This window comes from Ricinus communis, chromosome 8 (assembly GCF_019578655.1).
Source record: "Ricinus communis isolate WT05 ecotype wild-type chromosome 8, ASM1957865v1, whole genome shotgun sequence".
NCBI lineage: Eukaryota > Viridiplantae > Streptophyta > Magnoliopsida > Malpighiales > Euphorbiaceae > Ricinus > Ricinus communis.
This window is the reverse complement of record NC_063263.1, coordinates 3,814,956-3,877,815: the sequence shown is the minus strand read 5'-3', so window position 1 is coordinate 3,877,815 and position 62,860 is coordinate 3,814,956. Positions and strand designations below refer to the sequence as shown.

General features: G+C 30.5%; 3 protein-coding genes, 1 long non-coding RNA gene and 3 other non-coding genes across 14 annotated transcripts in view; 3 read left to right on the top strand and 4 right to left on the bottom strand.

The window, feature by feature from the left end:
- Window positions 1-7,821: 7,821 nt before the first annotated feature.
- On the top strand, window positions 7,822-7,928 carry LOC112535235. Its single transcript, XR_003079408.1, has one exon. It is a non-coding gene; the product is annotated as a small nucleolar RNA R71 (small nucleolar RNA).
- Window positions 7,929-14,087: 6,159 nt separating this feature from the next.
- On the top strand, window positions 14,088-15,610 carry LOC8283688 (probable aquaporin PIP2-8). The gene is given in 4 exon segments (NM_001323763.1): window positions 14,088-14,455; window positions 14,648-14,943; window positions 15,034-15,174; window positions 15,271-15,610. Coding segments are annotated over 4 exon segments (843 nt in total). The 5' UTR covers window positions 14,088-14,169; the 3' UTR covers window positions 15,391-15,610.
- Window positions 15,611-17,328: 1,718 nt separating this feature from the next.
- LOC8283689 (pre-mRNA-splicing factor syf2) lies at window positions 17,329-21,110 on the bottom strand. Of its 3 annotated transcripts, none has more exons than XM_048378234.1 (7): window positions 20,955-21,110; window positions 20,296-20,450; window positions 19,831-20,036; window positions 19,452-19,692; window positions 18,978-19,114; window positions 18,661-18,889; window positions 17,329-17,644 (listed from the first exon to the last, which is right to left on the bottom strand). In XM_048378234.1, exons 2-6 carry the CDS (start codon window positions 20,417-20,419, stop codon window positions 18,662-18,664), a joined length of 936 nt encoding a protein of 311 aa, XP_048234191.1. In that variant the 5' UTR covers window positions 20,420-20,450; window positions 20,955-21,110; the 3' UTR covers window positions 17,329-17,644; window position 18,661. The 3 variants fall into 3 exon arrangements, with proteins under 3 accessions (XP_048234191.1, XP_002521291.1, XP_048234192.1); XM_002521245.4 differs by having other exon boundaries at window positions 19,831-20,027; XM_048378235.1 differs by lacking the exon at window positions 20,955-21,110 and adding an exon at window positions 20,583-20,728.
- A 46-nt stretch (window positions 21,111-21,156) lies between these two features.
- TRNAE-CUC lies at window positions 21,157-21,229 on the bottom strand. Its single transcript has one exon. It is a non-coding gene; the product is annotated as a tRNA-Glu (tRNA).
- A 4,259-nt stretch (window positions 21,230-25,488) lies between these two features.
- TRNAK-UUU lies at window positions 25,489-25,560 on the bottom strand. The gene has a single exon. It is a non-coding gene; the product is annotated as a tRNA-Lys (tRNA).
- Window positions 25,561-25,987: 427 nt separating this feature from the next.
- Window positions 25,988-30,593, bottom strand: LOC8283686. Of its 6 annotated transcripts, none has more exons than XM_015720583.3 (5): window positions 30,436-30,593; window positions 29,454-29,597; window positions 27,908-28,072; window positions 27,083-27,375; window positions 25,988-26,985 (listed from the first exon to the last, which is right to left on the bottom strand). In XM_015720583.3, exons 2-5 carry the CDS (start codon window positions 29,575-29,577, stop codon window positions 26,200-26,202), a joined length of 1,368 nt encoding a protein of 455 aa, XP_015576069.2. In that variant the 5' UTR covers window positions 29,578-29,597; window positions 30,436-30,593; the 3' UTR covers window positions 25,988-26,199. The 6 variants fall into 6 exon arrangements, with proteins under 6 accessions (XP_015576069.2, XP_048234101.1, XP_015576070.2 ...); XM_048378144.1 differs by having other exon boundaries at window positions 30,373-30,527; XM_015720584.3 differs by having other exon boundaries at window positions 30,311-30,449.
- Window positions 30,594-62,266: 31,673 nt separating this feature from the next.
- The window catches only part of LOC125370978, a 7,582-nt gene continuing 6,988 nt past the window's right edge, over window positions 62,267-62,860 (top strand). Inside the window, exons 1-2 of the long non-coding RNA XR_007217107.1 lie at window positions 62,267-62,391; window positions 62,549-62,642. This is a non-coding gene — a long non-coding RNA (uncharacterized LOC125370978). The remainder of the gene's footprint in view (window positions 62,392-62,548; window positions 62,643-62,860) is intronic.

Below are 62,860 nucleotides of genomic sequence, written 5' to 3'. Positions count from 1 at the left end.
TTGGCATATTCAACGATTCTTAGCCTAAAATAATAGAAGCAAACCCAGGTTTGAGTTTAGTATGATTTCATTTGTTGAATGAGTTTTCTTTAATTATAAATATAAAAAAAAAATTAAATTTAAAACTTTATTTAAATTGAGATATATATCTATTATCCTATTAAGTCTGTAATAACATAAAAATAAATTCTATATAATCATATTTATTAGTTATTTATAATCCTAAATGACTTATCAAATTTAAATTAATATAATCTGTCATAAAATCATTTAAAAGTACATGTATAAAATGTACAAGTTTTAGTATAAAAATTCATTTTATGATTGTAATTCTTACAATATTTAATTCCTTGAAAGAAACTGAAAACTAATAAAAGATTTCTATTTCCTTAATCTTGAACTTAATATATATAATTACTACTAAACCTTATTGAATTGAGGTAAAAGGGTTATTGCTCAAATTTGACTCATAAACTTCCAAATTAAGCTTTGACAATAAAGTTTCTATACTCATATGAGTTCGAGTGATAATTTTTTTATCACAATTTTCAACTGAGCGAGTAAGATATAATTTATTTTCTAATTGAAATTATAAAACAATAATAATGTACAAATCTATAAAAGGAATTGTATGTACATATAACATATATAAGAATTAGACTATATGAGCATATATATGTACATATCAACTAGTCCTCTGAGTTTATGTTGTGGAAAAGGAAGAGGTAGTTTAGGCAGTTAAATATTTGATGAAGTTGAGATTTAAACAACCTTATTCACAGCAAACATTTGTTGTATTGTCTGGTAGCCCACAGTTGAATTACACTTTCTTTTAAAGCCACACTCTTTATCACATCTCTAGTTGATGAAGGGACCATTGTAATGTAATGTAATCCAACACTGCAAAGAAGGGGGTCCCCATAAAAATATTCTTGATTGTAATTTGATAGATATTGTTGTTTTTTTTGTGGAGCCACATAGTTTCTATATAATTAAAGAGTGTCTATTCACCAAAATTTTCCCAACAAGATGACCCATTTGTTCTCTAGTTAAATAATTATTTGTTCATAAAGATACCCAAAATACATCTTTTTTTACCCTTTTTAAATTTTGATTTTTTTTTTTTCTTATAACTAAAGTAGGATTTCTACAAACATACTTTAAACAAAAAATAAATTGAAGAAAAGGTTAAGAATAAAAGTAAATCAATCAAATAAAAAGGTTGATTAGCCAATATAAGTCCGGTCTCCATCTCTCATCCAATAGCATTGGTTATAATTAATAAATCTGAGTAAACTCAAAAAATTTGGATATGTGTTGATGATAATTAATCATTTTGATGACGAGAGACTTGCAAAGAAAAGTTACTTTATTTATAAAATTCCCTCATCTATTCTAAGTGTATATTTTTAATTATATACTAGATTATTAAATAAATAATATATTTATTAGTTTTATATATTTTTCATAAAAAATATAGATAATATATATTAATAATGTTTTTAAAAAAATAGATATTTTATTAATTAAAATTAACAAATACATATTGATATAAAAGATCAAAATAAATATGAAACATAAAGAATACGTGTCAAGAAATTTATTTATGATAATTATTAATTATGTCGAAGGAATAGTAAATTACAATTTTACAAGAAGAATACTCCATTTGACAATATTAAGTTATAAATCGACTTTGTAGGTGTTTTTTTACGAATCTAATTATTTGAATGTATTATATTGAATCTTTTTTTTTCTTCACTACTATCGTAGAGAGGGAGCTCAATACTCTAGTAATGGAAAACCATAAAACTCCTATAGAAGAAGAATTCAACACTCTCATAATAAAAAACTAAACTTCTTAAAAATACTAATATTTATTTATTAGAAATTAATTAATAATAAAAAAATATCACTAATCTAAAAATGATTGAGAGTTGATTAAAAAATAAAATTTTGATAAAAAATAAAATTTTGATAAAAGAGAGAAAAAAAAGAGATGACTCGAGTTTTTTATATCTAAAATATTAGTTCTTTTCAATTTTTTTAGCTTTAATACATATTAACAGTTTATATAATATAAGTAGGAGAATGTTATATATATATATATATATATATATATATATATATATATATATATATATATATATATATATATATATATATATATAGTAATAAAATCAACTGTAACTTATATATCCATTTAACACTCTAAAACACCTCTTTAAAGGTATTAAGATTTGAATCAATAAAAACGTTATAAAAACTCATCGGTAATTTTAAATAATTTAATATTATGATATTATAAAATATTTATTGCAGTATATATATTCAAAATACAGAAAAATATTACCTTCTTGACATGTAAGTGTCCTTGTTTTTCTATTTAAAAAAAAAAAAAAAAACTCATAGCTTTGGTGTTCATGAGATTTAAAAAGTAAAGCCAGAGGAACCCTTAACCTTTATAGGAAAATGAAGAGTCGCTTTCAGTAGCAGCATGGGCCACTTGATACCATAACTCACAGCCACTCAAATTTTTTTGAAGGAAAAGGCGACCGTTGGGGTTACCCTTTCCCCATCTCCTGTTTTTCATTTCTCCCCAACGGCTAGAAGACTCTGGAACCATCTATCCCGTTTGAAAAAGTTTCGGACACGTGCCTCTACACTATTCGCTTCATTAATTCTACGAATTCCCATTCCACTTTATTAATGAACTCTCTCCAAATATAAGGAAAAGAACAGAAATAGGTGTCGTGCACCCAAAATTTCCTTTCCTTTTTCTGCTTTTAGGAAAGATTAATATATATTCTAATTTTTAATTTAATGTATTTTTTGCCAAGGAAGAAAGAATCGATGATAAATTATAAAATAATGATTTTTAGTGTATTCTTTTAATCCAAAGAAGAGCTTGAAAGTCGAAAGGAATAGAGGAGTTGTTTATATTAGAAGAATTTTAAATGGTTTAATTTGGCAAAAAAACAAAAGAGATGGTCTAAATTTTTATATTTCAAAAAATTATTTACCTTTAAAATTTCTAATTTTCAGGTTTTAGAAGAATGATGGATATTTTTTATTCAACATTATTTTTAATAAATTTATGTTATTTTAAAATTATTTTTAATATAAAATAAAAAATAAAATTGAACTACTATTCCTTTTCAAATCCATATATTTCAGAATTTTTCAATTCAAATGAGGTCGAAAATAAAATTGCATAAATTGAAGGAAATTTACAGAAAAGTGGCTAAATTTTTTTTTACGGTCATTTCTTATATAATTTCTTTCTCAAAAATTTTCTTTTACAATTATTTTTTAAGAAAATTATTTATACAATTCCTTTTAAACTGTATTATAGTATTCCTTTGATATTTTATCAGTATTGTTTTAATATATTTTTATTACCATTAAATATAATTTTTAGTTTTATTTAATTATATCTTTATATATTTTAAATTACATTTGATATATTATGGTATATTTTTTGAAACACAATTTTTTTTAAAATATGTTTTTAGTAGCTTTTTTCAATAAAATTTTGAAAGAATAAAAGGAATATAAAATAAAAATAAATTCATAATAATATAGATTAAAATAATATATTCTCAGTCTCTTTTAAGTATACTTTTAATATTTTCTTTTGGATAAAATTCTGAAATAAAAAGTTATAATAATATAAATTAAAAAAATTAATGTCCTTTAAGTATAATCTTAGTATCTTTTTCTCCGATGGTATTATGAAAAGATATAAAATAAAAATTAATTTACAAAAATATAAATCTTTTTAAAAAGATATCCTTCAGATATCTTATAAGTATATTTTTAGTATATTCTTTTGGACAAAATTCTTAAGCAAATAATTATAATAGTATAAATTAAAAAATATTTCAATATCTATTAAATATAATCCTAGTATCTTTTTCATGATGGTATTATGAAAAGATATAAAATAAAAATTAAAGTCATATAATAATACAAATCTTTTTAAAAAGATATCTTATAAGTATATTTTTAGAATTTTTTTGATAAATTCAAAAAAATATATAAATAAATTTTTTTTTGAAGCCTTACCTATTATATAATGTAACACAGTAAATATCATTTCAATCGGGAGAAATGGCTGAGTGGACTAAGCCTCAAATTGCTAATCCGTTGTACGAGTTATCCGTACCGAGGATTTGAATCCCTCTTTTTCCGGTTCCGGTGATGACTTGAAATTTTTTTATTTTCTTTTAAATTTAGCAAACTTTTTTATTTTATTTAATATTTAAAAATGTAGAAATGTAGAATAGTAAAATACTAAGAACATTGAAAAATCAAGAAAGACCCTTATTTTTTATTTTAATTTTATTAATTTTATATAATTTATTCTTCACGGTCCGGGATTACGTCCTGGATCATTAGATAAAAATCCAAAGATGAACAGAGAAACAAAAAATATCACTACTGTGTAAACAAAAAATTTACGGTAAGCATTATAAAATCTCCAAGATCTTTTTTTGTTTGGAAAAAAAAATAGATTTTCTATTTTTATACCGCATATTCTATTTTAACAACAAGACATTGAGCGGTTTCTAGAAACAAAAAATAATTTTTCTAAATTTAAAATTCAATTTGTAATAAAAGTCGAGTTTTTAATTGCCAAATTTTTTGTCTCATACTGAAAATTAGATATTTTTTCATAACTACAAAATGAAACTTTTAAAATGAAAGAAAATTTTCAATTAAATTGAGATTTTCTTTATTTCTTTATTTATTTATTTATATTTAATATTAATTTTATTAATTTTATTTAATATTAATTTAATTTTTATTTAATAATATTAATATTTTTATTTAATAAATATTAATATTTATTTTTCTTTTTCCGACAAATATAAAATCAAGTAAATAGAAAAACTATTCGAAGCGTCTTTCTTGCTTTGACCTATAAAATATTTTGATTTTTTTTAATTTTATCTGAAGGAAAAATAAATATAATAAAAATGGAAAAAAAATATAAGAAAGTTCACGATAGTAAAAATATTAAAAAAATTTACCGTAAAAGTAAAATTTTTTTTAGAAAAAATTAGTGTTCTGTGGAAATTTTTATAAATTCAACTTAATTAAATAAATCTGATTATTAAACTGATTCTCTAAAATTTCTAAACTAATAAAAGTTATAATCATATTAACATTGGGTAATTCAAAATAAATATTAAAACTTTTTTAGTCTTTTCTTTTTACCATTTTTCATTCAGTTCATTAAAACACATAGGACTTTTTAAGGATTTTAATTTTAAGATTTTATTTTCTTTTTTAGTCCTTTTCACAATATAAAGAGAAAAAAAACAATTGTCAATATAGGGCATAAATAAAATAGAATGTGGTTTGATATTAAATAAAAAAAGATTCCAATTTAAATGGGACAGGGCAAAGAAAAGAAAAGGCAATGACATGAAATGAATGGACTGATGTTGGAGAAATGAGTTGGAGGAGTATGTTTAAGATAAAGATTAGATTGGTGGGGACCTGTATACTGTGCAACAGCATGAAGCGTGATGGTTAATGCCAGCTGGTTGCACGTGATTCTTTGATTAGTTCAATTACTGCGTTTGATCAACAAGGGACCGGGGCTTTGCATGATTAATTAACCTAAACATGCAACTACAAACAACGGCTTTCTCTTCCGGAGAAATCTTTACTCCTCATTGAAATAAGTTTCAATTTGCCCCTCAAACTTTATAATCAGACTCATTCTCACAACTAATTTAACCCTTAAATGTCTCAAATATGATCAACTTTACCTATTTCTCAGAGACTAAGTTGTCCGCTTATAGAGCCCAAGTTAGCCAGCTAACTTTCAATGCTGGATTAATTTGACCATTCAACTTTTTAGAAAAGTTCAATTTGACCCTTTTAAAAATTATCTCAATACACTGATTTTCGAATCTAGATATCAAGAAAATTACAGAGGATTGATATTTCTCTCGAGTCTTGTGGAGTTGAGAAAAGTCAAAACCCCGATAGGATTAGGAGTAATTAAGCCAAATACTACCTTTTAAAATCAAACTGGACTAAATTGATAAAAAAACTAATTTTTAGGTTAAAATTGAATAATTATAAACTTAAAGGACTAAATTATCAAAGATTCTGAAATTTGCCAACCTAGAGCCAATTTGCTCTGCATATAGCCCACCGGCTCCATACAGTGTCGATTAGCCATAATTCGGATTTTTATATCGTTTTTCGATGTTTTTCTATTTTAAAGGTAAAAACATTACTAAAATATGTTTTCTAGAAGTTTTTTATTGATAATTATCTAGCCATTAATTATTTTTGATAATTAAATTGATTTTATTGGTAATTACTCTACATATCTTAAGAACTTGTATTTATCGATCAAAAAGAATTTTGATAAATCCTTTTAATTATTTATAATTTCAAAGAATAAGAAAAGAAGTCTTAAACTAGGGGTGGTTAGAAACTCATTATAGAACGATTGGTGAGATTTTGACGTATGTACTATGATTTCTAAAAGCAAGCACAAAACTCAATAAATACTTTGGATCCCTATCCCATCTTAGGATCAACTTTCTCTTCTACTCCTAAGATTCAAGGATCTACTTAATATAATAACAACTTGAGGATTTTCAAATACTCATACATTTTATCATCTTTTCTTCCCTTTTCTCTTTATGATTATTTTTTGTATTATAATAGCATGATTAGGATCTTTTCATGTGAATTGTGAATTTAGGGAGCATCTCAAAAAATTGCTTATCCTTTTTGCCTTTTTTAAGTTGGTTTAAAAAAGGAATATGCGGTCTATAAGGCTGAGCTGCCTTATGGAATTCAAGTCTAGAAAATGCTTCCTTTTCTTTCTTCTTAAGCCTAAGATTAGGCTCTACTTTTTTTTTCGTTTTATATGCTCTCCTTATTGATTTGCACTAATCCTTTATCTTTAGATGTACTTGTATAAAAAAAAATTCATTTCAGTTTCCACATCAATTTTATTATTAACAACCTCACATTTTATAATAGTAGTAATAGAATTGGCTTGTTCAGGTTGACTTGATAGTTTCTCTTTCTTGAGCTCTTGAACAACTTCAACAATTTATCCCATTTGAACTTTTAAACGTTTCATTGAAGCCTCAATGGAATATTTTTTTTCATTCTTCTCCATCCTATCATGAGAAACCATCATAAATGATTAAAGTGTTTCTTCCAAACTTGGCTTTCTTTGCTCATTAGATTGAAAAGTTTGTTCTTGATCTTAAAAGAAAGGATTAGAGTTCCTTTGGAATTGAGAATATTGGTCTTGGCAATAAGGTTGATTTGGATTTTTTAATAATTGTGGTGGATTTTGGCCATTGTATTTTTAAAAAATATTTGGATGATTTCTCCAACTTGAGTTATATATGTTGGAATAAGGGTCATTCATAGGATGCTTGGGTTGGTAAGAATCCATCAAATTTACTTGGTCATACATATTTCCTCTATAATTATCAAAAGATGAATAAACATTAGCACCATGACCATAAATACCACAAATACCATATACCTCATTGCTTGGTGTTTTTTTTTTTATTGAAGCAAGCATCTTAACTTGCTTAGTCAATTCAACTAATTGCATGACCATCTCACTACTAGCTACTACTTCATTCACTCATACTCTTTTTATCCTCACACTCTTTTATTGAGAATTGGCTCCTAACATCTCAAAGATCTCATAATCCTCATCAATTGTCCTTTATAACATAGTACCACAACTATATTATCAACCATATATTGATATTGTTGTGTCAATCCATTATAAAATAATTAGTTAATTATTGAAAGTGAGTATTTATGGTATGGACATTGCAATAAAACTGATTTGAACTGATCTCATGCTTCATGAAAAGATTTAATATTCTTTGATAAAAATTAGAAATTTAATCTCTTAATTCTTTGGTCTTTTGATGTGAGTAAAACCTACTCATAAACTTTTGATAAACTTCATTCCAAGTTCTTAAAGAATTAGGAGGCAAGATCATTAACCAAGCCTTTACCTTTTGTTTCAATGAATAAGGAAAACACCTCATTCTTAGTTGATCCTCATTAACTCCAAATAATGGAAAAGTATGAACTATAACATAAAATTCTCTAATAAATGTTAATACATCCTCACTAGGCATACCATAAAATGAAGGAAGCATTTTAAAATGATTGTTCTTAAGTTCATAATATCTAAATACATCACCTAGAACTATGCATGAAGTAGTGTTACTAATTATAGGCCGTGCATAATCTTTCATAGCCATTCGCCTTTCAATTCCAACTTCTCTTGGTGGGTTTCCCATGATCTCAACTTTTTCTTTTGATTCTTTTTCAACCTTTTGAGTTGATGAATCAGTTGATTTAGTTTTTCTTCTTTGCATACAAAACAAAAGAAAATTTCATATTTAAATATTTAAAAAACAAAATAAAAACATAAAAAATACAAAATAAATAAATAAACATAAGACACTTTTGACAATCAATCAATATAATAAAATCTAGACATAGTTCCCCGGCAACAACGCCAAAAACTTAATTTGTCTAAGTTAGTACTTGCAAGTGCATAAACCATTCTTATAGTAAAAGCGATAAATTCACCACGAGGTCGATCTCTCAAGGAACTATGATGCCACTTATTATATAGACTTATCAACATAGAACAATAGAAGCAAATCTAAACACTCTAAACCAGTATTTTTGAGAGAATAATATTCATAAAAGTAAAGTAAATAAACTATAAAGTAAATATGGAATGATATGATGTATGAAAACTATATGCTAAAGACAATATTTAGCCTAGCCATTTACTTAGTAATCTCATTGTTTTACTTTAAGCCTAAATCTAATGAATGAGAAGGTGATGTGTCTTTTCCTTTAATTAATCAAGCTAATGATGCAACTAAAGTTTTTTCTACTAACATATGAAGCAAAGTTAGTGTCTTTAATATATTCAACCTAAATATTTTCATAATAATTACTATTTTTGAATTAATATGATAATTAATTAATAATAATAACTGAAACTAATAAAGATATAAAGGTAAAGAAATCATTCATTAAATAAATAACTAACAAGGTCCATACAAAAGTAAAAAAGATAAACTAAACACTTATGAATACTAGCTTAACATATTTAACCCAATGATCATGATATTAAATAGAAAGACATAAAAAAATACAGTAAAAGCTCCCTCTAAATCCAGAATTTCTTCAAGTAGGATGATCACTCTCCACTTCTTGAAAAGCTCCTTAGATTTTCAAAGAACAATGAAACTAAAGCTAAAGTGTTTATAAATAATTGTCAAGGATTGTAGAGATAAGAATAGTGGACGGATGCAGATGGGAGATGTGACAGAGCAAATAAGAGAAAACTCTTCTCCTTCCTCCTTTTAGAACTAGGTTTATAGAGATATAAATATATAAGAGTCCTCCACCAAGAGAAGTCTCCCTAAAGATGTATACTCAATATAAGTCTATCTAATAGATAAGACTATAAGTATCCTTATCTCCACCAAACGCTATCTCATAAATAACTCTTAATATAAATTCTAACAATTATACAAAATGACTAAAATGCCCTCTTGGGCCTTGTAATTTTTGGCAAGCACAATAAATAGCAGGTCCACACATCTTAATTTTAGGCCTCGACACGAACATGTCTAATTAAACTCTTCTTTTAGTATTTAGCTTAATGTTTTTCCTCTTTTAGCTAATATTATTTGAAATTAGATAATGAAACTTAAATGAGGTAAAAAAACATATATTTTCACCATATTATATATAGAAAACATATTATTAAAGCTCTAAAATACCATAAATTTCTATATATAATTTAGCCTTATCATTATGGTAGGGTGGTTTGATTTACTTAATGTTGCTAACGGATTACATACATTAATTTGTCATAGAAAAATACCTAAAGTTGGAAAAAAACACTAAATCGCAGGTACTTTTTGATACTTTCTTCTAAATCTTTATTGAAAAAAAAAAGAACATTATGAAATTTGAAATTGAAATTGCAACTTAATTGAAATTGAAATAAAAAAAAAAACCAAAGCTTAAATACATGTATAGTTTTATAGATTGATTTCTAGTTGTATCTTTTTCATTTTTTAATATGATATATAAAGAGCTGTAAAGATAACTACCAATAACATGCATTCAATAGTTATTTTTAACTTCTCCATAACTCATATCTATAACTTTCAACTTCCTTTCCCCTATCTTTCTGCAATTTTCTTTACTATCACATTTCATTATCTGTAAACTCTTTTATTTTGCTACTTCCGCTTTTATTAGCCACACCTTTACTTATAGTTTTATTTTAATAAATAGTTTTAATTGATAATTATTTATATTGATGAAATTGGATAATGCATAAAATTATGAGTCAACCAATTTGATCATATTAAATTTTTAATTTAGACCTAAATGATGTCTTTGAATATAAGTGATTTTGGCAAAGGCCAAATTAGTGCATATGCAAATTTTTAGGATAAATTACACAGCCAGTCCTTTAGTTTTGGACATATACCCTGATCATTGCTAATTTTCAATTTATATCAATAAACGCTTTTAATTTTAATTTGGATATCAAAAAACTCCTTACCATCCAAATCTGTTTAATAGCCAAACAAAAAAATGATATGAAATGCTACGTGGGTAATTTCTTTAAAAGGAAATTTACACGTTCTTCTCACAAGCCATATCAATATTGCACAATATACATATCCAATAATATGATGACAAATGTCTTATATTTTATAATTTTTCTAAAAAGAAAAATTAATAACAAAATCAATGAATTAAGTATACAGGGTAAATTGCTTCGCTGGTACAAATTCTTTGTCACTTGCTTTCAATTGGTACCAAACCTTTAATTTATTTCTTTTTGGTACTACTCCTATTATTTCTGTCTCAACCGATGATACCAGAAAGGAATTCGGCCAAAATTTGCTAATCTGGCAGCCGGTTGTCCAAAGAAGTATACCACCATGTTGATACATCATCTAGTGACTAGATTCATTAATCTTAATCACCAAATTGGCCCCACCAACTGTCATTATTACTATTAGCTTCTTCTAATCAATAAATCTCATAACAAGACTCATTATTATTATTATTATGCTAGTTCAACCATAGATCTACTAGTGGTTTTTGTTCTTGCTATCTACAACCTTTTTTGCAATCTCATATCTCTACCTCTAGAAAAAAATCTTGCGCCATTCTTGATTGCTAAATCATTATTTTTTTTCCTCATCATTATTATCTTCTTCTTCATTTTCAAGATCCAATAAAGGAGCAAGAACTTGACGTTTTTCTAAGTGCGTAAAAAGCTTCATAGGATAGATCTAACCATTTAAGAAGAGCTCATCAGCATAACTCATACACTTAGTTGGACCCAATCTAGTAGGCCCAAGTCATGCATAGAATTCAAACTTACACACATGACCATGATCATGACCATGATCAAGTGACGAAACAATAAAGACGGAGAAAGAAGCAGTAATCGTGGTAATAGCAAAGTGCATTGGACTATAGTTGGGCAACTATAAAAGAAACCACCATTAATGGTCCATTATTACTACTAAGGCTAGAGCTAGAAGGTGCACTAACATAAGGAATAGAATAAGTAAAGTTAAAATCATTAGTTGGAGCTGGGGTTCTTGGGTATCGAATGTGTTATTGTTGCCATTTTTGGGGTTTTTATGGTCTAAATTTGGGTTGGCCATTTTTTGCTGCTTGATGATGAAGAAGCTTCATGATTTTTTTCTTTTTTCTTTTTCTTTTTTTTTTCCAGAGGAAAGGCTATAAAAAAATAAGATTATAAATTGAAAAAAATGGTAGAAATAAAGGTATTTACAGTTGTGGGGCTAATTTGACTAAGATTGATGAATCTAGTTATTAGATGATGTGTCAACATGGTGGTATGCTTATTTGGACAATCTTATCAAATCAGCAAATTTTGGTCGGATTCCTTTTTGGTATGATCGAATGAGATATAAATAATAGGAGTAGTATCAAAAAAAATAAATTAAAGATTTGATACCAATCGAAAGCAAGTGGTAAAAAATTGATACCAACGAAGTAATTTATCATAAACATACAAATCTAACTAATAAAAGAATTGAAGACTCCCGACCTCCTCTAGCTACCCACCATAGATCAAATACCCCAGGTTGCCAGCATTCCAACCTAAACATCTCTTCAAGCAACCCGTACATAATCCGATTAATAAACAATTGTTTTAGATTATTATCCATATTACTTTTTTTTTTACTTCATGTAAACAATTTTACTAATCAAGCCGTTGTTGCCGCACAAAACCTTACCACCACATTGCAGAAACCGCTGACAGGCTACAGTAAGCAATCTCAAATTGCAGCAAACGATTGTATGATAGCCTCCCTTTTGGCTTGGCAAAGAGAAAGCAAATGGTGGTTCAAATAAGAGCGACGAGGGCGGCTCGAACGATGGCGACAATGTTATGGTTCCGGGCTTATTGCAATTCTCATTATTTGTAGTGTATTTTTTTTTAGTTTTAACTTTCTTTTTTTATTTTCAATTTGGAATCCTATTTAGATTTATGGTGCTTTGATTTACCATTTTTATATTTAATTTTTTTATTCGTACCAAGCTAATTTTTAATAATAAATATATAGAATTAGTAATTAGTATGATGAAAACTGTCAAACTATTTTAGAAGCATGTAAATGGTATTAGCAAATAAAAATAAAATATTTTTTTAATAAATGTATAAATTAATAAATTATTATGCAATCAATCATATTAATTTAACAAAAGTCAGACTATATAAATAAATTTTATGATTAAATTATTTTTTATTATGAGCTTAAATAGCTTTTACTTTTCTCTTTATACTGAACCTGAATTGGAGCTCAAACATTTTCAGAGAGCTTGGAAAAACAGTTTCCACAGTCTGCATGAATTGGAGCCATACTATGTATTTATTTGTGTTTGTCTTTAAAAGAAAAAACTTGAGTAATAATAAGTTCAGTTGACTTAGTTGTCATAAAATTTGAACGTAATACTCATCTACTCTTAAAATTAGGGTTTAAAATCCGCCATATGGGTAAAGGGAATAAATTAAGTAGGAAAAAACATTAATTTAGGGTAACAATATTTATATATTAGCTTTGGCGTTTTTTAGTTTATTAACTATTTTTTATTGTTGGGCTCAACGCGCTGATGAATTGTTGTGAATATATATAATTAATATTTAAATCTATTAAAAAAATTATTTTACTTGAAGAAAAGATATAAAAAATAAAATAAATATAATAAATTAAAAAATATCTTTAATAAAATATATTTAATTTATTAATTTAAAATTTATTTTAAAAAATTTATTTATTTTATTAAAATTTAATTTAGCTATAATTGATTTTATATAAATTTTTTATTTTAAAATGTATATAAAATATATATTTATAAATAAATATCATAAATCTTAAAAAAAAAAAAAAAGAAATATAATGTAAGATGCAATTCATGTACGGGGATGAAGAGTATGGAAACCAAAATACATTGCCAATAAAACAACAATAAAAGAAAGAAAAAGAGAACAGTGAAAAAGAGAAATGCATGATTAGTCCAAACCCAATAGGGAGAAGAAGGGTACCGAAGCCATAGACCAAATTGAATGGCAGGCAAAGGGACAGAGTTGGAAAAATGAAGGAAAGATGGAACAAGTGAGAGAGAGAGGAAAAAGACAAGAAATAACCGTTGTAGGCGTGGCTTTTGGGTTGGACGCCAGGCTGACGCTTGACCCTACCCTCTTACATTACATGATTAGCCTCACATGCTTCTCTCTCTACATTTTTGGACCCACATTTTATCTCTCTAAACCACCCAAAATAAAATATATATATAAAAAAAAACTGATCTCTTTCTTCCAGTATCTGCTGGATTAAAACCTGTCCCCTTTTATTGATATTTTATTATTCCCAAATTGCCCTTGTATTATCCATTTAATGCAATCTCTCCCTACCCTTCTCTCTATTTTAAAAAGGACTCTGCCCTAAAGAGCACCACCACCCCCCATCACAGCAACACAAATTAGCTTCAGCGCAGGAGCAAACTAGCTAACAAGAGAGCTTTTTTTGGCTTTGCACAGAGAGAGAGAGACAGATGGCGAAGGATGTGGGTGAAGAAACACAAACTAGCCATGGAAAGGATTATGTGGATCCACCACCAGCACCACTTGTTGACATGGCTGAACTCAAGCTCTGGTCTTTCTACAGAGCTCTTATAGCTGAGTTCATAGCTACTCTCCTCTTCCTCTACATCACCGTAGCTACTGTAATTGGCTATAAGAAACAAACTGACCCATGTGGTGGAGTTGGTATCTTGGGTATTGCATGGGCCTTTGGTGGCATGATCTTTATCCTTGTCTACTGCACTGCTGGTATCTCTGGTAAGAACGCATTTAACTCTAAAGTCAATTACTTTTGTTACATAAACAAGGTGTTGTTATTGTATTTGTTTTATAGTTTTTGTTCTTTCTGCATGTATATGTACACATGGACATGCATATCTTTAGAAACACTATGTACCCAGTTAGTTTCGAGGTTTGTTTGTTAATGGGCTTGTATTATTTTGGCTGCAGGTGGTCATATTAATCCTGCTGTTACTTTTGGGCTGTTCTTGGCCAGGAAGGTGTCACTGATTAGGGCTGTAGCTTACATGGTGGCTCAGTGCTTGGGTGCAATCTGTGGTGTTGGTTTGGTTAAGGCTTTTATGAAGAATCCTTACAACCGTCTAGGTGGTGGTGCTAACTCTGTGGCTTCTGGCTACAGCAACGGCACAGCTTTGGGGGCTGAGATCATTGGAACTTTTGTTCTTGTTTACACTGTTTTCTCTGCGACTGACCCTAAGAGAAGTGCACGTGACTCTCACGTTCCTGTATGTGGACTAGCTCTAGCTCTCTTGTCGTCATGAGTTTACTATGGTTCGTGTTCTGATCGTGTGCCGTTTGCTTGCCTTTATATGTAGGTTTTGGCTCCACTCCCAATCGGGTTTGCTGTATTTATGGTCCACTTAGCTACAATCCCCATCACTGGTACTGGTATTAACCCAGCCAGGAGCTTTGGAGCTGCTGTCATCTACAACAATGACAAAGTGTGGGATGACCATGTAAGTTACTTTGACATTTGAATTAATTTTTCAATATGATTTATTTTGAGCTTGGTAAGCTGCATATTAAATATGTTTTATTTGGTAAATGGACAGTGGATTTTCTGGGTTGGACCTTTTGTTGGAGCACTGGCAGCAGCTGCATACCATCAATACGTACTGAGAGCAGCAGGCATCAAGGCCTTGGGATCTTTCCGTAGCAACCCTACCAACTAAAGGAAGAACCTTTCACCCCCAAAAGGAAAAATTGAAAAACAAAAAGCTTGTCTATCCATCCATTTGTTTGTTTGTTTTGTGTGTACGAGAGGATTATTATGATGACCCATTCCACTTCAATTTTAATCTTTCTTTTGTTAATTTAATTAATTTAGTAGTCTGGCTGTGTATTATTTGTTATTGAGTAGTGGTACTGTTTTTCTTTCCTCTTTTCTTCTTATTATTGGTCTGTGCAGTGAAGAAAGAAATCTAATATATTTTCTCTTGACTCTTCAATGATTAGCCAAATGTTTACAAAAAAGAAAAGAAAAAGAAAACAGAACTGAAAAGTTTATTTTCAAGACATCGTTATTTGTCATGGGCATTTGTATCCAGGCATTGTCTCAGTTAGTTTACCCAAATTCAAGGCATGGTTTAACAAGTAAATGACAAAAGAAAGGTACCCCCCTCAACCTTCATTATCTTCCCTTCAAGAATAAGAAATGGTTGTGTAAAATGGAAGTATTGTATCAGAACAGCATTGGAAATGGATCAACTTCTGATTTTCACTGTGCTGCGTTGAAATGGTAAATATATAAAAATGACACGATAAGGCCCTGATTGAATGCGAAGTGATTCCAAAGGTGAGTTTCTGATAACCCAGCCTTGTAACGCCACGTGGACATTAGATAGAGGGGAGAGAACCGAAAAGATGCTTTCCCTCTGTACTGGGTTAGGTTAATTCGTCTGGTAAAATAATATATCACTGTATTTAGTCGTCTACGTAAACTGTAGATAAAATTAATTATAATTGAAGAACAATCAATATAAATATTATACTTGATAAATAATAAAACATAATTTTATATTAATTAATTCAAAAAATATAGTAAGTCTATCGATTTTCTCGTTAATTTTTTTTAACCTCTCTGGAAAGTGGAAAGGCTCGGCTGGCAAGTAACCTGCTTTTGGACTAGAGTCCAACCAATAGGACTAACCGAACGAAAAGTAGAAAATGAAAGCAAATGGTATTTTATGGAAATGACAGAGCAGCTGCACATGCCACGTGTCACCATGATTTAGGGTTGCATGGGAAGGACAGCACATGGGGTGTTTGTGGCCTTATGGGTATGGGTAGGTCTTCAGTCGCTCCATCTTTTTCCATCCTCAGGAAATACAGTTACCGTACCAGAAACAAAAAGATTTAAAGAAAGAGAAAAAAAGGAAAACCCAAATTGGAAAAAGTAAAAAGAAGGAGAAAAAGAGAAAAGGAAAGAAAGAAGGGTAGTTTCATTTCTTTTTTCTGTTATTGATTTTTGTTTTTCTTGTGGGAAGTTTTTAAAAGGGAAAGAATCAACTCTCATAGGTCTCGTCTTTTAACAAAGTTTTTGATACCAGGTCTATAAAAATAAATAAAACACCTAGTGACGTGTCAAAAGCTTTGAGCCCAGTGAGGAAGAGTGGAGTGGTCCTGAATGGGTCAAAAAATCAGGCTGACACAACTGGACCCCCACTGGCCCCCGCGCGGTAATCCTTATCCTGAATAGTGCATGTCTTCGTCACCAACCTTCAGCCATATCCTCTCTCTTCCAAACCTCTTCTGAATATGCATTAAGAGCATACACATACACATACACATACACATACACATACACTCAACCAATTAGCCTCAGTAATTTTTTTTTTTTAAAAAAAATTTGTTTTTACATTCCAACAAGTTCCAGGGAAGTCATTTCAATTTTGGCCGCAGTTGCCAGAAATGTCAGTCTACCATTGGATTGAAAAAACAGAGCTTCAGATTTGAGATAGAAACAAACTGTTAGCAATCATGTCGTAACTGAAAAATCTGCCATCCAACCCACAAGAAAGAAGTGCCCAGTAGTTTAGTTTCATCTACAGGGATGTCTAGTCCATTTTCGCAGGCGCCAGGTGATGCTCAGCTACAAATTAAATACTGAATAATAAGAAACTCCACTCTTCTTCCAAATTGGACAAAAGCTATATCTTTTTACATAGGTTATGTTTTGACTGAATGAGCACTGACAGGTAAAAGCTCTTTCTAAACATACAAAGCCAATGTCAAACCACTAGAATTCAGTTGCTCTTGTGGTTTATAACCGCAAGAGGAATATCTTTCACTTTAAAAGTTGTCAAATGACAACCAAATAGATAACATTTTGCATCCAGTAGTGAAGTTTGATTAATGCTGCGCTGATACACTTTAGCCGAGATAGTTTACTTCAGATTTCCACCCCTCAAATTTATAAACAAGCATCTGCAATTCAAGGTGCAATTAGATCAGAAACATGAACGTTAATGATGACAAAGCTGTGCACCATATAGACTTTGATATAGAAACCATTTATTCGGTTTCAAAGTCGCAAAAAGGCTAGTTACTTTAAGTGATGGGCTAAACTTTGTTCAAGGGTGCGTGCGCACAGAGAAGAATCCAAGTTACTGTGAACTCTAATTTACAAGGTAGACTAATCATCAAGACCCAGAATGGTAAGAGCACTTGCAAGAAACACCACAATCCAGAAGCAGTTTATTGAGAGATCAATTATCTAACATCAGCAGGTCCAGGTAATCAAAGAAACTCAATATAGCTGATTGAGTTAATAAATTTGTCAATTTTAGCCCATAAACAACCAAATAAGAAAAGCTTTTGCACAGTTTGCACTCATCTCATTCAGTGGGTATACATTCCAGAAATCCTTCTGAAACTATTTAAACATCATGATCTACATCAAGAAAGGAAAATAGCATATAGAAGATATAAAAAGTGAAGAGAATTTCAATTGCTAAGGAAGTGTTAATATTGCTTTTTGTTTCATATTTATTGTTTTTTAATTTACAAAAAGAAACTCTTTTGTAAGAAACTAGTAAATGTGGTTTTTATAATATTTGCTTCCTAATTCTGCTCCTAATATGCCATCTAGTATCTATCTTAATTCTCTTTTTCTCAATCCAGTTTTTTCTCCTTTATCCTCCCCCACATCCTCTCTTTTTTCATTTTTTTTTTCCTTTTGTCATGTTCTCATAGTAAAATTAAACCAAAAAAAGGAAAAAAGAAATCAGAAAAAAACAAATGAAAAATAAGAGACATTTCTTAGTTTATGATAAATGAAAAAACTAAAATTAAGAAAAAGAAAAACTAACCCTAAATTTAAATGTACTTTGATTTCAACTACCCAACCAAACATAACCTGATTTGCCGTAATGAAGCACAAAATTGAACCTGCAACAACCACAGATTTGCAGAAGACAGTAGTAGAGGTAATAAGCAAATACCTTAGTCGGGCAAAGCAGTTCCTCGCTCAAGATTATTCTTAATCTCCAGTGTGTATTTACCAAAAGCTCGTTCAATCTTCTTGTTGAAATGTTCATTACGGTCATTGATTGAATCAATATCCTTCTCTTCGCGGAACTTCCTCCTTCGACTAAATGAGTTGCGCTTCTCTTCCCGATCCTTAAGTTCTTTTACCATCCTGTCAACCTTCTCCTCAGAGATCTTTGGTGCCTAAAAGATTTGGACCAAATATATCATTGCAAATAGCCGGACTAAACTTACATCTAGCAGAAAGTTTAATTTTCACAAAAGTAAGTACCTTCCCATATTGGAGACTTGAGGCTTCACGATAGAACTCAGGATCAGATTCTTTCATTTTGTTATATTCTTCTAAGTCGACCTCAATGTTCATTGTTCGCTTTTTATATGCATTATATAGTGTCTTCTGATTGAACACTGTTAAAGCACACATGTCAGTGTAATCATCAAATTAATACCCAAAATCAACGCCTTATCAATAATATAGCCAATATAAGAAAAAACATTGCAAGTCATCATATACTTCACATATATGTACATGTAATAAGCCACAGACATAGACTTGCTCCCTCCTCCAATGATTTCAAGAAAGGTACATACACAAGAAACCACTAACACAGGGATATACATGCATATGATTTTACTGTAATGGAGAAGAATGGACATCCCTAAACAACATGTAAAATTAAAACTAAAAGAGAGCATACGAAAGCATGAAACAGAAATGAATTAACAAGCAAATATGTGAACATACCATCCCAACCAAATGGAGCAGGACCCTTTTCCCATTTCTTATATTTCACCTCAGCTGCCTCTTGTGTATCCAACATATATGCCTTTGTCATATCCAAACCATTTGCATCTAAAAGTTTACCGATTTTTTTCTTCCTCTCCTCAAGCCACTTTTGTTTAGAAATACCCCTTGATTCTTGTGGGGCTTCCATTTTTTTCTTTTCAGCTACCATTGCTGTTTGATTGGCTTTTCTTGCCTCATTCTGCATGTAGGCACAAGCAGCAATTATTCTAAATGAATCCATAAACATAGAAGATAATAAGATGCAAAAACCTTGATATTTATATCGAATCAACAGCAGAAATTTATAGTTCATAACTTAGAGTTGAAGGAAACGTACCATCTTAAGTCTCAACTCAAACAATTTTTTCTGCCTCCCAGTAAGTTTTGTTACATCTTCCACGTTATCCTGGACTGCAGGATTGCTGTCATCATCTGAATCTTCACCAAAATCTGGTCTTTGATCATGCTGCACCTCATCTTGCTCAGAAGCAAGTGCAGTGGACTGACCACTTGCCTTCTTATCTTGTAGTATTTCTTGCATGACATGAAAAATGGAACTTAGTGTAAACTAACAATACTTGTACTAGCACAAACCACCATGGAAATTCCATAAATTTGGAAAAGCAAAGAATCTTATAAAAGCATCATATTCAAACAATAAAAAAACAAAACACTACCATCAATGGAGCAAACGACCAATATTATGTACATGTACTGGCATCTTTTTGCAATTTTTGAGCCATGTATGTATAATCATAATTAAGAAAGACAATATAAATGGCAAAGAAGTTGAAATAAATACCTTCTTCTAATTTTCCTGTTCGCACCTTAGCTTCAGCAATTTTTCTAAAGCAATATTCAACGCACTCATGGTAAGGATTAGATGCATTTATACAATCTGGATGAACTCTCCTTTCTTCAGCCATCTTTTAAAAGCTAATTTCACCTTCTTCTACACTACACCAATTCCAAAAACAAACCAAAAACTCAGAATGATTAAACTTCTCTTCCCAATATAATAAAAGCACTGCAACAATCAACCCTAGTATTTCAATATTATCTAATAATGGAACATATTAAAATTTGTACCTTTAGCATTCCAAAATCATGAATTTTTTCACTATAACCAACTTAGATATCAAATGAATTCTTATCAATTACTTTTTCTTTTCACATATATAAGACTTTAAAATCATGAATTAAATCAGAGTTCAATCAACTGAAATTACATCCAATGACTCATGGTAAAATAATAACATTAAACCCCCTAAAATTTTATGCCATTTACGGCAAAATAAAAAATAAATTTAATTACTTTACTTCATTAAAAATAGACAATCAAGAAAGAGAGAAAAAAGAAGCAAAGCCGTTAGTTTATTATGTTGTGTAAACCCTTAGAAATTACAACTAGATGTAATAGAGAGAGGAGAAAGAATAATTGGAGAGATGAGAGAGGCAAACCTTTGAAAGAGATTGTTTCCGCTTCTGTTTGGTTGAAGAGAAAAACGGGGAAGAAAGTCAAGAGGGTAAAGCGGGAATCGTAAAACTGGTTAGGTAAGATTTTTCTCTTTTTTCCTTTCCAATTACAAATATTATTGGAAACAGGTTCGGGTTTGGGGCAATCAATGTAGAAAAGGAAAATTTAAAAACAAAAAATAAAAATTTCCGTTGCCGGGAATCGAACCCGGGTCTCTCGGGTGAGAGCCGAGTATCCTAACCGACTAGACTACAACGGATTATTGCTATTAAAAAATGGTTTAAGATAAAAACAATTTGAAATGGAAATCAAGAATAAATTTCTGGTACATAAATAATAATAATAAAAATTTAATTTATTTTTTCACATCCAACCGTAATTTCAAACATAGGCTTATTTTAATAATTAGAATTGCATAAATTTATTTTTTTAATTATTTTTTCATTTTAGAGATATAAATTGATACAACTCGATACAAAAAACATTACCTTAAAATTGAAACACCACTACGCATTCTCTATCAGGGGATAAACTATAAAGCTATCCACAATATAAATATTATAAAAGAAACACCAGTAAGGTAAGACAAACACTTTTCTATAAACCCTCAGTTAACTACTAATTTGACTGTCGGAGTAGTTTTCCAGTCCACTATGCCTGAGACTTTTTATCTGACTTTTGTTTTGCAGATTTTATATCATAACCAATTCGCCAGTTTGGAGATCTTCCTGTACTCACAGAGAAAGTGCTAGTCGTGGGTGTAACCAAGTATGCTATGGAGGTTTGTAATCATGATGTAAGATTCGAATGGACGAGCATATAGGAGCTAGCTATTGCTCAATTTTGGACTGTATCACAAATAAAATTGAAATATAACCTCAATTTAAAAATTGATATATATATATATATATATATATATATATATATATATATATTATTAAGATAAATATCTAGATTTTAGAAAGGGTGGTTATATAAGATAATCTTATATGCAGAAAGGGTTGCACATAATAAATTATGTAATACTCGAAATTTTTATATTTAATAATAATTATATTAATAATGAGTTTTTATTTAAATTAATTTTATTTTATCTTTATTTGGTCTAGTTGGAATGATTTAAATGCAAAGTTTAAATTTTAGTAATAGACGAATAAATGAGTTATTTTTCTATACCTAATTAGTTTGAAATTTTAAAAATTAATCAAGTAAATTATTTGAGGAATAAATTATATTTTTGGTTATTCAATTTTTTCCCAAATGTATATATATATATATATATATATATATATATATTGGAGAATTATGGAAGAATTTGTAAAGGGTGTTTTTATAAAAGAATTTTGGAGAAATTGGTATTTTAATTAGCTAGTGGTATTTAATTTTAAGTTGGAAAATATTTAGCAAATTGATTATTTAATTTAATTGTGTGTTAGGACTAAATTAGAAAATTATTTTTGGATGAGGATTAAAAGTAAAATTTTATTATTATGGGGGTTTAATGAAAATTTGTAAGTTTGGTATCTTTGTAAATAATTATGTCGGCAGGGGTATATTTATAATTGTGTATTTCCAATAATTCTAATTTTAGTCAAAATTAAATGGTTAAGGGCTTAATTGAAAGGCTAAAAAGAAATTTAGGGATTAATTGGAAATTTTGTAGGGCAAAATTGTAAGTAATTTAAAGAGTTGAGGGACCAAATCGTAAGAAAGAAAAGTTTGGGAGTCTAATGTCAATATTGGAAGGAAAGAAAGAAGAAAAGGGAGAGAGAAGCGGGGAGAGAGAGGGAGATGTCGGGAAGAGGAAGGAAGAAGTTTGCGTGAGGCCGGCCGGGGTGCGAGACCAGGCTGGCGTCGTAGAGGCGCGCAAGGAAGGCAGCCTTGTCGGTTGTTTCCGGTGGCAATCAGCTCCTCTCGGCGAGGGCTCTCTTTCGGCAGCAAATGCGACGCTTGTGGTGGCCGAAATTGCAAGATCCGGCAAAGTGAAATTTGGGGTGGCAGCCGGCGTTTTTCAGCTTTTTCGGCGAGCTCTGGCGGAGGATGGACGATCGGAGGACGTATCCCGACTCTCTTCAGCTCAAGCTTCGAAATGGCATCGGTTTCGTGGCGATCGGGCTTCGATTGTGATTCGACGGTCGAGATCGTCCGAAAATCTCTCCGGACGATCGGGGGTCAGATCGGAAAATCAGAAGCGGGGATCGTCATTAGCATGTCGTTTCGAGTTCGATGGTGTGTTCGAATCGTCGATCGAACTCGGGCGGCTAGAAGTGAGTCGACCGAGCGATCAAGCGTCTCGGTAATTTTCTCTCGTCCATTAATTTTGAAATTCTTTGATATAATTTATGTTTATTAATTATGTTGAGTATTAAATGATATTTGTAAGTAAAAAATAATTATTTGTCAGTTTGCATGCCCTTGTGTTTTGTGATGTGTAGCGGAGTCGGAAAAATAGTGAAGTATGGGGACTCGACTCCCTTTGTCTGGATTGTTGGATATTTGTGTGTCTTTTTGGCAGGTTCTGGACCCGTTTTACGGGGGGTAAATGTCCGTAAATTAGGGGAGGTTCTGCCGAATTTCTGGCAGATTCCTCGAGTCTAATTTAATTTTAGGCAGTCTACTCTGGAGTCTAAGTTTAGAAAAAATCTACGAATGTCTATTAATTGTATATCTTTTGTTACTAGATAATTCAGCCCTCCCGCCAGCTCCACCCGAGGCGTAGGAGCGGACTGCGGAACGCGTTAGATCTGTGAGTTAAAGTCACATAATCTCTACACTATTACCAAACCTAATTTGATATATTATCTTAAAATTCATATTTAATATGATTATTAGTATCGCAATATAAATAATTTCATTTAATTATTATTTACTGAGATTAATTTCAATATTGTTACTAGTAATATTATATTGCTATTTTGATAGTTAATGTTATATTCACACAATTGTTATTATTATTTTTTCACGTATCGCACGTTGTTTCCTCGAAATTCTGATTCTTTATTTCGATATGTGTTTAATAATTTTGCTAGACCATTATTATTATATTTGTTGAATGTGATTTGGGATGAGGCTTTAGTAGAACATACCACCCGGTGGGTTGCATCAGGACCGCGTGCGCACCGGTAATGATCAAAGACAGGTAACAAGGTTATTATGGATTTGTTTGCCCTGATCGAGCATTGCTCTCTGGGCTGAGTTCAATTGTTTGCCGGAGTTAAGGTCCCTGATTGAGTAACGCTCTCTGGGCGCCAGACCTGTTGGATTAAGAGAGCCGAAAGGCTACTAGAATTTGGGGTTAGGGTTCTACTGAGCCAGTTGTCCCGTAAAAGTAAAAATATATTTTTATTTATTTACTTATTTATTTTTTTAATTATAGTATGATTATATTATGATTTGTGTTTATGTTCAGGGTTTGATATACTGATTCAAAAAATTAATATTTTCTGTGAAGACTGTAATAGTCTCTAGATTATTTGATTTTAACTCACTCTCGAGATTAACAGTCTCATTTTTACTGTTTTTCAGATCCGTGACTGTTAGTCTTTCCGCGACTCTTATCTAATAACCCGACTCCTTCATCATCGGGTGGTGTATTTGATTTGGTATGTTAATTTGTAAAATCTTAGATTCTCTGCATTAGTAATAGTAGTTGTAACAATTGTAAATTTTCTGAGTTTCGGGTCTTGCTAAATTCTTCTGTCAGACCGAATTAGTTATGTAAAATTCAACTGTTAAGATAATCGTGGCATCAGTAAAATGAGATTAAAATATATTTAAGTCAGTGAGTGTCAGACTTACTACAGGATTCGGTGGTCTTATGCCTACCCATTCCCTAGTGTCGGTCATGGGTCTACAGATGGGGTCGTGACAAATTATTTGTTTGTTGTTCATTCCATCTTTTTTTTTTTTTTAAATTTCCGTTCATTGATTTTTTTTTTTGATAGAAAACTAGAAGTGCATTAATTAGAACTCATAGGCACATCATGCAAGTGAGCATCAAGAGCGTAAGCAGTAGCGTACTGCTTGCCTTAATGAAAGTCTAGCAAATTTGGCCAAAGCATGGGCTACTTGATTGGCATTTCTCCTGACATGGAGAAGTACCCTATTTGTTGCTAACAAACTAATAATGTCCCTAAATAAATTTAGTAAAACCATGTGACCCTGGCTGCACTAGTTGGACAAGCTGCAGACAGTCCACTTCCACACTGGATGCAGTCCATTCCTGCTCAAGTAACCACTGTAAAGCCACACGAACCCCACTGCTTCCAAACATTCAGAAGTTGCAGCAAGCTGGTGTACCCCCCCCCCACCCATTGGATTGGCACTCATCATATTATGAGTCCAGCAACCCCACCTTGTGTATTCAATATGATTGGATATCTGCTCCGAGCTTTCAGTTATTGATGAATTCTTTGTTCCAATAAATAAAATAAATAAAGAATAAGAGGGCAATTAGGAATGTCTTATTATAATAGACATCTCTCGGGAAGGAACGTTAGACCAAATAAATTTAAAAAACGCCGTCTGTGGGGATCGAACCCACGACCACATGGTTAAAAGCCATGCGCTCTACCTCTGAGCTAAGACGGCTGCTTGAATATAATGAGCCTCCTTTTCTTATCACTGACGGTCTGTTGAAAATCGCATATGGATTCGCGCACAGATTTTATGTGTTATTCATGCAATACATTTTGCGAAATGGAGATTCCTATGCAATGCGAGTTCTTTCTTTGGCATCAACCTGACAACAGGTGATGCACTAGGATTATTTTGCTTTGTTAAGTTGATGACTGCTAAAGAAATTTTTGTTATCCAACAATTGGTATTTGCTTGTTCATTTTCATTTGTTGGATTTTCCCTGAAGGACTTCACAGCTTTCTGTAACTAACCTTCATTTGTTATATTTACTGGTATCTGTCCTATTGCTGTAGTCACACTCCATGATAAGGTGAAAACATCCATGGTTTGAATAAAGACAGTAGTCTCTTTTAGTAGATAACTTATGCACGAAGCAGAAGAAAAGAAAAGAAAAAATAAATTAGTAGAGGACTCTCCTCAAACCAACTACATGTTTTGTAGCATTAGCATACACTTATTTTAGGTACTAAAAATAGAAAGCCTAATATTACCCACATATTTTGTATCATACAATTACCTTGCTGCAAGCATACAACATACCAGAATGCACTCAACAAGTCATCAATTACTGTTATTCTAGCCTCAGTAGCATTACAAGATCTGATCTCCCAACGGTTTGGAATGAAAATTATCAATCTTGGACCTTAATGACAGGATAGTATCACTCAACTCAGAAGATTCAAGCTCGAGCTCGCTCAAGTGAGCACTTATTTCTTCAATTCTTGCCTTAGTGTTTGCAACTGCTTGTTCTTTCTGACCCAATTCCTCCACCATGGATTCTAGCTCTTTCCTTGTTGATTCTATAACATGATCGCAGTTAGTTTTTGCTTCCTCAGCAGCTTGTTGCTTATTATTTAGCTCGACTGCTTCTGTGAGTCCATTCAGTATGCTCCGCAGCCAGCTGACATCAATTTGTGCCGACTCTACATCCTTAAGAACAGCCAACAGTTCTCTGACTTTGGATTTTGTTAGCTGGTTAAGAGAAGTGGATTGCAACTCCTGAACCACAGAGCAGAGACATTCCAGGTAATAGGTCCGCAGCGAAGTTGATTCCAACCGGCAGTTTGCTGCTATGTCCCCATATTTATCAATGATTGACTGCAAAATAGAGGCACTATTTGCTCTCACATGATATTTCCCAACTGAGACACAGGAATCAGAAATAACAGACAGAATCTCTTCATCATCACTCCCTTCTGTAGCACGGGAAATGCCTGAGAAAGTGAAATTTAGAGACTCAGTACTTCGGCCATTAGTTATTTCCACATTCTTAATTGCCCCAGGCAAAGGACTCTTTTCCTTGTCATCCTGTTCAGTTGGTGGCGCAATGGCAAAACAGGTAAAACTACCAAGTGAAAGGTTCTTGGGACCATCAGGCTGTTACAGAAAGAATTAAGTATCAGGAGTCAAATGGACATCAAAACAATAATTTGGCAGTTGCACTATTGTTATTGTGTCAGTGCTGGAGAATCACCTTTAAGTTCCCAGATACAGGCACAAGTTCAGGCGCTAGAACTTGACCCTTGTCAAAAGAATGATCTTGAGAATAACTTTCTTCAGAATGTTGCCGAGACGAAGACGATGAATGACCATTATCTGATTCCACTTTTTTTTTGGTTGGAAAAGGCGACCGAGGTGACGACAAATCAGCAGGGTACACTGCTTTTGCAGCAGAGACATTGTTGGCTACTTTAGGGGACCTCGGCTGAGATTCAGATCCCTTCTTTTTTCTACCAAAGCTTAGAGAAGTATCAAGGATGAAGGACCCTGCAACAATAATCGAACAGTAATTAGGAAACAGCCTCCCATATTAAATTGGAGAGGGAAAACTGTATACTCTCCCTCCATTCAATCAACAAAGAGTCCATCCAAAGTCCTACCAAATTCCAGGCTACCGTAGAATGAAGCATTGTATATACATATTAAATTAGCACAGGAAAATGCACGCACTTATAGATAAATTTCTCTGATCAAGATTTTTTAGTCTCAGATTCTACTTAAATCAGTAAAACATATTTAAGTAAAGAGATAGAAAGGAAAATACAAATTCAAAACAATTTGCCTATATCAATCACTCTTACGTTTTGTTAGGTTTGATAAGAAATAATTTTGGAATGTCAAGAAACTGAATTATTCTAATAATTTGGATAAATTCAATCTTTTAATGTAATTATATAACTGTTTGTCCATCACTTTACTTTCTCTGCTCACAAGTGAATAATTATGACAACCCAAAAGGACGTAAAGTTTTATGTCTCTAAAGCCAATGAGCATTGACATTTGAAAGAGGGGGAGAAACCTGATTCTTTGTTAACCCCCTGAGAATTGGCTTCAGTAGTTCTATAAGAGCAAAATTTGTCACATTGATGGAAAGGATTAGATGCTTTAGGACAATTCGAGTTTCCTCTTTTTTCTCCATCCATCTTTTTGCCAAGTCCACCTCCCTTTGTACCATTGCGATAATCTAAAGAAAGAAAGAAGAAATTACACCTGTATTTAGAAAAAGTTTGACAGATGGCAGATCCCCTAAAGACTCTTTTCATCCAAAAAACAGAAGTGGCTTATTTTCTTGTCAATACTTCATTTTGTTTGTGAGGCTTAAATACCAAATGGGCGAGATTATAACCTTATTAGAAGGATTGAAATTTTGGTATTAATGTGCTTTTCTTTAATATGGTATTGGTTTAAGTGACTCTGGCAGAGACCTGTTTAGCATAGGAGAGCTGTAAAAAATAAGCAGTGATGCCAAAATGGCATGCTAGTTAGAAGAGGAAGCGAAACGAAACTTATTAAATCCAAGAGACTCCTGTCCCTCTTTCATAAAGGCCCTGGTTAGCATGGCCTAAAGTGCACAATTCTTTAAGGGCTAAGAATACCTCTAGGAAGGAGAACAATGACAAGCGAAATGCTATAGTTTCAGTGTGTTTTCTTTTCTTGCCTTCATTATCAAGACAAGAAAAGATGGCTTAACACACAAATTTTAAACTAAAATAAATAAGATCATAACTAGAAAAAATAACATGCCCAGAATCTCATATTTTGACATGTGAACTTCATTTTTAATTATTCAGCATAATAGGAAAAGAGGGGTGTGTGCTGTCTTGTCAGGAAGGAGGAGAGACGTAACTATCCTAGTAAAGCTGATAATGTGAAAATGGGTAAGAAGGTCTTTAGCAGTGTTATATCGACTTCTGTTTACATACTCCGACAAGCAAAAATGACAATTTGGTTAAACTTTGAAGAAATTAGCTTCTCCATTGGGATTCGTTTCCCAGCTAAACCAAACTGCGCCAATATATGCTTAATATGGCTCTGAATCTGCCTCATACAAGCTATGGCATTTTAGAAATTAGAGTAGCCATTTATTATGTTAAGTAGATAGTGTTTGGTTCTGCAGTTGTACCATGGGGCTAATCAAAGCCTACTTCCAGTCAGGATACGTCGTGCTGTTGCTTGTGATGTTAAGATAACGGCTCAAGTGGAGGAAAATTCTTGACCCTCTCTGAAAAAGTATGCATAAAAAGTATGGAATTGGCAGACTTGTCAACTATCAGCACCCTTCTCATTTTCAGAAATTAGTTCCTTGCTGAATTTTTTGTTTTTAGTCTCTGAAAGGACTAAAACATCAGTATTTTCTTCAGGGAAACAGATCGGAGGCCTTTCGCAAAATTATGACCATGGCAAGATTGCTTACTTGTAGAATTGAGACAGAAATAAACACATGCATAAACTTAAAATACTCTGAGGTCTCTCATTTCATGAAATGGATTCCATGTGAGGATTTTTCATGGTAAGAAGGATAAGTTGGTAAAACAGCAGAACAAAATCGTAGCAGAGTCAATTACCTGATTTCTTTTTCTCTTTCCATCCCTGGCCCTGCGCAATTTTTTCAAGGCAAGCTACACCACATTCATGGTAGGGATTGGAAGCATTAACACAGTCTGGATGCACTCTTCCATTATCAGTCATCTTTAAGTCCAGCTATAGCACTGCAAACAAATACAGATCAGCACAACTAATCAAAATCCCCTTTAGATTTACTTACCAAATTTACAAAATAGAGTAAAAAATAAATAAGAAACTTATGGATTCTCCCCTTTTTCTCTAGATTTGTGTTCAACATTTAAACCAAGTTCTACCCAAAATTGCAATAAAATCCCATTGAAGCTATGGATTTCAGAAATATTTCAGTAAGTATTTCTATATTCTTTCAAATTGTCAGTCACACAGCAGCATCATATGGAATATGATCAAAACAGAAACACAAAATATGATCTGAGAATTGACAAATAACCATGAAAATAACACCCGACAAGGAGCACATTAAGACTGACCTCTGACCAAATTAACGATCCTTAATTGTTTATGAACACAGCCAGTTGTGTCGACTGTGTTCAAACTTTAGTTTCAAAGACGTTAATACCACAGGCAAGAAGCAACCAAGTTCCCCTTCTGGCCAAAGAATTGGCTTTCACTATGTTTACAAACGTTAATATCATAGAACACATAAGATTTCGGCTTAAAGCACAGAATCTTATTGTTTCAAAAGGTAGCAAAAACAGATTGCAGAAAAAAAAAAATTGACCTTTTCCCCAAGCAACCAAATAGAGAAAACCAAGAGTCAAGAAAAAGAAAACAAAAATATTTCCAGACTGCTAGCAACCTTGTCTATAAACAAGCAAGAACATGCAAAAGAACTTACATAAAGTCCAAGAAGGATTGGACCAAGAACCAACTAACAGAAACAACTAAAACAGAAATAACCTTCTGAACTGCGAGAACCCGCCCAGAAAAACAAAAAGAGAAAAGGAAAAAAGGAAGCAGTACCCAGAAGAAAAGAAACCCTTTTCAGCTTCAAAGATGCTGGCTTTTCTCTGTACGCTTTCTTTGACTAATTCTCCGATCCCTTTTTTGGCTTAAATAATAAATATTTGAGTTTTTGAAAGTCACCTTCTTTGAAAAACTGTTAAAAAAAATGGCGTTTGGCTGTTTTTGTCTCCAAGTTTGACTAATAGACACAAAAGAGAAAAGAAAAAAAATGAAAAGAGAACCAACAATAATAATAAAAAAATAATAAAAATTGAAGACAGTGAACCACAACCACATGCCTTTTCTGGAAATTCATACTTGGAATTTCCTGTAATCTTCAGAATTTATCATTCTCTGTTTTTGAGAAAAAATTTATTATCTTACTTAGTTTTTAGCAAATAAAAAAAGGAATCAACACGCATGCACATTAGATTGATTCTATATTCGTTTGTTTTGATATGATTATAAAAGAGAGAAGTCTAAACACATGATTTCATCACGTCAAGATTATATTATTGTTTTAAAAATAATACATTTTGACAGTAAACTTCCTATCTTAATAAACACCACCAGACAAAAATGAATAATGAACGGACCCAAAAAGAAAATAAAAAAAAGAATAAGTTAAAAAGTAAAATATAAAGAGTTGTTTGGGAAAGGAAGAAAATAGTGGGGAAAGGTCTTTTTTACATGTTTGGAAGATAGAGAGAAAATGAAATTGAAGTGACTTTCATTTGGAAGAAAATTCTTTTTAGTACATACATAACTTCCTCTGATTTGCTTTCACGTTTTCCAAGCAAATAAAACTACGTATTTATTTCCTTACTTTTCTCTCATTTTCAAATAAAATAAATATTTTCTTTTATAACTTTCTCCAACTTCATTTTTTCCCTCCTCACTTCCTCCCCCGCTACTTTATTGTCCAAACAGAGAGTAAACGAAGAGCAAGTGGAAAATATTAACTGTTAGCTGAAGAGGCAGTGGCCCCTCCTTAACCCCCACCCCCCTCTGAAAGTGAGTGATTATTTATTACTTTGTTTTTTGAAATAAATTATTTATTACTTCATTTTTGTAAAATGACTGCATTACAGTTTTATCAGAACCGGATTAAACTGTGACATGAAAGAAAAAGAAAGGATCGGTTCAATTAGAAGTTTAATTGAGTATAAAAATCATTAAAATTCATCAAAATTCATAATACTCACCGTAAATTGTGAAAATCACATAAATAGTAATCAACTGAGTGGATCAAAATATTTAAAATAAAAATTTTAATTTTTTTTAATATTTTAAATTAGTAAATAAAGAATATATTTCTCTTTGAACAAAATAAATAATAAAAATCAATAAATTATTAATTAATTATTTGTTTGAAATTATATAAGACAAAAAAACTTTGAACTTTAAAGTTTAACATATGTGTATCTAAATTATAAATATGGTTTTTTCTAAATTATTTTTATTATTATCATTTATTATTTATTATTTATTATTATTGATAATGGAGCATTATAGGCTAACTTGTTATGTCCAAGAAAAACAGGGTTGACCAAGTCTACATTTAACTACAATTTGGAATCTTAGGAGTAGTATCGTGATCGAACTCGATTTAAATAGTTCAATATGAGCTAGGACTCTTGCAGCAACCAAGAAGAATAGTTCTATTACAATTAGGACGATCTACAATTACGGAGTCCTCCTAGTAGGACGATAAAACCTTCAATGTCTATATAAGAAACCATGGTACAACGACAATAGGTACAAGTTACTTTACACAGCCATTATATCTAAGCCACCATTTTACAAATTACTGACTTAATCATCAGAGTAAATGGTCGGATAACCACCCCGCCTGACACTTTCTAACTATTCTTGCAGGTACTTCGGAGATCGGATCAGCCTTTGAAAAATCTTGTTGATAGCTTAATCCTTGACCGAGTTACCAATTGGCACTGTTTGTGGAAAATCTTTGTGCAAAAAGCTTTATTTTCCTACCTCATCAACCTAAATGGCATCTGGTCAGAATCAAAGTAGGGATGTTCTCCCACCAGGAACTGGAGTTGGAGCTAGTAATTTACTTGTCGGATCTTTAATCCCTCAACAGGTCAACCAACGAGTCCTAGGTTCTCATGGGCCAATAATACCATCCTCTCAATCTTGGAGAAAAGATCTCTTCGATCAATACCCTACGCCCAAGCATATCTTCAGCGGAAATTATACTTGGAGAGATCCACTGCCTGTGAAGGATATCTCGATTGCATGTTAAAAGGAGATGGGGCAAAAACCTCCAGCACCCATGTCTCAGCCATCATTCTTTTTGTCACCAGTCACACCTCAAAGTCGACCTCCACCACCTGGTCTTTCTGTCCTTGGCAATTAATGCTAGAAGATGTTGTTAGTATATAAAACTGATAGGTGGAGGAGATGAAAAAGTATTATGGGAGCATTCTAACCCAAACGCTTGCAAGACAAACTACGCCAACTAGCATCAACCAAGCTCTAGGGAAACTGAGCACACCATTGATATTGGTCCATCACCAACCATCTAAATTCCGGGAACAACATATACTCAAAGGAGGATAATCGGTCTCGGAAAAGGAATAGCCGAATTAGAGATATCGAGAAGGAGAGTTCTAATTCTTAGACTCATGATTCTGCATGGATTGAAGAAATGATCAAAGAGAATAAACGATGCTCCGAAAAAGTATCATACCAGAAGGATAATAAGAGATGAAGTCCTCTTTAAGGATAATCCCCTGGGCCCGAGCATCATAGCGGAGCATTTTCTTGAAAAATTGAGATTTCCGCCTTTGGATTCTTATGATGGTTTGTAGGATTTATTAGGTCATGTAAATAACTTTAATATCAAGATGGGGTTGCATAACGTGTCATATCATATCAGGCGCATAATCTATGTTTGGAAAAAGAGAAGGGGATGATTCCATAATAGGTAGGAAGTGAAAAGCCTAAACTAGACAAGAGCAGAGAAAGAACATAAGAAATAGTATAAAAATACATTAAAAAGAAAAAGAAAGAAGAGCCAAAAGAGATTAAAGGCATTTATTGGTGAAAAACTAGAATGTGTGAAATAGGAAGCAATTTTAAATATCAAATATGCTGAAGAAAAGGATGCAAGGAAAGCACTAAGAAACTTGAAAATGGAAAAAAGTGTTTAAGAAAGGAAAGGTGCTAAATTTATAGTGATACTATATGCCAAAAATAACCCTCAGTTTCACTTAAAGAACATTCCAAAATGCAAAGACGAAACCATCCTTCGACAAGATATAAATGATAAACGGATGTCAATATAAAGGATGCAATGTACGAAATGTCAAGGGGCATCGTTAGACATCACGAACGTTTGGAATTCAAATAAGATGGCCGAGCTTACCTCCTACTTTCTATCTGATCAAGCGCAATACAAAATTCCATTATTTCGATAATTCAAAAGCACCAAGCTCGTTATAAGGCAAGGATTATCGAGTACAAGTAAAGAGATAAATATCGAATATAAATGCTCTCAGACAAGAGGGAGGGAATAATAATAACAAAGCATTATAGGCCAATCTATCATACCCAAGAAAGACAGGGTTGACCAATTTTACATTCTACTACAATTTGGAGTCTTAGGAGTATTATCATGGTCGGACTCAATTTAAATGGTCCGACCCGAGCTAGGACTTTTGTAGCAGCCAAAAAGAATAGTCCTATTACAATTAGGACGACCGATAACCACAAAGTCCTTCTCCTAGTAGGATAAGGAGACTTTCGATGTCTATATAAAGAACCATGATACATCGACGGCATGTATTAGTTACTTTACACCTTTATTATACCTAAGCCACCCTTTTATAAATTACTAACTTGATCATCAGAGTAAGTGGTTGGATAACCATGTCCGACACTTTTTAACCATTCTTGCATGTCACTACCCGATCTATGGGCCTGTGACTAGTACTAGGGAATGGGTAGGTTTAAGGCTATCGAATCCCATAGTAAACCTCACTAATTGATAGCTCAATAACATGCTTATAAAAATATAATATTAATCATGTATGACATACCATACATAAATCTAACTGGTCTGATAACATTTCACGTCCATTCTGGACCAGAAAATCATAACAATAAAAAATATTCTACTACGGAAGGTCTCGAGTATAAAATAACTAAAAATATAAAAGTATAGATTATTTATAATAAGCTCGATGAAGGAAGGAGTCAGGCTGTCAAAATGTAGGATGGCGAAAAACTCTAACTGTCACCTGAAAAATAAAATTGAGACTGTCAGTCTCAAGAGTGAGTTAAAATCAAATAATCATGTAACTAATGCAATCTGCTCAATAAATAATATTTATTAATTCAGTATATCATGTCATTGTATATCAAATACGAGTCACACCATAATTTAGAAATAATATACATTTTAAGACTTATGGGACGAGTGGCTCAATAGAACCCTAACCTAAAACACTAGTAGCCTTTCAGCTCTCTTATTCTAATAGGTCTGGCGTCCAGAGAGTGAAGCTCAACCAGGGTCCTTATATCTAGTCTAGACACTTCATTCCCAACTAAGCCGGCGCCCAGAGAGCATTGCTCGACCAAGGACCTTTCTCCGACAGCTAAACTTTCACAGCCTAGAAAGCTATACTCGACCAGGGCAAAATCCAAACATAACCTTGTTACTTGTACCTGATTAATACTGGTATGCACGCGGTCCTAATGCAACTTATCATGTGGTATGTTCTACTATAGCCTCATTCCATTGTCATAACCGTAACATAAATATAATAATCGTAAACTAACATTATTATTCAACAACATGAAATTAAGGATTTAAAATCTCGGAGATAATAGTATAAAATTAACATTAATTATGATTTCAAAAATAAGGAGATAATTTTTCAGATAATAATATTAATATTATTTGTGGTAATTACTAATTAAATGAAATTATTCATAATGCGATACTAAAAATTATATTAAACATAAATCACTAAAACATCACATTAAATTCAGACATGCCAATAGTGCAGTGATTATATGACTTTAACTCACAGTTCTATCACGCTCATCAGTCTGCTCCTACATCTCGGGTGGAGGTGGCGGGAATGATGGATTATCTATTCATGAAAAAACTCAATTAATAGACAATCTTAAATTTTTCCCTAAGCCTAGACCCTAGATTAGACTGCCTAAAATTACTTTAGACTCGAAAATTCTGTCGAAAATTCGGCAGAACCTCCCCTAAATTACGAACGTTTACCATCTATAAAACAGATCCAGAACTTGCCAAAAACACTTTAAATATACTGCGATTAATTAACGGAGTCGGGCTAACAAAACTGTATTAATTTTTCTGACTTTGCAACACATCATAAACACAAATAATTAAATTCAAATAATTTTTAATTTATCCATCAATGATAATTAATAGTCACAATATTTTTCTAAAATTACAATATAATTTTTAGGGTGTAAATAAAATTATACCGAGTTGAAATTGCAATATTTCACGCGTCCGAAAAACACCGAGGTTCGGAAGCTGGTCCTGCCAACGGTGTCAGAATCTGAATCCGGAAGTGTTTACGCGAAGCTAGAGTTGCAGGGAGTCCGAAAATATAAGAATTTCAGCTATAAAGTGATCGGAAGGCGCCGACTCGGGGCTGGAAAGGTGCCTCTCCGGGTAAAGCTTCCCGAGGCTGCTGGCGGGGGATTTCATGGCAATGAGGGTCGTTTCCGGGGTTTTCGGAGGTGGAGTCCGAATCCAGCATCGGTTTGCCGAAAGGACGCCGAATCAACAATGGCAGACTCTTCTTCCCTTGTCGGTGTCGGTAAAAGGAAGGGAGGAGGAGAAGGGGCTGGATGTGACAGTAGCAGTGGTGAGGGGGAGGGCTGAAGTTGACCGAGAGGGGAAGAAGGAAGGAGGAAGGAAAAGAGGAGGGAGAGGAGGGGGGGGGGGAGGGGGAGGGAGAAGGAAAGGGAGGGAAAAGAAAAAGGAAGGGAATAAAAATTTCTTTTATATTATTATTATTATTATTTTTTTTAAAAAGACTAGGTATTACATTGCAGGTACTCTGGAGATCGGGTCAGCCTTTGAAAGATCTTGTTGATAGCTCAATCCTTGACCGAGTTATTAATTATTATTAAAAAATTAGCAATTCAATCACTGACCCATCTGTTAAATCGTTTGAACCTCAAATTACTTCTTTTATGGGTCGATGATCAGGTCAATTATGATATTATTGGTCATATGTCGTATGTAATTTTATTCTTACCATTAGAAATGCTTAAAATTAACAATTGTTTTATATGTTTGACTGAAGTGTTATTATCCAAATGATTAAAAGTGAAATATACTCTTGGGAGTGAGAAGTATTGAGTTTGAGTCACCGCTTCTGCATTAAGTGAAATTTTTTGTTTTTTTAGCGAGTATAAAAAGATGACTACCACCTGTTATATAATACACAGTCTGTTGGCCCTCTCGTAAATTAAAATAAAAATCCTATACATATAAAATATGACGAGTAAAATAAGAAAATTAAAAACAAACAAAATGTTGATAAACTAATATTGTCTTTAAAAGCAAAATAAAGAAATAACTAAATTAAAAAATAATTATTTAAAGTATTTGTTATTCATTTTTAGATAATTAAAAATATTTGAATAAAGTTTCTATTTTAAAATTAAAATTACATAAAATTAAAATAGTAAAACTAAAAAATTTAATTAGAAATGTATTTTGCGGCACAATTGTGGTTGGAAGTAATAGGTTTTCTTGTCCATCTAGAATTTTAAAAGCTGTATTTTCATTAAAATTCAATTTGGAAAATAAAAATGCAAGTCGATACTAAGAAAATCTTAGAAAAAGTGTGATACCTCCTATAGAGGATAATTATTCACTTAAGAGAACACGTGATCTCGAAACTTTAGAAAAGATCTTCTAAGTTTTTCTATGATCTTTAAGTTTCTTTAGAATAATAGATTGATTGAGAGAGAGTTTGATGATTCTGAATTCAGATTAATGATGTGCATGTTACTAAGGATGCCCAATTCTCTTTCATCACCATTTCACTAAGAATTTATGATGTATTGGTGAGATTTTTGCATAATTTAGTTGTGCTTAAATTTTTAAGTTATTCAATTTGATATAAATTTCTTTGTACCCGATTGAAAGCATCATGGGAAGGGATGTATGGACAATTCACTATCATTAATCTTCATAATAATTATTTCTTGCTGTAGTTCATTAAGGAATTTGCTATTAGTAATATGTTGATTATGGTTATTATACAATTTTAGGGCCTTATTAAGACAATTTGTTACTTGGATTCACCTATATAGTATGTCGCTTCATTTTTACCATAACTAATTCCTTAAAGCCATTAGTATAGTTGTTGAGAAAGTGGTTTGTATTAATTATAATATTGAATTAGCCAAGCGGGAAACATATATTAGAGTTGCTATAGAAGTAGACGCAGAATAGACCCTTGCGTCTCAATTTAAGCTAGATGATAAAGTCCAAAAGTTAGAGTATAAGGATCTATAAAGGATTTGAATTTTCTATGGACATTATGGTCATATTCGTAATAAATTCCTGGAACACCATATTAAAAGAAACAAATATTAAGGAGAGTGGTGGTAATGTTGACTTTGTAGCGCCTCGTCCTAATATAAATGCGGATGGTCAGAATCCTTGATGATGTCCAAAAATAATAACATCGAAAGGATAGACTCTCTGTATAGCCAAATCCCCCAACAAGGACAGAAAATAGCTTCAGAGGACCTAGACTTGTGATCCAGAGGAGTCTCTGATATTTAAGTTAGCAACTATGGAGAAAATAATATAATTGAATGAGCTTGAAGAAAAGAGAAAAAAATTTACCTTTAACTAATGGTGAATTTGATATATATAATAGTGATGTTAATGCCTTTTGATATACTAATTTCATAACTCATATAATAACACTTATTTATGTAGAGTGTAACTACTATATAATGAAGAGATTTCTTAATTAAATGGTGATATGTAATCTCCAAATGGAAAGAAAGAGGTCTCTTTCGTCATCCGAATCTTAGTAAGATGAATCATAGTTGTTAACTTAATTCTTATCCTTAGAGATTAGGAATAAACATTTATTTTGAGCGTCATCATTAGCCCCCCATTTGCTAAGATTCGACCATGTCATTCTGTTAAGCACATTTTCGTTAGCCATGATTGATCCTTGATTCAACTGCCTCATATATGGGCTCCTTTTTATGAAAAAAGGCTCGACGAGTTCCCATGAGTAAGGAGTACACCTAATCTTCTTAAAAAACTCTTGTCCCAATGTTAAAACAAATGTCCTTTGGTTAAGGACTATATGAATATATTGAAAATTTTTAACTTACCTCCTACCATTAAATCTAAAGCAGTCTCTTTCCTTTATCATTATGATTCTGAGGAGGACTCGATTTTTGGTGAACGTATTGAATTCTCATATTCGACCTTTTGCTATCCTGAGTAACCTCAAGGTATTATCCTTAATGATTCAATAATATATATTTCTATTATATTCTTTGCTTCTAATAAAGATCATGAATCTTTTTTGGAAGGAATTAGAAGGATGCCATGGCTTCCATTTCTTTATCCCAATAATTCCTTATGTTGTTATGCCATTAGCTCTGGCGAGAAATCTTGCCATGTTAAAAAGGCTATAATTAGAGGAAAAGTAAAGGATAGATGCCTTTCTTCTCAACCATCCAAAGGCTGCATTCATCAGGATAGGAATATGGAAGGTTTACTTGTTATAAAAATAAAACTAGCTTTCTAGATATTACAGGATGGCTTATTCAAAACTTTGAAGTTGTGTCCGTCATGGATTTAGATGCTTGTGCATAGGTGGCTGAGCATGCCAAACTACCCAATGACTTAATTAGTGGGATAAGTATTAGAGTATGCTTCAAAGTATTTCTGTCATGTAGGGAGTTCTTAATTTGGATGAGATTTACTAAAAGCTCAAAGAGTTAGCCCATGTTATTGCTTCTGGTTTCCATATAACATTTGAGGATGCCTAGAAGCTATTGGTCCAAACTAATGAAGTTTATTTCAAAGAGAAGCAATTGTTATCCTTGAAGATTAAGAAGCCTACTGTTGAATCTGTAGAGTCGAAGTAGCACTATGAGGATGTTGAATCTCCCAGGATGAAAATTGACGAAAAGTTGTACTCTAAGGCTGAGGATCTTCCATGATTATGCTTTATCATCCCTTGTTATCACAGGCAAACAATATTAGAGGTTATTGCGCCCTAGAATCCCAATGTCATTCTTACTACAATTGATGATATCAATTTCCAAGATTAATTTATAAAGCTTAATATCAGTATCTTCCTCCTAAAGGATCAAATTTTGGTGCTGAAGATGAAAATGAGCAGACATTCAATCCTAAAGAGCAAAAAAAATGCTAATATAGTTGATGATTTGCCCATTGATGGTAAATCATGAATGCTTTTTTTTTTGTAACAATTATTTTTTTACGTAAGTACTATGGTTTAACTTTTAAGATGTGGTTTCATCGTGTTTGTATGGATGCCTTATCATTTAGCATGGCAAATCCTTGAGGATTTATTTTGAAGTTGGGACTTCAACTTTGCGAAGCACAAGCGCTATCTCATATGATGACTTGGAATGAATCTATAGGAAGTCATTATGATATAAAAAGTCTATATATCGAAGTCTCAAAATGAATCTACATGGATTCGCTTGATATGTAATACTTCATATTTTGTAAAGTGTAAGTGTCTTATCATGGTGAGGTCTTAGGATGAATTCATAGTATTTGTTTTCCAATGTGATACTTCAATTTTATAGAGCTTTTGGATGCCTATAATATTAAGGTCTCAATATGAATTCGTAACAATTCGTTTGATATGCAAGACTTCATATTCATGAAATGTAAGCACCACACCATGGTGAGGTCTTAGGACTAATCTAAAAGGATTCGATTAACAAAACAGATACTCCATACTTATAAAGTGATTCTTCAGCATGGTAAGGTCTGTAAATGAATACATAAGGATCCATTTTGAGATATATGACTTTATATTCATGAAGTGTAGGTGCCTCATCATGGTGAGGACTTTGGATGAATCCATAAGGACTCGTCTTCAAAATGTAAGACTTCATATTCATGAATGTAGATGCCTCATTATAATGAGATCTTTAATATCGAATCTTCAAGGATTTGTTAAAGAACTTCAATATCTTGAAGTTCTTAAGGTTGCCTCATTATAGTGAGGTGTTTAATACTGAATCTCCATGGATTCTTTAAAGGATTTCAATATCTTAAAGTTTTTAAGATTGCCTCATTATGGTGAGGTCTTTAATACCAAATCTTTAGGGATTCATAAAAGGACATCAATATCTTAAAAATTTTAAGGTTGCCTCATTATAATGAGGTCCTTAAGACTGAATCTTCAAGATTTATTAAAGGACTTCAATATCTTGAAGTTTTTAAGGTTGCCTTATCATGATAAGGTTTTTAATACTGAATCTTCAGGGATTTGTTAAAGGACTTCAATATCTTGAAGTTTTTAAGGTTGCCTCATCATAGTGAGGTCTTTAAATGAATCTGTAAGGATTCTTTTTGAGATGTAAGACTTCATATTCATAAAGTATAGCTGCCTAATCATGGTGAGGACTTTGGATGAGTCTATAAGGACTCAGCTTCAAAATGTAGGACTTCATATTCATGAATTGTAAGTGCCTCATCATAGTTAGGTCTTTGTATAAATATAAGGAATCATCTTCAAAGTGTAAGTGCCTCATCATGGTGAGGTTTTTTGATGAATTCATAAGGATTTGTACCTTATCATAGTAAGGGTTTTAAATTCTTCAAATGCGTGAAGAGCTAGATCCATCATCAGATTGCTTCATAGGAATTTGATGGTATTCTTAAAGTTCTTAAGGTTGTATCATCATTGTGAGGTCTTTAATACCAAATCTTCAGGGATTCATTCAAGGATCTTAAAGTTTTTATTTGCTTCTTCAGAATGAGGTATCCTAACACCGAATCTCTAAGGATTCATTTTTGAGCTTCAATATTTTGAAGTTTTTTGAATGTTTGCCTCATCATAATGAGGTCTTTTCTCTTCAAATCTCTAAGGATTCATTTTTTAAACTTCAATATGTCAAGGTTTTTTGAATGTTTGCCTCATCATAATAAGGTCTTTTAACTTTGAATCTTAAAGGATTCGTTTTTAAACTTTCAATATCTGGAAGTTGTTTGCCTCATCATAATGGGATCTCTTAAGTCTGAATCTACAAGAATTCGTTTTTAAAACTTTAATATCTCGAAGTTTTTTTTTGAATGTTCGCCTCATCATAATCAAGTCTTTTAACTCAGAATCTCCAAGGATTCATTTTCTGAACTTCAATATCTCGAAGTTTTTTGAATGCTTGCCTCATTATAATAAGGTCTTTTAACTCTGAATCTACAAGGATTCATTTTCTAAAGTTCAACATCTCAAAGTTGTTTGCCTCATTATAATGAGGTCTCTTAATTCCAAATCTATAAGGATTCGTTTTCTAAACTTTAATATTTTAAATTTTTTAAAAATTTGCCTCATCATAATGAGGTCTTTTAATTCTGAATCTCTAAGGATTCGTTTTTTAAACTTTAATATCTCAAAGTTTTTTGAATATTTGCCTCGTTATAATAAGGTCTTTTAACTCTGAATTTATAAGGATTCATTTTCTGAATTTCAATATCTCAAAGTTGTCTGCCTCATCATAATGAGGTCTCTTAACTTCAAGTATACAAGGATTCATTTTCTAAACTTCAACATCTCAAAGTTTTTTGAATGTTTGCCTAATTATAATGAGGTCTTTGAAGCAGTAGCAGTTATTGTCAGACTCCATGGTCCGAAAAAAAGATACAAAATTAGCTAGTAGGACTAGTTTGGGCAGGGTCGTTTCACCCTAGGACAGGGTCTCACGAAAATTCTATTGTAGTTGGTCTTGAAATTATGTAACAAAAGTGGATCCTTCTTCGGTTTCTAAATTAGGAAAGATGCAAATATCCAGAAGCTTGAGCTAATGAGGGGTGTCCTTAAGATGAAGGCCAATTGGTAAAGTTTGCTCATTCGAAGTCATTTTCCTAGAAATCAACCAAAGAAGAAACTTTATGTTTTCCACAGACGCCGCCAAATGATGATGTTAAAAAATAATGATGTCGAGAGGATAGATTCTCGGTGCAGCCTAATCCCCTTGTAAAGACAGAAAATAGCTTCAAAGGACCTGGACTTATGGTCTAAGGGAGCCTCTGATGCTTAAGTCAGCAACTATGAAGAAAATAACGTAATTAAATGAGCTTGAAGAAGAAAGAAAAATAACTTAACCTTTAGCTAATGGTGAATTTGATATATAATAGCGGTGTTATTGCCTTATGATATACTAATTTCATAATCATATGATAACACTCATTTATTGTAGAGTGTAACTCCTTTTATTAAAGATCAACGTGTAACTTTCATATAATAAAGAGATTCATTCATTAAAGGCTGACACGTAACCGCTAGATGGAAAGAGAGAGGTCTCCTTCATCATTCGAATCTTAGCAAGATGAATCTTAACTGTTAACTTAATCCTTATCTTTAGAGATTAAGAATAAATATTTATTTTGAGCCTCGTCAATCCTAATTATGACAATGGATGATTATAAATAGAAGAGGACGATTTAGAGTTATTAAAGAATGTGAGAGCAAGTGTGGAGATATTGATAAGGAAATAATTCAATTGGGATCGAGATATAGGGTCTTGAATAACACTGAAAATCTTATGAAAAATACTGTTGAATTAATGCCTAACCCTTATTTTTTAGAATGTCAAGACAAATTCCACTACTCATAGTCATATCAGATATTTATAAAACTCAAAATATTTTGTCTCTTATAATTTTCTTTCAATTTCAAATAATATTGCCTCTTATAGTTTCTTTCAGTCAAATATTTAGCTTTTCTTTAACTTAATTTCTTTCATTAAATATATTAATTTCTTTGTCCAATTAGAATCTAAGCAAATTATGATAAGAAATTTTAGAAATTTATAATTAGAATCTAAGCAAATTCTATTAAGAAGTCTAAATACGCAATTCGATTTTGACAGTCCATACCTTATATATATGGCATGCTCATAATAATTTAGAATAAAATTATATTTTATTTAGCCTGCTCCTCTTGTATCATGTCCTAAATTTTTCGAAATAACTACATTGATGTGTTCATATTCTGTATTCGTGTTAATATACATATTTTTTTTAAAAGAATCTTCCGATCACAGTTCATTCGGCTTTTATGATAAAAAAAAATATATATATATATATTTTTAATGAAAATAAAAAAATATGGTATGATTTGATTTCGATTAATTAACTAATTAGTATTAAGTTGAATTTATTAACTGATTTGATATCTTTTCTATAAAAGATTTCATTGGAGAATCTCTACATTTTCTATATTTGTGAAGTAATTGAATATGAAATGAAATCCTTGAAAAAGAAGAATCTTCAATGTCGTCAGAAGTTTCTGGGCCGTGGGGACTGGTGAATGTTCATAGTGTGACGTATAGGAAGTTGTGGAAATGCAGCAGCTTCTTCTAGAATACATTCTTTCAAGTATTTTCAAATTTTGACTTTACTGAGACTCATAAAATATGAATAACATTAGATTTCGCATCTTCAAAACACATGACTTCTTGACGTGGCCATCAATTTTTTTTATTATTATTATAAATAATATAACAGCATTTAAATTTAAATTTAAACTTTTATAGAAATAAAAAATATATTATTATTATTAAATTAAATTTGTAGATACAGTTATTAAAATATCAATTATATTTAAATGCAATGTTTAATCTATTTCATATAGTAACCATGCTGATGAGATTCTTTTCTTTAATTTTTTTCATATTATATAAAATTTATTTAATTTAATTTTAATTAATATTAGCATAATATTTAATTAAAATTTATAAAATTTATTTTTAAACCTAAAACTTATATATATTAAATGCAGTGATAATTAATTTAGTATTTTTAGATAATTAAATCTGTATAAAATTGGTTATAATTAACTAAATTCTAACAAAATTGATAAAATTTTTAAATAAATTTTATATTAATAAATTAATACATTCTATAACATTAAAATATTTCTTTCAATTTTATTAATTCTATTTAAATAAAATAATTTTTTTTTTATAAATCTCACCTACATACCGTCCAAAAGGTGGGCGAAACACCAAGACAACCGAGCAATTCATCCCGCAAGTGAATGTGCCCTAAATTATATGGAGGCGGTCAACATGCATGTATCAAAATCTATATTTTATTTATTATGAGAAATTCTCTTATTGGAAGCATATCAGATAATAATATTATTTATAATTATCTATTTGATTATTAATTATTAAATCGAACGTGAGACGTCGCTCAAACACCATCTGAAAATTAAATTTGTAATGCTCGTTTTCCTCTGCAGTCTTACCAATAAGATGAACTGATATTTCGTGCATTGACAGTTTTCAGTCAGTTCATTTTATTTAAATTGCTACTTTATATTTTAAATTAAAAATAAAAAATTCTAAATTTAAAAGAAAATTCAAGGATTAAATTTAGATTTTAAAAATGCAAAATAAATAATCAGAAATAAAATCATAAACATATAATCCTTATTAATGTTTGAATGAAAGTACATTTGCATTAATGTGATCAAAATAAACTTTTTGAAAGGTTAGTTTTAGCCTGATCATTAGAATTCTTAAATTACTATACATTTTTAAAAGTAAAAAAAAATGAAATTATTAACAAACGAAAAGAGACAAAATATATAAAAAGGAATATTATGAACATAAATAACGTAAAGGAAATGCTGTCATGTATTAACCAAAACTAGAAATACATATGTATTGAAAAAGATTAAATTAGCAAAAGAAATATAAGGAATATAAACATGATTAACTTAGGTATAAACATGGATAGAATGCATGAATATAGTCCGAAATGACATAGATATGATTTATTAGAAAATTAAATTAAATAATCTAAGAATGAGATGGTGAATATGGCATGCTACATGTTAAAACTAAATTAAAAACTAATGCAAAGTATATAAAATACTTTAATTAAATCTGAATTAATCAAATCATTACCATTAGAACATAGTGACTATGATGCAAATCTAATAGCATGATGGATCTATATGAATGTTCAAAATAAACTAAAATTAGAATGCTACTTTAGACATGTAATATGAATAAAATAAATTAAACTAATTATGTGATAATTGAAAGAAATTAAAAGAATTTGAGGGGAAAAAATCTCATTGATATAAACTTACAAAAAGAAGAAAATAAAATAAAATAAACTTAAACATGCTAAAAAAAAAAAAGCAAATAAACATAAGATAAAAGAAGAACAAAACTAAAAGAATTTCATAATCTATTGATAAATAAAGGAAATTACAAATAAATAAGGTTATATCGCGTGTTTTTGTTTTGGCGGGACAAAGTGAATAACTTTCTCAGCCTAATTTTTACTATTGGTAATTCTAAAAGAAAAAAGAAAAATGTAATTAAATTTTCTGAAATTATACTTGGAGAAATTAGATTTCCTCATGCATAAGGTCTAAAATTATTGGTAATTATAAATCTTATTTTTTCTAAATTTTTAAAATATAAGACTCTTAGATTTACATAAGAAAACAAAAATTTTATGACTTTGAAATAAGATATCCGGAGTGTTCTTGCTTGACTCAATCTAATTAATTTCATCTAATTTAATTAAGTAATAATAATTTTTTATGCGATTATGAAATAAGAGATTCAGAATGTTCTTGCTCAACTGCATTTAATCTAATTTAATTTAATAATATTAATTTTTTATATGATTGTGAGATAAGAGTTTCAGAGTGTCATTTTTCAGTTTCATTTATATTAATTAAATAATAAATAATAATTTTTCAAGTGATCGTGAAATAAGAGTTTTGAAATGATTATGTAAGACCAATTTATATTTAATTTTATAAATTATGAATTTTTTAATGTGTAATATTTTTAAATTATAATCTATCCAATTCAATGCTTGATTTATTGCAATTAATTTTTAACTTACTGCGATTCTTTAATAAATATTAATCTATTCAATTCAACGCTTGACTTATTGCAATCAATCTTCAACAATTAATCTTCAACTTACTTTGATTATTTAATAAATATTGAGAGAGTATATTAGGTCAAGACCTTAATATTATTGGGTTTGGCCTAATGTAATTAAAATTGATACACTAGTTATATTATATATAAAATGGCTAACCTTTTTGTTAATTTGTGCATTAAGTTAAGGTATTAGGAGTTTAGGATTTGACCTTATTCACATGAGGAGAGTTTTTTTGGGTGATATATTAAAATTCTGATGATTGATGTATTTGTGAAGCTAAATTATTTGCAAACACAAATCATTGAATCCTTTTGCATGGGAAATGTAAGGTATTCAATGATTAGAAATGGAGGAAAATCCTCTATTTATTTACCTCCGAATACATTAAGGGTATTTCTGTCCATTTACAATTATTAGTAATAGTTTAATTGTTTAAAATTAAAAATAAATCTACTTTACCAAAATTACCCCCAGTTTATATGGATCAATTTGATCCCAAATAGAAGGGTCCTAATGCTTAATTGCTAGAAATTTAGAAATATACATTTAATCAACAATTCTAACATCCAATGAAAGAAGTTATTCATAAACGTTTTCATTTTAGAATATGGCTCGAAATGACATATGATAACTCCAATTTAGTAGCCACATTCAAGTAGTTGAACTGCTTATTTATTTCTTTTTCTTTTTCTTTTCATGCATATTCCTCTTGTTTTTCATACAATTGATTCCCCAAACTCATAAACAACAAACAAAGAAGAAGGAAAGAGAAGAATTCTTATGATGAAAATATTATCTTTCTTTTATTTCTTTGTTCGAATCAATGGAATTCAAGAAGAAGATTAACAACTTTAAAGATCTTGATTCAATTCCTATTTATGCAGTTTTTTTATAAAAAGAAAGTATCTAATATAGAAATAAATGTCTAAAGCAGATATTAGGCATCAACTAGTATTAAAGGAGGTGTTGATGAGACTTAGAGACCATGGTTCGATCCCAAATTTAGTACAAAGTATTAATCCGAGTGAGACGAGAAACTCTGAATAACTCAACAGATAAGCTATACACATCATTATAAGGATAAGGATTCCTGATCAGTAGAGGAATGGCGAACGACATGTTTAAATGACAGCTCATGCCTGCCTAGCAAACAGAGGGACAAAGATTAATCACAGAGTGTATATGGTTTCATTCATTAAACAAGTTTGGGACAACAAAATAATAGGAGTAGAATACAAAGCGTCGGTTTCGTTGAAAACGAACTCCTATAAAAATCCCTCCAAACAGCCTCCATAACAGTTAGGAGATTTATTTATATAGGACTAGAAACAACTTTATTAAATCTATCACTAATAAATTTATTTATAAAGTAACAACTTTATTAAATCTATCACTAATAAATAAATAAATAAACTATAGCAATAAAGAAAAGGAAGAGTCATGGGTCTTGTAATCCAATAATGATATATATTGATTATTTTAATATAGTAATTAAGTGCATATTTTCAAAATAAATTTATATAATAATTAAGAATTTAACTTAACTCATTATCAATATCTGATAGCTAATCTTTTTTAAAATTAAATAAAACAAAATAACAATAACGAGTATAATAATAAGAAATTTTCTAATAAATCTCAATTTTTACCAAAAAATAAAGGCAATAACCATATTATATATAACAATAATTATAATGACCGTAATAATAAGAGATTTACCAATAAATTACTATTTCAGGTGCTCGTCCACCTAGTCATATGATTTATCAAGCGGCGTCGTCTGTAGGAGAGAGTTAAAAAAATCATATCTTCTATTGCAACTGATGTTATACCAACAGATCGTTTAAAAAGAGTTAATGTTACTTCAACACCTCCACCACCACCAATCATCCCCCACCAATGAATATTGGTAATTCCGAGCAGCCAAGAGAATCTTAGCTCATGGTCTCATCTTAACCTATGACATCATCACCATCTGTTGACAATTCTACCACCAGCACCACCAAAGCTTACAAAAAACTCTAGCTTATGGGGTTTCCTAAATTTTTGGCCTTATATAAAAAACTCTATGGTGGTATGCTTACCTTATTTGGCCTTTAGAGACGTTTCTGAGTTCAAAATTCCAACATTCCCTCAATTTTCTCCTAGTACTCTTGGTTTAATGCGGTCATCTGCACAAGTACCATATACCTCGAAACCTTTTAACTCAACGCCTACAAATCTGCCAACATTTTCTAGTACACCAATAAACATCTCACAATCTATCCAAGTGTTTTCTTCTTAAGGCATTATGGCTTAGTGTAATTCCCAGATGCAAGCAATGCAGTAATATTACCAAAACTTTCTGATCTTAAGCTATGATGAGCTATCAAAGCTAGCTACACTAAATTACTAAAATCCTAATCAATTCCCATCTTACCAGGGGACCATAAGTCTGAACAATATGATCCCAAACTATGAGTTTATAACTCAATAGATGATCAACCAGTTAGAAGAGTAGCATGCAAGGTAAACCTTCTGAACCAAGCTATGATGAGTTACCTAACACCAGCTACACTGAACAACCAAAATCCAAATCAAATCCTATCTTTCCAAAAGACCATAAATCTGAATTATTCCATGAGTTTATAACTCCATAGGTGACCAACCAGTTAGGAAAGCAGTATGCAAGGTAAACCGAATAATAAGAGACTAGGAGGCCAGCTCGAGTTCAAAAAGCCATAATACTTAATGGAAGCAAGCCTTCAAGGATAGTATGAACAAGAGAATATTAAAGTCGTTCAATAGATAAAAGGAACAAAATGCCTAAGAGAAGACATCTCATTAATTGGAAACCCTTTGGTAAAGAACATCCTTATGGTAAAATTTTCCATTGGTTTCAAGATGCCCGTTTTAGACTTATATAATGGTCTAGGAGATTCAGAGAGCCCCATCACTAATTTCCAAACCAAGATAGGACTTAAAGATGTGTCCTACTCTATCTTGTCTACAGTTTTCCTTAGAATGCTAAAAGATGATGCTCAGAAGTGGTGTTAGAGCTTGGCCAAAGATCAATGTAAGACTTCAAACAGCTAGCCTTGGCATTCTGAGCACGTTTCATTACTAATATACCTCTGAAGAAAAGGTATAGTGATCTCAAAAAAATGCGTTCAAGGAGAAAGAAGGAGCTTGAAAAATTATATGGAACGATTTAACAAAAAAAGTTATTCAAGTGGAGAGGCTGAATCATGATATAATATGTCATGACCTGATGGCCCGTGATCGGCGCTAGGGAATAGGTAGGCATAAGGCCACTGAAACCCGTAGCAAGCCTGATTAATCACTAACTCAATCAAATCATAATTTTATTCATTATAATATTTCATTACAAATTTTCAACCACCGAAATACTACATATTTAAATCAGTCCGTCAGCACAATTAGGGAATACCCCCTCGATTGGTTTAAATGCCAAAATAAAGTAATAAGTTTTAGAATCACTACTGCAGAGAATCTAGAATTCGAATAATCAAACATACAAATAAAATTAGTTATATTAAACCCGAAAATGAAGGAAGTTGGGCTGCCAAAGGAGAAGAACTGCGGGAAACCTAACAAATACCCGAAAAAATAAAATTTGAGACTGTCAGTCTTAACAGTAAATTAAAATTAAATAATCTAAAGATAAATACAACCATCTCAATAAAATATTATATCATATCGCGTGTCATGCCATGATTCAAAAAAATACAATTTAAAACATTATAGGACGAGTACCTCAGCATAACCTTAACCCCATTATTAGCAATCTTTCGAATTTTTTTATTAAAATAGGACTGGTGCCCAAAAAGCGAAGCTCAACCAAGGTCCTTAAATCCAGCTTGATCACTTGATTCTCAATAAAGTTGGTGCCTAGAGAGCAACACTCGACCAAGGATCTATTCCTTCATGGTCCTGCTACTCTTCACGCTCAATTCATATGTTAGCCAGCTATCAGGAGGCACAGATAAGTTCCACAAATATTTGCATCATTTACAAGCAAATCAGAATAGGATTATGTTAAGTCTAAATTTAGTGAGAGACAAAGATGATAAGTACTCTTAACTAGAAAATGACCCTTTCTCTTGAAACGGCAGCAAATATTATTAGGCCTTATAAATATAGACCTTGGAATCGGGAGAATAAGATCCGCCTTAAATGATATAAAATTTATCATTATAAGCTTCTCATTTAAAAAATAATCATCTTGAATAATTAAAAGACTCGGACATCAGAAAAAAGAGAAACGTAAACATTTAATCTATCACTTAAAAGAATGCATTTAAAACTAATTAAATTACTTTTAAATAAACCAACAAAACTATCATATAGTTTTTTGTATAAATATTTTTCATAAATATAAAGTTTTGTTTGAAAGTATTTTTTATAATTCACCAATAAACTTAGGTGGTGTTTGATAAAATTAAAAATTCAATTGTAATAATTAATCATTGGATATGAAATTACTAAATTTTTATGTATGAATCAAATTAATCTATTTGATAACTATAATTATTGAAAATAATTAAGATTCTTGATTAGACAAATTTAACTTTGTAATATTATTTTCTTTAAATTTTAGACATCAATTATATATTTAAAATTAGTCAAAAAGAAATTAAAACATAAACCTAAGCATAAATGTCAATGATAATTTATTGATATAAGTTAAATATAGATTTTTAATTTATTAGCTATAATATAAAGATATTAGGAGCATAAAATAATTTCATTTAAAGATTTTAAAAATAATTAATTTAGCATTTTAAGTAAATTTTTCACTTTAACTATTTTTAATTATTTTATTTTAAGTGATTTCTAACTTAATTAAGACTTGTTATATATTTATTATACTATCTTAAAAGTAATAAGTGCTAAAAGATTTTTGATTTTAAGTGATAGTTGGGTAATTAAACACCCCATAACATACTCTCTTAAAAATATTTATGTTCATTAAATATTACTAAATATTCATTGTTTAAACATTAAATGTTCAGTTTTTATTAACTTTATTTTACTAAAAAAATATTTGTATCACAATATAAATATTTGCATGATAATTTGAATTTGACATTTTATTTATTTATTAATTGTAAAGACAATTTATATTATATCTATATTATATGTGTATGTTTAAATAAATTAATAAATATCCATTAACAAACTAATAAATATTACCTATAAATGATGAATACTTATATCAGTAACAAAATTATTTCAATCTGTATCACAAAAAAAAAATGAATATGACTTTCATAAAGAATTAACATCATTTTCATATGAAAATAAATATTTCATGGTGATTTGAGAAACATATATAAATTTATAATTACTAAATTGATATTAACAAATTATTGAACATATATTTCATAAATAATGAATATCCTTCACCAAAATAATAAAATTTAAAAGTTAATTAAATATAAATTGAACATCATTACAGTAAATAATAAATATTATCTTATAAAAAGATAACACTTTTGATTATAAAATTATCAATTACATATTAATGAAATATTTAAATTGTGAAGTACGCAAAAAAAAGAGTTTTATTCACTCATAATATAAGAGTTTTAGTATTTAAAGAGTTCCTAAAAGTTATATTATATTAGTTTTAATAGATATTTATTTTATATTTGCTGAAAGTATATTGATTTTTAATTCCCTAAAGTATGACTAATTAAAAAATAAAAAGATAAACTACTAATTATGTTAATTTTTAAATTTTAATTACGCATAATATATATATATATTTTAAATTTTAGATATAAATTCTTTTAACATGTCTTATTATATTTTGGCACATTTTAATATTTGTACTATTTTTAAAGCATAAAATTTAAATTTTTGTATAAATAAAATTAAAAGACATTAAAAATATTTAATTTTTTATTATTCATAAAAATATTATATTTACATTATTAGTTAAACTCAAAATAATTATGATAATCGTATAACACATAAATAAAAATTAATCTTTATAAATATAAAAATATTTACTTAATATATAATTTTAAATTATATAATATTAATTTTTATAATTTATTATAATAATTTCAAATTAAAGAAACAAGTAAAGTGCGGGATACAGTCGTGTATGTATATCCCTGACTCTAGCCTATATTGCAAGGTGGATCAGGGTGCAGGGCAGAAATTGCCCATAAGAACCGAGTTCTTTATTTCGAAAAATAGAGTTGGTACTTATTCTGATCAATTGTTATAATATAGACTCCGGTCCAGGATTTTACATAGACCGAAATCCACGAACACGTGTGGAGAGACTTTGCAAAATACGTTTTGTTAAAGGTAAAAAGAAGAAACGTTGGCCATATGAAATAGAAAGTAGGAAAGTTAAGCCAAGAAAACAACCACATTTCACATGTCTAACAAAATGTGTTAGCTTCTTCACTTTTCTTTAATTTGTACTGTTTTTAAATTGTTAAATTATAATAAAATAAATTTATAAAATTATTAAAATTATATATTGAATAAATTCTTATATTTTTATAAAAACTAATTATTTATTTACATGTCATACAATTGGTATAGTTATTTTACTATCACTATTTTAAAGTTTTTTTTAATATGTATATTTATTTTTAACACATCAGAATTTTATTTTTTTCAAATTGTAATAAAATGAATTTAAAAATAATATTTTGAATAATATCTTTTATATATTTTTGAAAGCTACTCGTTTACCTACATTGTATGACCGTCGTAATTTTTTGATTATAAATAATAATATATATTAAATTTATATATTAAATTAAATATATTTTTAATATTTTATAATTAATTAAAATATTTTAAAATAATAATAAATTAAATATTTTTAATGTTTTTGTTAGTTTTTTATATTTTAAGATTTTATTAATAAAAAATATAAAAATTATAAATAAACTAATAGAAAAATTATAAAATTCTACATAAACTTAAATACTACTTGTCAATAATAAGTACACGTGTCAAAATTAAAAATAGTATGTGTTAGAATATAGTACCACATATCAAAAGTTTTTATTAGACTAGATATATATTAAGATTTTTTTTGTTCATTTACTTGTATTAATATGTTTATTTTCTCTATATATATAATATCCATTAGATGTAATATTCTATAATAATTAATTTTTTATATTTAAAAATTTATTATCCATGAACTTAATATTCATATTCATGTTCATTTCATTTAATGTATTATTCATGAGTATTAATATTAATGTTCATTATCTAGTACTGCAATTTTCATTGTTTATATATATAATGTTCATCAATATTTTTAAATAAAAATATTGATTATTTATCAAAGCTTTTATTGTTTTTGTGATGTATATTGGAAAAAATTTATGATTGATATTAACATTCATTATTTATAGGCATAATATTTATTAGTTTGTTAATGAATATTCGTCATTGATGAAAATCATACCCACTAATTCATTCAAATGTACATATATAATATAGACATAACATAAATCGTTCTTACACAGTTGATAATAAAATAAAATAAAATATTAAGCTAAAGTTATACTATAAATATTTATATCATGGTGTATTTTCTTTCTAAAATATATAGTGCATTCTTCTTCTAAAGTGTATGATGTGGGGACTTTTGTCCTTGCTTTTTCAATTATTTTTAAATTTCTTAAATTATAATAAAATAAATTTATAAAAATAAATATTATATTAAAAATTATACATAAACTTGACTTATACTTGTCAATAATAAATACACGTGTCAAAATTGAAAATCGTATGTGTTAGAATATAGTAACACATGTCTAGACTAGATACATATTAATATTTTTTTGTTCATTTACTTGTACTAATATGTTCGTTTTCTATATATATATATAATATCCATTAGATGTAATATTCTATAATAATTAATTTTTTTATTTAAATATTCATTATCTGTAAACTTAATATTGATATAAAAGCTTTTATTATTTTTGTGATGCATATTGAAATTTCTTTATGATTGATATAAATATTCATCATTTATAGACATAATATTCATTAATTTATCAATAAATATTTTCATTAATGAAAATCATACTACAAATTCATTCAAATGAACATATATAATATAGACATAACATAAATTGTTATTATAAGTTGATAAACAAAAAAAAATCAAGCTAAAATTATATTATAAATATTTTTATTTGTAGTACACATATCTTTTCAACAAATTAAATTAATAAATAATGAATATTTGTAGAATTTGAATTCCTTGAGACTACTTTACTTCATGGGAAGGTTGAGGTGTCTCTCAGTGAGGTTTGTGTTGCTTTATACAGTAATGAATTACGAAGAAAAGATAAAAAGTGTAGCTCTAGTGGTGCAGTGGAAGCTTTGGTAGTGAGAGGCCATTCAGAGAAAAGAAGTAAAGGAATAAGGGAAGATCGAAGTCCAGAGTTGGCAAAGACCAATGCGCCTTTTACCGGGAAAATAGGCATTGGAAGAAAGACTGTCCGAAGCTGAAAGAAAAAGGCAAAGGGAAAGCTGTTGCAGATACAAATGTAGCTGAATATGATTTTGATCTTTCATTAGTAATGATGCCATCAACCAACAATTTGGGAGCTTGGATTCTTGATTCAAGCTGTAGCCACCACATGTGTCCCAATCGGGAGTGGTTTTCTGATTTCAAAGAAACAAAGGGTGGAGTTATCTACACAACAAATGACAACACTTGCAAAACTACTGGAATTAGTTTAGTTCGGTTGAAGAATCATGATGGATCAATTAGAATTTTGACTGATGTCAGATATGTATCGAGTTTGACAAGAAACCTTATTTCTTTGGGAGTTCTAGCAAGAAAGGGCTTCACTATTGTCATTAAAAATAAAACTTTGAAGGTTATCTTTGGGGCACTTATTGTGATGAAAGGTGTTCAGCAAAGCAATAACTTGTATTACTATCTTGGTAATCCAGTTATTGAACAACAATAGTAGTTTCTAGTTATAATTAGGAACTAGAAGCAACCAGTTTGTGGTATATGCGCTTGGGACATGCAGGCGAAAAATCCTTGAAACTTCTGGCAAATCAAGGATTATTGCAGGGAGTGAAAATCTGCAAATTGAATTTCTATGAACATTGTGTCAAGGGGAAACAAACAAGAGTGAAGTTTGGTACTGCAATCCATGATACTAAGGGTATTCTGGATTATGTTCACTCAGGTGTATGGGGACCCTCCAAGAAAGATTCAATGGGAGGCAAACATTATTATGTTTCTTTTGTTGATGATTTTTTCTAGAGAGTGTGGGTGTACACTATGAAGACAAAGGATGAAGTGTTAGGAGTTTTTCTCACTTGGAAAAAGATGATAGAAACTCAGACGGGTAAAAAGATCAAACGTCTCCGAACAGATAATGGAGGAGAGTATACAAGTGATCCTTTTATGAAAGTCTGCCAAGATGAAGGTATTATGAGACACTTCACTGTCAGAAATACACCACAACAGAATGGGGTGACAGAAAGGATGAACCGGACTCTACTGGAGAAAGTTTAGTGTATGTTGTCCAATGTTGGGTTGGGCAGACATTTCTGGACTGAGGCTGTAACATACGCGTGTCATCTCATTAATCGTTTGCCATCAACTGCTATCAACGGTAAAACACCTTTAGAGGTATGGTATGAAAAACCTGCTACAGATTATAATTCCTTACATATTTTTGGTTCTACTGCATATTATCATGTTAAGGAATCAAAGTTGGATCCGAGGGCAAAAAAAGTAATTTTTATGGGGATATCATCAGGTGTAAAAGGATATCACCTATGGTGCCCATATTCAAAGAAGATAATCTTTAGTAGAGATGTTACCTTTGAAGAATCTATTATGGTGGAAAAGGTAGAAGAGTAGGAGATAAATGGAGCTTCACAGCAGGTGGAGCATTCTTATAAACAGGTGCAACTTGATGGTAGTAGAAGTATTGAACCAACAGTAGATCAGTCTGATAAATCTACTCCTATAGAAGAAGGGAATTAGAAAATGAATCATGTGATAAAGTAGAGGTCCCAGCACAAGAACCTCCACGGCAACATGAGTCAATTGCATCAAGTAAACTAAAGAGGAACACTAGAAAACCTGCTCATTTTGAAGATTTTGTAAAATTTGTATCTTCAAATGTTGATGTTCCAACCACTTATATTGAAGCTGTACAGAGCTCTGAGGCAAATAAGTGGAAAATGGCTATGGAGGAAGAAATGCAATCCTTTGAGAAAAACCAGATGTGGAAGCTAGCTAGTCTGTCTAAGGGAAAGAAGGCAATTGGTTGCAAATGGATATTTGCAAAGAAGGATGGATTTCTTAACAAGAATGATGTTTGCTACAAGGCAAGATTGGTAGTTGAGGGCTATGCTGAGAAGGAAGGAATTGACTACAATGAAGTTTTTTTCTCTAGTAGTGAAGCATTCCTCTATTAGAATATTGTTGGCCTTGGTAGCATAATTGAATCTGGAAATAATTCAAATGGATGTAAAAACTGCATTTTTGCATGGTGATCTGGAAGAGAAAATCTAAATGGATCAGCCTGAAGGATTTAGGGTTGTCGAAAAAGGAAATTTAGTGTGCAAATTGAACAGATCGTTGTATGGTTTAAAACAGTCACTAAGGCAGTGGTACAAACAATTTAATAAGTTTATGATGAGGCAAGGGTACACAAGAAGAAAATATGATCAATGTGTATTCTTGAAAAGGCTACAGGATGGATCATTTATCTATTTTCTTCTTTATGTTGATGATATACTTATTGCATCAAGGAATAGAGGAGAAATTGAACAGTTAAAAGCTCAACTAAATTAAGAGTTTGAAATGAAAGATTTAGGTGAAGCTAGAAATTCTTGGTATGGAGATAAGCAGAGACAGAAAATTGGGGAGACTTTGTTTAACTCAGAAGGAATATCTGAGAAAGGTACTGAAGCGGTTTGGAGTTGATGAAATGACAAAGCTTGTCAGTACACCACTTGCTCCTCATTTTAAACTCAGTGCTTCTCAATCTCCAAAAAATGATGAAGACCAAAAATATATATCGAAGGTTCCATATGCAAATGCAATTGGTAGCCTGATGTATACTATGGTGTGCATAAGGCCTGACATTTCACAAGCAGTCGGAGTTGTGAGTAGGTATATGCATGATCCTGGAAAAGGACATTGGTAAGCTGTGAAATGGATCCTAAGGTATATTCAGAATACTGTGGATGTTGGATTAATGTTTGAGCAAGATGAGAAGTTTGGTCTGAGTGTGTTTGGATATTGTGATTCTGACTACGGAGGTGATTTGGATAAACATCGGTCAACTACTAGTTATGTGTTTACACTTGCAAAAGCACTAGTTAGTTGGAAGTCTACTTTGCAGTCAACGGTTGCTTTGTTTACAACAGAGGCAAAGTATATGGTAGTTACAAAAGTTGTAAAGGAGGCAATTTGGCTTCAGAAGTTAGTGACAGACTTGAGAATTGATGAGAAGCACGTTAAAGTGCATTGTGATAGTCAGAGTGCTATCTGTTTAGCTAAAACCAAGTCTATCATTCAAGGACAAAGCATATCGATGTTCGTTACCACTACGTGAGAGACATTCTTGAAGAAGGTGAGATACTTCTTCAGAAGATTCCAACTGTTGAAAATCCAACATTGTTTGAACTTGATAAATGTTTTGAAAATTAGAAGATGGGCGCTTCAAGCGCATTTGGAGGCATTGCTAAATTTGTGATGAGAGAAAATAGAGAATGTTTGATTGGGTTTAGGAAGTCGCCAAGGTAGAGATTTGTTATTTTTGGCTCCTTTATCCCACATTGAAAGCTAAGAAAAGGAAGAAGTGGTTCCAAGTCTATAAATAGTGGGCTTTCTCTTATTTTCTAAGTGTCAAGAAAAATAATGGGCCTTATATTTCTATGGGCTAAATTATATTTCTCTTCTTTCTCTTCTTATTAATATTTCTTTGTAATTCTATTGAATTAAAAAATATTATTTTGGTAGTGCCCGATGAAGTAAGCATAATTTTTGCCAAACCTCATTAAAGTTATAATATTTCTTGTCTTATTGTTTATTTAATAGCTTATTTGTCGGTTGAAACTAACTCGATTTCCACAACATAATTAACATTAAAAAGTTGACTACTTGGAAGGTAAACCGGATTCTAGCTAGGTATAGGATATTGTTCCATTTTGATGGGAAGCGTAAGGTTTTTGGTAAGAAATCAACAAAAGGGTAAAAAGAGTTCATAATTTGGCACTAGGAATATTCCTATCAAGCAATTCATTTATATTTGTATCTTTGACATCCGACTTTCAACACCTTGATAAAGAAATCATTACTTATTCTAATAATTTGATTAAACACTTCACATGTTTTTCAAAATATATAAACAATTGCAGCCACATAATGTTGTGGCTTACTTTTCTACCCATATTATTACAACATGTATCCTTTACTCTTTTCTTTTTCTTTTTCTTTTTACATAGTGGAAGGACCTAATTGCTAGAAAAGAAAAGTTGAATGGCTGAATTAAACACTAGAGAGAGAATACAAATTGTCTATGATCTTCATCAAGTTACAAAATCATTTAATTCTTCCTAATGAACTGGGATAATCCGTTTAAGTGATCATTAATTAGGGGAAAACTGAGGTTAGCATTTTGAAGTCGACGCAAATAGGGGCCACACTTATTATCATTACTTAATTAGCATTTAGTTGAAACTTCCTCCCAAACATTTCAAAGTTAAGCTGAGTTGACATTTACATACACATTAATAAGGATCGTTCTATTAATATATTCATGCAATCATGCACGCCGATATGCAACTGTTGGGTCTAATTTTGGATGTTTTTGGCCATTTTACTTCTTTTCTTTTAAAATAAATATCAAATATAGAATTCAACGTGCTGAATGCTCATAGTCATAAAGGAGAGTTGGGTCCCATATTATTACCCTTTTTTTCTTTATCTTTATACTATAATATTAATTGTGATTGCTTCTTTCTTCTTGTAATTTATAATTTATTAACTATTAAATTGAAACAATAATAAACTATAAACGGATTCATAAAGAACCCGAAACCCTCTCATCATATAAAATGTAAGACTGCTTCTTTTTCTCTCATCCAATCTCTCATTTCCTATTTTCCATTTCAATAATCACAGACCAATGCAAAGCTCCATCTCTTCTCTCTAACTAACAAATCCATCACTAGTAGTACCAGTACCTCGTCAAAAGAACCCAATGAAGAAACCATCTTTTTCAACAAATAGTTTAATCTAATGGATTTGCATAATCCATTAGCTCTACACATGTAGACATGAGAGGCCCATTTCATTATAATCGAAATTCATCTTTTGCCATATTGAATAGCTCTACGGATATTTCTTTGTTAAGGGATTTCATAGATGTATTTTGTTAGTGAAGAAGTACTATAACTCGGTTAGCAAGACAAGCTATCAACAAAGGCTGATTCGATTTCTGATTACGTGTAAAGATGGTTAGAAAATATAAAATAAAATTATAAAGCCACTTACTGTGATGACTAGATTAATAATTTATAAAAGTGTGACTTAAAGTATAATAAATAAGTAAAAGAACATGTACTTCTAAACATTATGTCATGATTCCTTATATAGATATTGAAAGTCTTTTTGTTCTTTTAGGAAAAGAACTCCATAGATGTAAGTCGTTCTAATTATATTAGAATTTGTCTTCTTAGTTGTCAGCAAAGTCCTAGGTCAGATCGGACTCTTCAACTAGAATTCGATCATGACACGTTTTCTACGAAAGACTTTTATGAAGTTTAAAAATCAGGATGCATTCAATACTAATTTTAAAAGACTTTGTATTAGTCATTGATGTATTCGATATTAATTTTTAAAAACTTTAAAAAAATCTATAGAAATTATGGAGTATTTAATTATAACTTTTTTAAAGTCTTTAAAAGTAAATTTGTATAAAAAAAAACCATTGATTTTTATAGACATGAACTTTTATATACTTTTAATGACTTTTTATGTATTATTATGAATAAAAATTCTCAAAATTTCTTTTTCACTTTTCTTCAAGATTTCAATAGACTTTTTTTTGAAAAACTTATATTTTTTCTTTTCAAATTCTCCTGCATTATTGTCTTTATTTTTCTTTAATGTATCTTCCATCTTAAAAAATATAAAAAATTGGATAAAACTCAAAAGCTAAAAGTTATTTTACTAATAATATTTACTTGTACTCACACATACAAAAGAATTAATTAAAAATTTTTAATTTAATTTTAAAAGGACCGTCATAAAAATATGAAATTTAAATAAAACATTTAGTGAATTATTTTGAGCAAACAACCCCACCATATATAGACTTCTAAATCTTATTAGAAAGATAATCTTTTTCTGTTAGTAAATGTGTTTGTTGTCAGTTTAGGTACTTATCAATGAATTAGTAGGCGTGATTATTGTTAGTTTAAATATTTATCAAATAAGTAATGAACAAAATATAACGAGTATGACATAAATTTGGTAGTTTAATCGGAGACAATTTGTAATAAAGTAATTTCTTTTTTAAAAAAAATTATTAGCTTGACAAAAAAATAGTGTTCATGTTGTGAGATAGAAAATTTAAAAATGATATGAATTTGACACAATAATGAAATGAAGTCCGTTACTTGTGTATAAAGTTGTATATAACATTATGTGAAATAATATTTAAAGTAAATGAAAAAAAGATGTAGAAAATAATAAAAGTAAAATGATTAAATTTATTTTAAATAATTAAATAATAGATAAATAATAGTATGTGAAAATTAATAAAAGTCTATCAATGTCTATAAAAGCATTTTAAGTAAAGTTTATGAAAGTTATTTATAAAATCATAAACTCTGTAAAAGTCATTAAAAATTTTCAACTCTCTAAAAAAGTAATTCGTTTAAAAAAATTCTATAAAACTCTTAAAAGTCTTAATTAAATTCACCATCCTAAGTATTTATCAAATAAATAAAAAATAAAATATAAAAGTATGGTATGAATTTGGTGGTTTAATTGGAGATAAATTATAATATGATAATCTTTAAAAAAAAAATTCTCTTGACAAAAAGATAGTGTTCATGTTGTGAAATAGAAAATTTAAAAATGATATAAATTTAACATAACAATAAAATGAAGTCTGTTACTTGTGTGTGAAGCTATGCGGAATAATGTTTAAAGTAAACACAAAAGAAAGGAAAGCAAAATGATTAAATTTATTTTTAAATAATTAAATAATAGATAATAGTATTCTTTAAAATTAATAAAAGTCTATCATTGTCTAAAAATATTTTTAAGTAAAGTCTGTGAAAATCATTCATAAAATAATGAACTCTGTAAAAATCATTAAAAATTCAAGAACTCTTTAAAAGTAATTTATTTAAATTTTTTTAAAAGTCTTAATTAAATACACTCTCCTAAAGCTCCTAGTTGTAGTGGAATGTGAATTTGGTCAACTCTATTTTTCTCCAACATGACATCCTTGTTAAGTACTGTTTTGGGGGTAATATGGCTCCTAAAGTTGACATTCGGAAGGCATATTTGAAACAATGAATTAACATTTGGAATTTCTTTACAGCTTAGGGATTGGATATTGTCCATTTTTTGTTTTTGAGACTTTGTATCATGGTTAATGTTGAGCCTAAAGGCTATTTCTCCCGCTCTAGAGGAGTGCATCAGGGGACCCTCTGTCCCCTTTTCTCTTTTGCATTCGGAGAAGACTTTCTTAGTAGATGGATTGCTAAGAAAGTATCAGAGGGTTTGCTTCTTCCTATCCATCAGTCTTCTAGCATTAACTTTCCATCTCATTTGCTTTATGTTGATGACATCCTTTTGTTTTGTACGGCTACTTCTAAGATTATGCAAGCAATCAATTTTATCTTTTGACACAGTATGGTGCTATGTCTGGGCAACAGGTGAATTGGGCCAATTCAAAGTTTTCTTTTTGGGGGAAAGTTGTCACTCCAAGACGAGCTACTACATTAAAGGATATTTCCAACATGTATCGAGGTAAAATTCCTTCCTTTTATTTAGGGGTTCCTCTTTTTCAAGGAGCACTAATAGCAAAATGGTTGAACCTCTTGTTGGTAAAATTGTCAATAAATTCTCAAAATGGCATGGCTTATCTTTATCATTTGTTCGTTGACTTGCGCTAATTTAGTATGTTATCATGAGCTCATTTTTACACTCATTTACTGTTTATAAATGGCCAAGGAGCTTGCTAATTT

Excerpts from the sequence above, each read along its gene's own strand:
- LOC8283689 (XM_048378234.1), bottom strand. The coding sequence starts at position 20,419 with ATGGCTGAAGAAAGGAGAGTTCATCCAGATTGTATAAATGCATCTAAT. Across the intron at positions 20,037-20,295 it reads AACAGGAAAATTAGAAGAAG|TCATGCAAGAAATACTACAA; the intron begins GTATTTATTTCA and ends CCATTTTTCATG. Across the intron at positions 19,115-19,451 it reads TGCTCCATTTGGTTGGGATG|TGTTCAATCAGAAGACACTA; the intron begins GTATGTTCACAT and ends GTGCTTTAACAG.
- LOC8283686 (XM_015720583.3), bottom strand. The coding sequence starts at position 29,577 with ATGACTGATAATGGAAGAGTGCATCCAGACTGTGTTAATGCTTCCAAT. Across the intron at positions 28,073-29,453 it reads GAAAGAGAAAAAGAAATCAG|ATTATCGCAATGGTACAAAG; the intron begins GTAATTGACTCT and ends TTCTTTCTTTAG. Across the intron at positions 27,376-27,907 it reads GGGGGTTAACAAAGAATCAG|GGTCCTTCATCCTTGATACT; the intron begins GTTTCTCCCCCT and ends TTATTGTTGCAG.